Genomic DNA, 72,089 nt, shown 5'->3' on the forward strand with positions numbered 1-72,089 from the left:
CGAATATCAAAGCCGATAATCGGCTATACCGATAATCGGTCAATCCCTAGTTAGTATATTAGACCACTTTATGTCCCACAACATATCTACACAGTTGTTTTGTTACTAAACACCTCACCTGGTGCATCTTCTGCTATGGAGATTTTGTGCTGATAGAGGAGGATTTGTTTAATGGTCTGACCCTGTTCAGCTACTTTCCAACTGTGGTCTCACAAAGTTGTAAATGTGTTAACATGTCTCATACAGTTAATCGATATTTGAAAAGTAGTCTATCAAAGCCCTTTTATTTTTTATTCATTTCTTATTAGTTTTTCTAAAATTATTGATGTCCCCCTCTAAATGAAATACACTAAGTCTCAAAATATGTTCTATGGTTTTAAACCCCCCCTCACCCCCACCCCATTTATATGAAGTCGATGTTGTAGGTAGTACGTATGAGGTTTTGGAAATGCATGCATATTTCCCTAACAATTGCCCTGCCTTGGAAGTCTTTGCCATAGCCTTGGACAAACCTTTCCCCTCCCCCTATCTGCATTTCTCTCTGCCCCTTTCTGCCCCTCTGTCCTGCTCTCTCTTTCTCTCTGTCTCTCTCTCTCTTCGTCTCTCTGTCTCTTCATCTCTCTCTCTCTCTCTCTCTGTCTCTCTCTCTCTCTCTCTTGCTCTCTCCTGTGAGCTGTGTTTCTTTCCTGTGTGCTGGGGGGCCAGTAGAGGGGAAGTGCTCAGAGGAAAGCATTCTGAGTTCAAGTGCACAGGCTTTAAGACATGCCTGGCTTTGACAAAGGGACTGAGGGGGGGGGGGGGATAGCAGGAGGAAGGCAAGAGATTGCATTATTGACAAAGCAACTGTATATGTGGAGACAGTATGGGGATCATTTCAAATGGTAGGGGGGTTAAAAAGAAAAATGTGAACAGGAAAAGGGAGAAAAATGTCTCCTCCCCTTTTCCTCTCTCCACTTTATACTCCTCCTATTCCCTCCCACCTTCCCAAAGATATTCCTTTCTGAACCACCCCTCTTTCTCTCTCTTTCAGTCTCTGTCCCTCCCTCTGTCGTTCGCTCCACCATTCCTGCCCTGCTCGCCAGCACACATAACACACATGAGCACACGCGCACACACACACACACACACATGCGCGCGCACGCAAGCGATGACTGATGCCTCCTCTCTCCCTCCCTCTCTCTAGCATTCTCTTTCTCCTGGCTCTCGATCTCTCCGCTGCACCACCAAGACTTTTCTCCTTCCTGTGTATATTTGTTCTCTCTCGGCAGTGCATACTGGAACCGGTTCTGTGCAGCGTCAGCACATGCTATCCCGGTCAGAAACGAGCAGCAGCTCCGTCTACTTCGCACTCGCTGTCTGACTGATCCGCTTCTTTTTTCTCTTTACTTTCCCACACACACACACACACACACACACACACACACACACACTGATATCCTTTGTCCGGTAGATATATTTTCCCTTAGCCGTATTCTTCCTTCAAAGTCCTGTGAACGGTGGGATCAAAGAAAAGATAAAGGTGAGGAAAGGGAGGAGAAGCAACAAAGAAAAGGGATAGAATTTTGAGGAATGGATAGACACAAGGCTGGAGTGAAATATGGATGCAAGGCTGCAAGTCAAGAAGGAAAGCGCTAACAAGAGAGTGAGGAAGAGGGGAGAGACGGGAAGAATCCAGTTGGAATCGGGTCACAATCGCGGGAAAAGGTAAAAAAAAAAAATGGCCTGACTTGCGCGACTTGTACTTGAACTGTGTTGTTTTGTGAGGAATCCGGTCAGATATACACTGTCCTAAAAAAAAAGTCTACCTCTGCATGTGATTTTAAATTACAAGCTCTATAAAAGTCTATCGTATGTCATTTTTCTTTTATTGATTTTATTTTCTATGACTTGGCTTCTCTTGTGTTTCGTTTTCCTTGTTCCGCTGTGGTACAAAAAAGCATTTCTGTCTGTTTGTGTACTTGAAGTAATTTTCCTTCCTCCCACTCTAGCTCCACGTTTCATCCATTCTACCAAGTGAAATGCACCCACCTCCTTTATTTTCCTTACTTTTTTAGTATGTTAATATAGTATTACAAACAGTTCCCTTGCATGAAATGAAAGTTAGTATGAGTTAAAGACTCAGCCTGGTCTCGGGGCCTAGTTCTGAGGATGAAGGGGAAGGAAGAACGGGGTCAGAGCACACATTTTGCGCCATTACTGTGTTTGGTCAGTGCCTTTGTAAAATGTTTATGTCTTCCATAGTTCTGTAACTGGCTACTGATTTAATGTTTTCTGTATAGTTTTGAGTCCTTTCTCATAGTCTGCGCAAATAATGATAAGACTTGAGAAGGACACTGTCTAGTTGCATTACTGGGGTATCATCGTCATCGTACCTGCTCCGGGAGGGACACCGCTTTTCCTCTACTTCCCTTTGCATGTTTGTTTGTGTTTTCAGTATGTCTGCCTTTTACACTACACACTATCGAGCCCTATCCGTATGTCTGTTGCTGTCTACTGAAACCATGGCCTAACTGTTCTCAGTATATTTTTGCTTGGCCCCAATGCAGCTCCTTACTATCCCAGTTTGTCCTCAGCCTTGCATCCATTGTTTAATTAGTGGCGCTGCCGTTTCAGTCAGCTCTGCATATGCATGCGAGGACCTGCGTTACATCCTCATTCTGTCCATACCCTTGACACATCCATCCATTTCCATGGAGACCTATATGCTCCGAGCTCCTGTATCTCTGCGCCCCAGCTGCCAACCTACCAGGGTGCACCATTTGGCAGAGGCAGAAATAGGGTTTTTCCTGATAGGTAGTCATCAGAGGGTGACTGTTAGGGATGGCAGTGGTTTGATAACCACTGGAGTTAATGTCTGAATGGAGGTTTAACTCAGGACTTACTCATGGAATCAAAGTCCCTAACAGTCAACCATGATTATCATTGGTTGGTTACAGCTTATAGAAAAGGTTTACCCAAGATCTGCTGCTGCTCAGACTGCTGCTCTTTCGTGATGTCAAGTTAACTCAATGAAGCTGTGACCACTTTGGTGCTCTGCCATCGGTCTGTCTATCTCAAGTTCAATAGTATTCAAGCTCTGTCAGCAGCCTGACAGAATGTTAACAGTTAAAACACAGTGGCCTTGTGAACTTTCCATTAGTTTTACACAGGTGTTGGGATCATTTACATCATGTAGTGCCGTGGCCCATCACATGCTGCCGTGGGAGAGTGACAGCACATCATAACTGTTAAAGCATATTACCACTTAGTTACAGCTTTAAAATGCTAGCAGTTCCTGGTGATCACAACAGTAATGAATACCTCACCAGTAATAATGGATTTTCCACCCAGGCTGATTGCACCGACTCCAAATGTGTCAGTTATTTAAAACCTCCACTACTTGAGGCTGCCATTTTTCTGTTCATCGGGCTCTCCCAGCACATCTCAACATGAGAGTGCAGAGGAGACCATTAATGTGCTTCACTTTATAAAACATAACTCAGGCAGCCCTATCAATTATGTAGCTCTGGTGTGACGAAGAGGGAATGGGCCAAACTCAACAGGCAACGGGGTCCATCGTGGAAGGAAGCATGTGACCACTATGGATGTGCTTCTGCTCTCACAGTCTGTGTGAGAGCTGTTCCCCCTGGACTCCATGTTCTAGTTACATCAGTGTTTGTCTGTATTCTCTGGCACATGGGGCTGAAATGGGGTCGGAGCTAAGAAAGCTCCATCGAAGCATCAACAGGGCTTTTCGTAAAGCTATCCCGTTATGTGTTGCCTACAAATATTATGCAGGACACGTTGTTATGGCAATCTCTGTCTCTTAGTAGATATGAAGGATGTTTTCTTATTTCCCACAACTCCCGGGCTGTGCATGTTCTTATTGTTTTGATAAGACTGTTCAATTTATAGTTTAGCCTGGACCTTAAGTTGGTTCATTTGTTACTTTTATAAATGCACTTGTCTTTTCTGATCATGAAATTTGATGCACAAACTGGTTTCTTCTGTCCAACCAAGTTTGTCAATCAAGAGCTTCGTTGACATGTTTCTGTTTCTGATATTGTGGATGATCTGCGGAATCTGTAGGGAACTCAATATTGTTTATGGATTTATACTTCACACACACACACACATATATATATATATATATATATATATATATATATATATATATATATATATATATATATAAACACAACAATTGTCTTTTTTTTGCATGGAAAACAACATTGATAACTGCATTTTTCATTTCCCATACTTGAGTCTTTTCACCGTATATCATAAAGCATAGGGCTTCATCTAGTAGAATAGCACGCGGTAGGTCTTCTCAGTGTCAGTCGTATCCCTTTTTGTGAGGCGTTTGTGTGCCGCCCTTCTGTTCACTGCAGTTTTAGTCATTTTTCAACAATTAAATTTTGAGTAAAGAATCCTTCTTCATGCCCCCACCACCCCCACTGCTGGCGGAGCAGCCAGGTGGTCATCGCGCGTATTGCGATGGAGGCAGCGGTGGTGGTGTGGGGGTTAATATCTGCGGGCTGTAGGAATGTGTTTGGAGTCAGCGGTGAGAATTCCTCAGTTCGGCATTAGTAGGTCACAGCATTGCCTCTTACCTCGGCAAACTATCTAGATCCCTCTTCCCCCGTCTGTGTCTTCGCTTTCCCACTCTTCCGCTCCCTCTCTCTTTCTCTCTCGTTTGATCTCCCCCCTTCACCGCCATGATCCTAACCCCCCTTTCTCTTTGTCTGTCTTTTTTTTTTCTGTGTTCCCTCCCCGGTTCTGAACATCACCATCTCCCCTCTCCTCTCTCTCACTCACTCACCGACATCTAAGAGCCTGAGGTGTTGTGGGGGTAGGGTAGAAGAGAAAAATAGACTGTATATGTGTGTGTGTGTGGGGGGGATATGTGTGACAATTGTATTAAGGTACTCATTTCTGCTAGCCTGGTTTCCTCTTCAGTACTTTCAGTCATTTATGATTTATGATGCAGGGTTCCTGAGGAATGGCCATTGTTGATGTCATCATTGTCTATTCATATCCTCTCATGACCTACCTTCTCACCGTGGACCGGTGGTTAAACACAGCACCGCCTCATAGCCTGTCTTCAGTCCAAGAGTATTGCAGGGTGTCTGTCTTAAGTTTAAACAAACCCAAAATCCTCTGGCCAGTATTTTCCAAATATGTGGTGGTTCATGGGTTTATACTCTCAAGTTCAAGAATGTAATTAACTCGTCTTTACTTACCGTGTTGGGTCTTGCAGTGTATTGCTAATGCTCCAAAGGCTCCAGCATTACAGCCAGTTTGCCTTGATGTGGCGCACAGCGCTCTGCAGCGGTGGCCATGGAACTAGCTGCCCACGTTCCAAAGCTACACCCTTCAGCATGCCAGCCCCTTGGTGCCAGACAGTAGGAGAGAATACAAACGGACAAGAGGATGAGAGAGAGAGAGAGAGAGAGAGAGAGAGAGAGAGAGAGAGAGAGAGAGAGAGAGAGAGAGAGAGCAAAGGCAAGAAAAAAGGGGGAGAGCAGAAGGAGTGCCAGATGGGTAGAGGTGCAGACGATTGGGTAGACGAAGAGCAGGGTCGGCGAAGAGAAGGGAGAATGGGTAGGTAGAAGAAAGAAAGGACTTGATGATCCAAAACTGAGACGAGGATAAGCGGAGGAAACATGAGGAAAGAGAGGAGGGATCCCTTGTGTTATCGCATTAGAACTCAGTGAGTTATTAGGAAATGAACCTCGTGTTTGAGGACAACAAATGCACACACCAGCAGCAATAAAGCATCTCCTTTACACAGAGAAAATAGTGAGGAATTTGGTGAGGAGTTTCAAAGAACAGAAATTATGTTTACCGAGATGTGGAGTATAGCATCAAAATATCCGAAATAGCGCCCCCGAAATAAAAAGCGAATTTGCAGACACTTTCGGGCAAAAGTTGGAAGAGTTGACAATGGAAGTAAAGACTCCCACTGCTGCCTGTTCTTCAGGATGGGATGCCGGGGTCACATCTGTAAGATGAAAGGAGAGGCAGCGGTCGGCTGGTTCCACAGAGGGATGGAAAGGTCAGGAAGTGGCCCCAGCACAAACACCAGACTCATTGTTCAAGTTCAAGGTAACACTGAATAGCACTTTTCATCCAGTTAGCCAGGCCCTCTGGCCTGAGCAGTTGCTGTTTTAAAAAGGGGTCATAGTTACAGGAAAACATTGCTGTTGACAATCTCCGGCATTCACGGTGTCGAGATGCTATAATTGCCAACTAATTGGTACAGTTATAGTTGCATACATAATACGGTTTCAGTTTAGAGCATTGTCTGTGGAGAAGATGGGTGGCACTTTATTTATTTATTTATGCCCCCCCTTTTTTTTTTCTCCCCAATTGCATCTGACCAATTACCCCACTCTTCTGAGCCGTCCCGGTCGCTGCTCCACCCCCTCTGCCGATCCGGGAGGGCTGCAGACTACCACATGCCTCCTCTGATACGTGTGGAGACATCGGCTGCTTCTTTTCACCTGACAATGAGGAGTTTCTCCAGGAGGACATAGCGCATGGGAGGATCGTGCTATTCCCCACAGTTCCCCCTCCCCCCTGAACAGGCGTCGCAACCGACCAGAGGAGGCGCTAGTGCAGCAACCAGGACACATACCCACATCTGGCTTACCACCTGCAGACAAGGCCCAATTATGTCTGTAAGAATGCCCGACCAGGCCGGAGGTAGCACGGGGTTTCAAACCGGCGATCCCCCGTGTTGGTAGGCAACGGAATAGACCGCTACGCTACCCGGATGCCCCCTCCAGTGGATGGCACTTAAAACAAATAACAAAGAAAAACTAATTGGGTTGTTTAAAGTAGTGTGTGTGTGTGTGTGTGTACAGGTAGATGTAGCTGGTGCTCAGCTGTGGCTAGTTTGTGCCCTCTTAGACAATAGACAAGGTCACCACCAAAGGGTCAGACATCAGGGCAACCTCCCCCCACCACTAAGCCCCCATACCCTCCCATTCACACCCTCTGTTGTGTCTGTTTGGTCGTCAGTTCCTCATTAACTCCTCACAGGGGATTTCCTGTTCACCTCCCTCCCCTCGTCCCTCGTTCCTGTTCAAAATGGAGCTGCAGATTATGTCTTTTTAAAAAACATGAATAATTCAGGGACTTGCGGTTATTGTGCGGAGGATGCAAACGAACTGCCTGAAAAGGCGCAACTAAACGCCGAGATTGAAGTAGATAGGGACTGTCCTGCCAAACTAACTCTAGTGCCACATCTATGGAAATGCAGCACTGTAATTGATGGCTTTGTACTCTCAGTCAGTGCCTTACTGCACGTGCATGGCCTTCATATACTTACACACACACACACACACATACAAACACACACACACACACAAGCCCACGCGAACACGGCCACATAATTCTGAGTCTGAGTCACCCCCTTAACAGAAAGTCAATAACAATACAGGAATGATTAATCAGTCCCTCTGTTGCCCCTCCCTCCCTCCGCACCACCTTCTACTCTCTGTTCTCAACCCCACTCACCCTCTCTCAGCTTAGTATTGATCTGAATGCATTTGCTTCCCATTTATCCGTTAGCCCCCCCCCCCATCCCACCCTCCCCCATCGCGTATACACCGCCGCCGCTGCATCGAGCGGTCACAAAGAACCTTTTACACAGGAGAGTCTGTCAAGCTTGCGCATGTGCACGCTCTCGCACAGACACACACACACACACACACACACACACACACACTGTCTTGCTCTTGTATACACAAATTCGTAAAATACTGTGTCACATGCGTCATTAGCATTGATACTCATAGGTCCTATACCTTATTACATTATCCCTGAGGTTTTTCATCTCTTTACTCTGGACTCCTAATTTGCGCGGTCTCATTCATAGCTCAGGTGCATGCGTGTTGCGCACGTGCATGCTTGGATGCATATGTGCACACGCATGTACACATACACATCGATCAAAACTCTACGCGGGTATCTAAAAGGTTTGAATGACAGCTCATTTGACCCCCCCCCCCTTACTTCCACCCACCCCCTTGTACCATTCTGGTCGGTGGCAGTCAGGTTGCCATGACACCAGACTGTTTTGTCTGCCCTTTGACCTCTTTAAGGGGTGCTGTGGTCAATCAGGCATTACATGCGAGAGGCGAATAGAAGGGAGAAGAGGAGGGGAGGGGGGGGATGTATTTCCTCTGTAAAAATGAGGTCCAAGGGGTTCTTCTATACATCCGCTGTGTACAGAGCAGGAGGTGGGGAGCTAGAGAGGCTCACAGTGAAACAAAGACACATGTGCACATATAGACATGGCAGCGCTCTGCAAGGGTAAATGAACTAGGCTGGCGCTCCCAGGGGGTGGGGAGTTATTATGCTCATTGTGCAGTCGGCCAGCTGAAGCCGTTTGGCTGCTTCTTTTGAAGTTATATTTATCAAGCCCGAGCAGGAGGCTTAACACTCCAAGCTGGTGCATTGCTTTGTCCAGATTGCAGAAAGCCCATGTGTAGTATTTATGTAGATGACATCGAGATATCAGGAATTAAACATCCTCAGATGTGAATCCAAATGTCTTCCAGTGATCTCCGAGAGAGAGAACGAAGCATGAAACAGAATTTATGTAAGCCATCATACCATAGAATGTTTGCCGTCGGTAATGTCTCCCTCCCTGACACCTTCAAGCAGTGAGTGTAAAGTGATTGTGTCTAATGGGGTGTGTTGCTTTGTTACACATTGTTATCTCAAGTAATTGCCACTTGCCAAGCAGCAAGCGCTCACAGCGAGCTGTGTGCCGATCACGGTACGTTCATACTGTAAATATTTATTAAGGAAATCACTCGGAAAGGGAAAGCAACGTACTTGTGCTTTTCATAAAGCTTTTGAAATTAGGCTAATTATAATGTAATTCATTGCACAGCGAAAGACCCTTTTGCTGCATCAATTAATCATTTCCCTTTCCTTGCATGCTAACCGTGACGTGTATGTTATCATCTATGTTTGCTGTCATTAGGTACAGAATCTTCTCACATGCTCTTAAATGTGATGATAGTTGATTGAGTAATCGAGTCATTTGGGCTGCAACTATGTTTGTCAGCCTCATTTCAGCTATCTCATTACAGTGTGACTATATAACCCAGAGATAGAGTGTTTGTGATGTATGGTGGAATGCTGGTGTGAAAGAACATTCAAATACATGAGAAAAATGTCCACACAAAGAAATCCACTTGGGTTTTGACTATGCAAAGGGTCAGACAGTAGTCCATCTTGCAGGAGTAATGAACATTTTAAATAAAGACCCTACAGAGTCCAAGGCTTTATTTTCCACTGGCTTGCCATTTTCCAGTCGAGCTCATCCACAAAAAAAAAAGAGTAGGTCTCACTTGTTAGGCTCGTCGTAACCTCTATTCTTCTCTCCATTTGTTTCAGTGGATCATCTGTCCTCTTCAGAGGAGCACCTGGTACCCACTCACGATGGAGTGTTCACAAGGTAATACCATTTCTATCTTACGCACACAAGGCCAAGTTTTCAGCTATTCAGCCACCCAGCGCAGGCTTCTTTTCCATTTATCCAGCCATTCAAACAACCACCCAGCCATCTATTTTTCCTACATCCTGGGGGTGGTAATCACCTTGGCGGCTCCTAAGCATAGGTCGCTATATAAACAGCAACAACCTCATTTTTTCCTCATTGGCATGAGGGGGGAAAAAACAGCTTTGTTTAAAAAGAATCATCCTGCCTTTGATTAATAACAATAAGAAATCACACCGAGATAAGGTTAGGGTTTGTTTTGTTTTTTAATCTCAGATGAGCCTTTGCCAAGAGGGCATTATGTGCCTATATATATGTGTGTGTGTATGTGTGTGTGTGTGTGTGTGTGTGTGTGTGTGTGTGTGTGTGTATGTATATATATATATATATATATATATATATATATACACATACACACACAACACTCATTTGTTGAGCACTTTTATCAACACCATTGACAGTTTACAAACAAACAAACAAAAAACTCTCTCTCTCTCTCTCTCTCTCTCTCTCTCTCTCTATATATATATATATATATAAATATAGTCAAATTCATAAATAAGGTCTGTAATCTTCCCTAGGATGCCAAATATAATGTACTTTCACAGTCATAGTTTCTTAAATCTTTATCGAACAATTTTCTTTTAGCCATACTCTCCCATCCTTCAGTCTTTCACGTGCGTTACACTATTGTGCGTGGGATTTGACCGCTGTGAAACGGATTTGCCCAATTCTATTAAAATTTTCCACACCGTTAAACTTTGGTGTCTTATCTGCGTTCAGTAAAATAGTGAAGGCTTCCGACCTACGCTGTCCAAATCGTAACCATTTCTCCAAAATCTCACCAATGACTTGAACTATTCCTTGAAACATACTCACTTGTAATGTGAGAATAGAAGCTAACGATGAGCTAAACCAAAGTGTTAAGGCACAAACTAGGAAGAAAAACGTTTCTGGATTTCTGTTGTTGGTCCTTTCAAGTAGCATGATTATAAATGTCATTGAATTCATTTATTATCCCTCAGATGACATCCCAAGCACTAAAGATTGCATGCGTATGGTTTCCTTTATGCGTCTCAGTTTCTTTCATGAAACTGCATGGACTGAAGGAGACTAATGGCTTTGCAGCATTCCATGCACATAATATTTATTAAGTATTATACAAAATGCACCGAACATATAACTTCATGGACACAAAGCTATTAAAGCTAATGAATGTGCATAGTATGTTATTTTGAAAAGGAGGGGTTTCTTAGTCCTCTTGAATAGCAGAGTTGATATAAAACACCAAAACTGGCAAAATTTTATTATTTATCCCTAATACCTACATGAATTATCAGTAATTGCAGTTGTATATGTTTGGCTGGTTCTCTTGAGTATATTGCTTATATCACTTTATTTCCCTGCTTTAAACCTGTACTCCTTAAGTTAGATAGCTCAGACACTCATTGCTAGTCAGGTAACACATTCATCATGCCGCGATGACTGATAATGCTGACAGAACGATGCCGCAGCTGTCCAAATGCTACAGAGAAGGCAAAGATAGAATCAGCTCTCCCCACTGTTTTATCAGTTTTGTTTTTTTAAGGTTATCTGTTTCATATAAGTTTTGTATGATGTGTATGTAATCATGTTCAAGAGTGTGTTGAATAGGACATAATTGCAGTTAGCCTGTAATATTCATTTGTATACCACATCCCCAGGTATCAAGTCAGTGGTACTTCACTGGTAGACGTTTGAACGGATGCTGCTTTTCTCAGCGGTACACCCTCCGAACACACACGGCTACACAAAAAGTCCCCCTGAACTGAAACACAAGTAGGACAATTCCCCCATAGAAAATGTATGTCTGGAATGGCATGGTCTACAATATTTCATCATGCGTCCGTTTGTAACGTTTGAAGGGTAAAAGTACATCAAGGCCCAACACACCAGCCTGGTAAAGACTGACTGCTGTGCTGTAGCAACCAGTTGGCTAGTTGCCAGGTGGTAAGGGTTGCCAGGCAAAAGGTTCCCATGGCAACACTAATTTTGTCACCTTGGTATATGAGGCTGGCATCAACCAAAACAGATTAATGTAGGACAGAGCGTTGCTCTCAGCTGGAAAAAGTGCATGCATATTTCAGCAGATCAGAGCTTTACTCTCTTACATTACCAGTGACTACGTTGCAACATTAACTTGATCTAATCCTCACTCAGAGACTTTGCATGCTGTACTCCATGGCAGGGCATTTGCAGAAGTGATTTATTGAAAGTAGTCATGTGGCATGTTTCAAATATGTACTGAAGTCGTATCAACTGATACCCCGAGGTGATGGGTTTCAAACAAATATTCTGCATTTTTTTTTCTAACGTTAGATTGTGTTCACATCATCACATCGCTATTCTGAAGGAAAATGTTCTCAAGCACCGACAAATGAGTACCTCACACACCCTGAGAATGGATTGAAGTCGGATCTCTGTCACAACATTATATCTGTTGAAGAGGGGGGATGTAAAGCAGTCACATAGTTGGACAGAAAGTCATAGCTGTCTTTTCTCTTGGTCCATGCGGAATATCAAAGGTTGAAAGGAGAGTTCAGAATCAAAGGATCGATCCAGTTACTTTCCATAGTGAAGCAGCCTTTTATTCCTGAAAACACGCAGGCGGGCCTTTGTAGCAGAAGTGTTCAGAAAGAAAACAAGACAAATCAGGGGAGAGGGGTAGCTGACAGTGGCACAATCAAACTGCATTTCTGCGTGATTTAACTGAAAATATTGCAGACGGGGAATTAAGTAGAGGACTTCATAGCTGTAAAAAGACAGGCCAGGGTATCGGGACAGAAAAAGCATGAGGGGTATGAAGACAGAGGGCAGAGCTGGAGGCGGGAAATGTGGACCCCGGAGGTGGGGAGCAGAAAAGGCTGAGTGAGGGGGGGGAAAAAGGAGGAGGGGGGTCTTTATTGACAGGAGAGTGAGGGCTATAGGGGAAGGAAGGGAGGCAGACAAGAGGAGATTAGGAATTTGAACACATTCCAATAATAAAGGGGCAGGGAAGGAGACGCTAAGAAAGAAATTCTCATGGCAACATTTAGATGGTTGCACTGGCATAGTCATAGCAACACCTCACTCAATTGGTTAAAGGGCAGGGTTGAGGCAGGTCAACGCCGTGTGAGCATCTCTCTTTCTTCTCACGCACCAGGCTAATCCACAGAGAAGTATTGCGTAGTTCAAAAAGAGGTCTACGGAAAGAGAGGTGGGGCAGTGTTCGGTCACTGATCTTGCTTCATTTCCTGTTTGGCAATACATTCTGATGTTCCTTTGTTAGAAGATGGATCCCTCAAAGCCCATATCCCATGCCCCTTTACTCTGCAGAGATTTCAAAGCCTCCACGCTGTTCAGTGTGCCATTGTCTTACAGTTCATCTGTTTCTGACTCAGTCGATGGCCTCAGCTTTAACTGTACTATTCAAGTATGACAGCATGTTTATGCCAATAACACTCCTTTAGACATGTTGTCATGATCAGATGCTGCTGGCATGCTTTAATTGGCATCAACACAGCATTTCATTTTGTGTTTGCGTGATGGTTTAGAGTGCTTCTTGCATCAGTACAAGATGTACTGTGCCAACAACATTTGAGCTAATAAGAACTACCGCATCTATACAGAGGGTCCACTGGCAACAGAAATTTCACATTGTAAGTTATTCATCACTGTGTATGACTTAAGGAACATTCTGTTTTGACTGTGGTCTTAAGGGGACTTTAAGTCTCCCAGATTTGAGCAACACGGCTGTGGAACAAGTGTTTTCAGTCAGTGCTGCTTCCAGACTGTGTGGACCAAATAGGTTCTTAGATGAATTTATGATGAGTTTGCAACAGTTATTCCCAGCACGTTTAAATAAAGTATAAAGGAGCCGTTGTTCATTTCCGCTCGTAGCCTTCCTGACTGAATTAGAAAAGCTATGAATACCATGGGCAATGAAAAAATACATACATTTGCAATATCCTTCATATACCAATTAACAGGATAGTCAAAGTAGCGTTGTTTATAAGCAATATTTTTTGGTACCCCCCCCCCCCCCAATCCTATTCCAATACCTACTCTTGTGTGGGAAATGAAGGAACCGGATTTAGAGAGACTGTGAGAAGTGGGCTAACAGAGCAAGTTTGAAGAGCCACCAGTAGAGGGCGACAACACCATAGAAATCAAAATGAAATAATTCAAATCATAGAAACTCATCTGAACTCAAATCAAATCCTTTGTAATAGTTTTTGACTTGGCGTGAGAGGCTTAGAAGTGGGAGAATTTCAGTATTCAAGTGTGTCTTGACACCTCTGTTGGGAAGTTTCTCACGTAGGAAGGAAGGAAATGGGAGATTATAATGACTTTTGTTTTAAAGTAATGGCTTCCTTTTTGTCTGCAGCCCCCCCCACTCTCCCATGTCACACCTCTGCTCCCACCACTGGCTCCCAGTAGCCATGTATAACCGATTTAAATTCACTGTTCTGCCGGCCTAGCGTTGCACCACCTTACCTTCAGACCCCAGTGTAGCCCTTATCGCAGCGCAGGTACTGTGCTCTGCAGTAATTTTGCACTTGGCAGCGAGAGGACCTGGCCATTGCCCCACCCAGTCTAGATGCTTCCCCTGGCTGCTAAACTGTAGAGTAATTTTCTCTCCGCCACTTGGACTGCGGAGTCACTCCCCATCGTTGAATAATTCCCCCTTTTTCTTCTCTCTTTGTGCCTAACCCTTATACCTTCACCGGCACTCCATAATGCTGTTAGTCTTTCTGTCGGAGGAAAACATTGGTTTAACTGCACAACCACACACGTTAGATATTGTCCGAAACACATACAGCCTAAACTTTTGAGCAAATGTTCGGCAATAAAGACATTTAGCGTAGGTTAAAACAAGGGGGCGTATGATATTTGTTTTACATCTACACATCAAAAAGGCAACAACTCCAGACTATCCTTTCCGTTCGGAGATTGAAGTTTTTCCAAAGAGGTGAATATCTCTATAAGAGCTGAGACATTTACATGACCACTTGTGAGGCTGTCACTCCTAGCTACAAATCATTCGTCACAAGGCAAAGGGACAAAGAAGGGCAGTCGCTCTACATTTGAGGTTTAAAGCCAGACAAGGAGTGACTGGATGACTGATAGACAAGTGGACAGGCAGACACACTTATAGTACCGTCTAAGCAGACAGACAAATGGACCCTTGACCTGCTGGTGAAGATCTTATCCGGGGAGACACTCTACAGTCTGTGCTCTGCGGTGTGAGGTAGTTGGTTGTATGGTTTCGCATAATAAACAGCACGGAGATAACTGTACAACCTTCTAGCTTTCCCTGCGGAGTCACCTCTTGCCACAGCTAACGTGCCCCCCCACCCCACCCCACTCCATTCCATCACACCCCAGCAGAGAGGTAAGTATGCTGTCAGTCTGCCAGAGGATCCTCTAGCGGTTAATGAGTGGACGTACTATTTTCCATCGCACTGCCATTTGCTGGAGGTCTGCTCAGTTATTAGTGTTTTCTCACCACAGAAATACACTCATGAAATGTTCACCACCCACTCACGAGCTCGCCTTTCATTATGAACAACCGCAGTGGGTCAGCAGGTTGGTTAGGAGGACCGCCTAGTGGTTTAGACGTCGTTGTCTAAGAACTAATTAGAAATGGCTCAGACTTACTGACCAAGCACCTCCTTGGAAGGACATCGAGCCTTTCATGCGTATCTATCAACCCGTTCAGACAGGACCAGACGGCTTCACTAGACGTCAGACCGCATGTACATATGTTTCTCATACGGTGTATTCTCTTTCACTGTGAAAGCTCCAGTCACTCTGTGTGTCTACCAGGCAATAATTCACTGGAGCAATAAAACACTGGATACCACGGCTGGTCAGACAGTAGCTTTACATCAGTATGGTGCCTCTGTACGATGTGGTGTGGGTCCGACTAATACCTGCTGGTACTTTTTTTTTTACTACACTCGCACACTATGTACCCAGATTCTTATCTTTGCATCCCAGGGAGTATGCACAACCATGTTGCATCTTACCTGGCCAGACGTACCGGCTGCTGCTTTGTGCAGCCCCCCAGCCCCCACCCACCCCTCCTCACCCGCCTGTGCTCGCCTCACAAATACACGCATGCGCACCAACGCAAACGTACACCAATTTATCCACTCTCCTTGCCCTGCACCCCCCACCAATCCACCCTCCCTCCCCCTCCCCGCTCCCAAACCCTCCCAGTGTGTCTGACTGGTGGTTGAGGCAACAACCATCTGCAGTGCGTTATAGCTGGCTGTCCTGGAAGGGGAGAAAGAAAGGGGGCACATATCAGAATTGTGCTGATTCGGCGCTGGCGGTTGTCGTGTTCTTTATCATCCCCATGCAACACCATTTTCCTGCCAGAGTAGAGGACTGAACATCTGTCAGTTCCAAGGTGTGCGGGGCAAGGACAATATACACCGGAGTCAGTCATATTGCCCTTCCTCTCTGCGTATATGTCATACAGCGATTGAGTAAAGATTGTTGATTTCATTGATTTATTCCGTGGGGCACGGCTCATCCTATTTGCAGATGTGTGCATCGTCTGCCGGACTTTTCTTACATTTGCACCTGACGTACATCTGCAGGTGGTTTCACACACATAGACTCCTGCTCTCACACAGACACTCACATGCATGCAACTACACAGGTAATAAAGCTTTGTGTTGTTCCCCAACCATCTCGTAAAGAGCAACATGCATTCCCCTTCACGCACCTATACATTTATCTTGCATCTAAACTCAACTTGATAAGTTACTTTGTGTTGAAGTGTCATTTTTAGTTTTGCGTTTGAAAAAACGGGGAAGAGCATGGGGGGAGGGGAACTTGGAAAGCACTGTAATGGGTAGACTGCTGCCAGGGCATATGCATGCAGTAAGACCGTGTTTTTCGGTTTTCTCAGTAAAGAACAGCAAAGAGTAACCCGGTCCTGAGACTAGACAAGGCAGGCACCATCCCAGACTGATGATGTCATCCCTGTGGAACACTCCCAGTGCTTTGTCTCACAATGGCACTGCGGAGTTGAGCCGCAGGCACGCACACGCACGCACCACACATACATGCTTATAGACACACACCTGTCTGTGACATTCTGCGTATGTCACTCAAAATCATAGGCCTCGACGTTGTCCCTGCCAAAAGATGGGGTTGTTTGTTTTTTTGTTTGTTTTGTTTTTTAGAAGAATGATCTCGGGCATGGTTAAAATGTTCTGGTGGACAGACACAGGAACAGGCAAGCGTTTTAAAATGCAAATTGTTCAACGTACAGTATATATACAGAAACTTTGTCTCGGTGACATTGATGCAGAAACATATTTTGCATCCCTGCAGCATATCGGAGGAGAACATGGTGTTGGACCTTACATTAAGGCAGTGAATTAACATAATAAATAGATTATGTGTTTCATTTTTGTGCATTTAACAATGTCATTGTGCTAATTCAGTGAATACAGCATACAGTGGGATTGCAGCAGGAGAGGGGGCATGTATACTACTACAGTGTATACATGTATGCTGCTACAGTTTATACACGTATGCTGCTAAAGTGTATACATGTATACTGCTACAGTGTATACATGTATGCTGCTACAGTGTATACACGTATGCTGCTACAGTGTATACACGTATACTACTACAGTGTATACACGTGTGCTGCTACAGTTTATACACGTATGCTGCTACAGTGTATACACGTGTGCTGCTACAGTGTATACATGTATGCTGCTACAGTGAAGCCTGCATGCTTGAATCAATGGATGAAATAGCTTCTGAAGGGTTTAAAGTTTCCTAGAGTGGCATAATGTACAATGACTAACATGATCATTATTAATTTATTATGAGTGTTTTCTTTTATTTCGTTCCTATTTTTAATCTATTTCTTCATTTGCTGAGAGAAATCACAGCATCAGTTGAAAGCCTTTTGTTATCACAATCCGTCATGGTCTTTTTCACAGGTCTGGCGTTTGCAGCTTGAAACCAACAGGCTTTGAAACGGGGAGACTATGACAGATTGACGTGATTACCTGTTTTCTCATTTATATCACTTTCATAGCCACCCTTTGCTTTTTCTTTTTTTTTCTAGTCATATTACCTCGTCGTCAGTCCAGAGCTATTTTCACTGTCCTTGTGATGTTGCCTCATGTGCAAGAAAAAGGCTTTGGTCCCTCTGCCCAAAGCAAATTCTCCTTTTCATAGCACCCTTATTCACTGTTAAGGTTTCACACATTTTTGATCTAACGTTTTGGACAACATGGTTAAAACACTTTACCGATAATGATGGTAAAACACAAAGCATGTAGTGTTTACGCTCCTTCTCACGGAACAGATAGCCGACCAGTGGATCTAAATTAGATTCAGTCTCGGTTCTAAATTTCCCTTAGGGCCCTATAATTCACTTACACAATAAACACAAACGTAGCAATGACTTAACTATAGAGAAGCACAAATGTTTCGGATGTCAGAGTAGAACAATATATTTTCAAGCCTCAGACGTCTCAAGTGGAAAGGAAAAAAAAAGTTGGATGGAGATGAATATGTGCTGCAGGATGGTGAATAGGCACAACTGTTGCAGTTTCTTTGTTTTAACATGCAAGTAAAAAAAAACACTGTCAATTTATGCTGTTGTTCGGATATTTTTGGGATGCATGTGTCTTCACCTTGAAAATGAAATTTCTTCACACCTCGTCGTTTAATTCGCCCAACATTTCACTGACTTGAACAGCCCTCCCTTTCAAGAATATGGGGTTATGTCGCACCGAGCAGCCACGACCCTAACATCCTCCTCGGCGTATCATCCGCCCAAAATCTCAAGTTTTATTTGCCATCAAATATGCCATTAAGGCATTCTGTGTGATGGGCATAGCCTCCCGCAAACTGTTTCCCACCACCTCATTGAGCAGTTTTTTTGTTTTTGTGTTTTGCGTTGTTTTTGTATTCGTGGGCCCGGTGTCACACAGTATGAGCATTACCATTAATCTTGTTATCAGTTTAATGATGCCGTGATTGCCGTAAACACAGGAGGAGGCGGTAACGTCAGACTCTCAGGTTCATGAGACTCCCAGGCTTTCTGTTTTCCTCTCTGTTCTCATCCTATTAGAAATTCTGACCCTCCCCCTCCATTCCCCTCCCCGCTTCCCCGTCTCTCGCACACAGTTCCTCTCGTTCCCAGAAAACAAACATGCGCAGACACTCGCACATGCACACACACGCACACATATGTATATGTATGTACGTGCAGACAGACAAACATACATACTTGTGGACACACGCACACACAAAAACGTACACTCACTCATGCCTGCACGTGCACACACATGCACACATGCATGTAACACATGCACATAACACTGCATCCTGATTTACTCCATTTCTCCATCTCTCACACTCACACACACACACACACACACACGTCTCACACACACACAGACTCGTAGCTACCAGACTGCAAGGGGGGTTAGTGGGCTAGTAGAGACGTGAGGCTGGAAAAACGTGAGAGGAGAACGAGGGAGACTGAAGAGTGAAGGCGAGAGAGTGAAAAGGAGAGAGAGGAAGGAGGAGAGGCGTCTTTGATGTGCAGTGGATGCAGTCGTGAGATTGCTAATAAGTAAAGAGAGAAGACGGGAGAATCAGACCCATTATTGCCAGAAGGAGGGGGTAAATGAATATCGGTGTGTCACCCTTGTCCGTAACTGTCTAACAGCGTGTGCACCGGGGCGGTGTAGCGGGCTTGTGTAATGGGAACATGTGAACCCATTTGGAAGTGCGCTTATTTTTGTGTAATCTTGTGCCCGCGTCTGTGTGATGGCTGTCATGACAAGACAAAAGGTGAGAGTCGGTATCTTTGCAGGTGGCAGTTGGGCAGCTCGGCAGAGATTAAAATAAGGGAATCGATACCATTGTCAGTACCCTACCTGCTGCTGGGCTGTCTGTCTGGCCCCAGTATAGCCAGCCATCAGAGAGAGAGAGAGAGAGATGGCGAGAGAGAGAGAGAGAGAGAGAGAGAGAGAGAGAGAGAGAGAGAGAGAGAGAGAGAGAGAGAGAGAGAGAGAGAGAGAGAGAGAGAGAGAGAGAGAGAGAGAGAGAGAGAGAGAGAGAGAGAGAGAGAGAGAGAGAGAGAGAGAGAGAGAGAGAGAGAGAGAGAGAGAGAGAGAGAGAGAGAGAGGGAGAGAGGGAGCGAGAGAGAGAGAGATTTTTCAGTGGAGAGCAAGCCAAAGCCCAGACACTCGCGCCGACCGGGAAAGAAAGGAAGAGACTGACTGGGGGCCTTTTTTCCTTTTCTTTCTTTCCTTCTTTTTTCCCATTTTCTTTCGAAAGGTGCTTGCGTATCGACATGTGGGCACGAAGAACTGTTTTATGTAAATTTTTGGGTAGGTTAAGTCGCTAGGTAGGTTTTTTTTTCCTCTACACTTTTTTTGTCAGCAATTCTTAAATCCATGTACACTGCTGGGCTCATGTAATTAGAAACGTAGTGACATGAATGGGGTCTACGAATCCTCACATTTGTGCATGTAGTTTTTTTTTTAATAACTTTATGCACTTCGGCTTGCAGTGCAAATGTGGCGTAGCGTGGGGGTCTGTGTGTTATCTCGAGCTATTGTTAACAGCCATTTAATAACCCGTGTGTGTGGATGTCTCGAGAACATGTAGTAGACATGTCACGTCTGCTGTTTTTCTCTGCTAGACAGTTTTTTGGGGTTTTTTTTTTACCCTTTCATTTTAAGCCTGCTCTAAAGCACGATGTTCTCTCGTGATTCTCCCTGTCTTCTACAACCTTAAATTTTGCATGCCGAATGAGGAATGATACCGGTATTATCTGCCTAATTCATGCCCCCCCCCCCAAAAAGGACAAAATAACGTGTTATGTTGGGCTGCATGGGTAGAGCATGGACATGAAACACAAAAGACTGTTTTTATTAGTTACTGCACGCTGATTTATTGGAGGAATGAACAGTTTTGTTCAAAGTGGGGTTTTTTTATTTGCAAAGGTAATCTCTAATAATCGTAGTTGCGAGTTATGATGTATTCTCTTATTACCTACCTTATTAGTTTGTCCAGGTGCACTGTCTGTTAGTCATTGTCATATCTTATCTAATATTGATAACCTTTGCAATATAGAATCTTGAAGCCTATAAGTTAGGCCAGTAGTATATGAAATGGCGTTATAGATGAGGAATTTCAAAGTAAAGTACATTTTATATGCCGCATAGCATGCACACAATGTGCACCTGTGTTGACATCTCAAAAGTTCCTTCATGCCAGTAGAGCTTGTCTCCAAGACAGACATGTCACGTCATAAAACATGTGTGCAGTGTGTGTGTCCGTATACCTTAGCATCAGGATCAATTTTATTTCCATTCTTCCCAGTCTACGTGTGCTATACTACCTGTCTACCAGTAGATGGCGCTGCTTTGATCCACCTCGACTCAATAAACTTCATTATATGGCTCTGCACTAAGGTCTGCTACATGTTACCACTGAGTGAGGAAAAGACCGTTTTGAACGACGGTTTGTGTTTCACTGGGACTTGATTGTCATTGTTTCACTTTTCCTCACAGATAGAGTGACATCATTTTGACTCGCCCAAACGGATTCAGGTCAGCCGTGTCCTCTCTTCCTCTTCCTCCCCTGTCAGCGTAGCCATCAGAAACTTGCTGTTTTCTACCTGGTAAGTGAGAACATAAAGCCTGCACTTCTCTCAGATCTTAGAGCCCATCGGGTGACATCATTATCCGGTGATCAAGCACGCTACGCAGATGCTGTCAAGCTCTCAAAACAAATTATGTCTTGGAACTTTTCCCCGGATTTGGTTTCATTTGAAACCGACAAAAAAGAAAGAAAAAAGAAAAACGTCCTACACGGCATCAAGATGCAAAAAAATAGACCAGTCTCGGTTTCTCGTACCGTTTAGGTAGCTGTATTTCATGTTCGAATGTAAGTACCCAGTATTCTCGTGTTCAACATGTGCATAGTATATGAAGCTCATTTGCTCTGGAAGACACAGAATGTGCTCACGGTCATTACTCACCAGGGCATTTCAGTGGTCGCTCAAAACACATGCTTCAAATGTAAATTGCATTCGCCGGCCATAGAATTTAACTTGATTTATTCTCGCTTGTGATGAACAGTGCTACAGTGTTAGTGATGTATATTGGAGGGGGGGGGGTGTTGAATTGGTTGATGTACATTTTAAGAAAATTGTTAAACCGGTTTGATTTTGACAGTTTTACCTGAGGTAAGAAGGAATGTGCCCGATGGATGAAAAGTTGACCAATGTGACAACTATAATATTCACGTAACGTATCAAACAACTCATTTTTATTTGAAATGGTCCGTTTTGCCTCTTTTCTGCTGCGAAACGAGAGGGTGCGTGATGCCGCAGAATCCAGATGTCAGATGAGGTCATGTCTTTGCCTCATTGCAGCAACTTTGCGGTTGCTCGTTTTATTTTTTAAGACATATTCCTTGTCAGCTGTTGCTTTTCTTTTTCTTTTTTTAAAAACATGTCTTAAGAGTTCCCTGTTAAATTTCATTTCCAAGTATGCCCCTCTGTCCCTGAGACCCTTAACCTGTGAGGTCAAAGCAGGTCACAGGTGAGGTCCTCGGGAACAGAGCTGCATTCAGTTTCAACGTACGACGCTGACTGAAACGAGCGGTTTGTCAAAATGGACATGCCCCTCGACCCCTGAACAAAATCTATATGTGTGTGTTGAGAATGTTGTGTGTAAATGTTGGGTGTTTCTTTTGACATCATCGCCGCTGCTTCGAACAGTTTCAAGTTCTGGAGTGGCGCCGTATAATACGTGCCGAGATGCGGGCATGGTCAGGTCTCTTTTTTGTCTTCATATGGATCTGTTGGCTTATCTCTTGTATGTTGCCTGATCTGAAGTAGGGTTTTTGTTGTAACTACAAACACAGCCTGTCATGTCGAATGATGTGACCGGGCTGTGACGGGCCGGATTCACAGACGGGAGGATTGTCTCGCCCTTATACAGTGGAAGAACTCTCAGGGGGCCAACCCTATTGGCTGGCTTTGTGTCATAGCTCTCGACGAGAGCCGGTAAGAAGACAGCCGAGGGTTGTGACCCCGTCAAATTTGTCGTCTTGAATATTCGAAAGGAGCCACGTCGCTTCGCGCTATACCGTCGGGCAGATTCTGTGTACTGTAAATGTATTGTGTGTATATGCTGCTGTGTGTCTCTTACCTGATTAATAAAAGGGGTTTATTCTGTTTGTGAGGAGCGAAATCTATTTCTGGAAGCCTGAAACCATTAAGCTCCAGAGGTGCTGGGTATGCAGCGATCTCTCACAGCACATATCTTTCCCGCAGGTTCGTCTCCGTGTTATCTGTCTTCGCACAGGTAGAGCCCTACGGGGTAGATCTTACCCGGGGGACGTTTTACGGATGTTACTCACATTTATTTGATGTCCGACAATGTGATATTCCAAAAAGAAAAGAAAAAAAATGTCGATAAAAGCGTCTGATACTTATGCAGTGGTTCCCCCCCCCCACATTTTCTGTAGCTCAGGATGAACAGATTTTATGTCCTTGTAAATACTGTAGACATGCATGAGGAGATTTCATCAGTGTCCTTGTCACCACACACATGCTGCACATGGAGAGCCATGCACGTGCTTAACTGCAGACAAACATGCACGCACGCACACACACACACACACACACACGTGTGCACACGTTTGGGACATCTCTTGCTGGGCTGACGGACTCGCTGTCTGACTTTGACAGTCCTGCAGCAGACTCTTGCCTAATATTGATTGGCTTGTCGGCGTGGAGACAGATGAATGCATTAGTACCCAGCTCACCCTGCTACTGGAAATATATTAAGTTCATGTGTTAGGCACCCCGTCTGGTTACCATGGAGATGCACCAGGAGTGAGGGACTGGGGGTGGGGTGGGGTGGGAGATGCGGGGATGGTGGGAGAGGATGGGAGAGGAGTGGGGGATACAGGATGCTTTGAGGCAGTCGATTTGATTTGTAGTCCCACGTTCTCTTCTTCTCTCTCTCTTTTTTTTGTCTCGCTTCCTCATTCTTGCACACCCTTTCCTGCCTTGCCTATCTTTCTGTCTTCTTCCACCTCACACCCCCCCCCCCCACTTTTCTCTCAGTATGATGTTCAACCTCTTCCTCCATATATATGTATCTTTTCCGTTCTACTTTGCAGATCTCTCAGCTCCTCATGTGAGGATTGGCACTTCTCCCTACCCCTGCTTTTCATTTTCCTATTGATTTTGGTGTCCTCTGCCTCTCCGCGTTTAGATCCCTCATTTTTACCTTGGCTTTCATTCTCAGTTCTCCCGTTCTCTAGACCACTAGCCGGACTTTATCCTTTATATATTTCTCCGGGGTTATCTTGCAGACAGGCTTCCCACTTTATCCCTTCTACGTACAAGAGCGTTTAACTCTCTGTATCCGTCTGTCTGCTCCCCCTCCTCTTACTCCTCCTCCTCCTCCTCCTCTTTTTTTCCCCTTCCCTGGCTCACTCCACCTCTGGGCTCTGCAGTAAAACTGGTGCATTGAGGCAGCAGGAAACAGGGAAATGGAGACAATAGAATGGAGGGCAGACATACGGGGGATGCAGAGGGGAGGCTGTGATGCTCTCATCTCATACCAAAGCCTGTTGATAAAAACGTGAGCGGGAGCCACCAAAATCCCCAGCATGCATTTCATATGCTATAAACTGGATACAACAATTGAATTTTCTATTGAAGACATCAGCTGTCTTTGTTCAAGGTAGCCTCGTGTGCAACGTGATGCACTGGTGAATTATGACATCATTTCCAGAATCCTTTGTACACGAGTTCCGGAATTCTTTGTACACTTGAGTGACAAATCACGTCCAGACATTCATTTCCCACATTGTCTCGTTGCATGATGGATATGTGGGGGTTTGTTTTATGGGTTTTGTGTGCTAGCCTGCAGATTAACCCCTCTCTCAACTGTTACCAGTGTTTCGTGGACGTGGAGAGCAGTCTCCGGCTGTGCTGGGGTCACATTCTGACTGAATACAATATCAGAAATGTTGACTCCTGCTTTCGGAAACTAGACCACATCTTCAACAACAATGAAGCGGTGATTGAGGCTGGACGAGTGGGTGAGACAAATGACCAAAATGGAGTCAGGTCTTTTTAAGGTTTTAAGGATTAACTCGTGGTCAGGACACTGATACAATGCTGTTCTGGAGGATAAGGGTGATGCTTTACATGTTCACATGCAGCGCTGTCCCAACATCCAGTTTCTGGTTTGCTCTGCATCCTTGTCACTAAGTCATTAAGTGCTCTCAATAAGGGTTATTTCTAAATCTGTAGCCGCATTGTCTGCGTTGCCCGCTCTGTACCAAATGTTCATTTACCTGTTCTGAAAGAGGGATCCCTCATTTTGATGCGCCTGCTGAGGTTTCTCCCATTTTTTTCCCCCCTGAAAAAGGTTTCTTTGGAGTTTTTAAACATCCAAATCAATGGTCTAAGGATAGGGGGGTGTTGCTTATTTTATCTACCTGCTTTTCATTGAATGAATGTAAAGCTCTCTGGGACCGTAACTGTGATCCAGGACGATAGGAATAAATCCGAGTTAACGCAAAGAGACACAAGAGACCAGATACACACAAAGAGATCGCTTGTGCAGTCACCCAAAATAATTGATCAGAAATATTAAGCAAATGCTCAGGCATACACGGTCATGTGCAGGAGAGTGACTTGTGAGGATGTGATAACACTCATTTGTTTTTTCCTAGGGAAAGGCTATGATGAACAGCTTAAAAAAATTCTGGATGCAGAGATCATGCCTCTGGTAGAGGAGTTTGACAAGCGGCTGAACAAAGGTAACCTACCACCTGTCCTGCTTAGCCAAATCACAAAAAAAGTGAAACAGTCCCTAGCGCTTTGGAATTGGTAAATTATGCCAGAAATGGAAATTAGAAACTAGAGATTCAAAAGGGTGCCCCAGGGCACACATTTTAACAGGATATATTTTAGCAAAATATTTCCCTTTTTTCCTTCTTCTTCTTTCTACTCCTCCTTTCCATCTGCCAGACACAGTGTATGAGGAAAGGTTGCAGACAGCAGCAGACAATTTCATTGCAGCTGCCTCCACACTGCCTAGGGGTGAGATACGTTCCCATCATCCCTTCTTCATCTTTTTTTTTCTTCCAGTTATAGCAAAGGCCCATATTAGCTCATTACTTCTCCCTCTGATCTCTCAATTCTCTCCATGCCAAAGTCGATGATTACCCTCTTACAGTCTTACAACTCGCAAAGTACAGTTGTGCTAAAGCGCAATTAAGCTAAATCATGTCGCTGAATATAAATTACATTTGGTGATCCAAAATCAACTACACCTCTGATAACTCTGAATTATTCCTTCCACAGTGTCTGGATGTTTCCCTCCATGTGGTCAGTAACTTTATTTGGTTTTATCTTCTCATGTTGATAATATTGTATCTGTCATATGTATTGAGTTTTATACCATGGTCAGGGTGAATACTTGGTTCTGATGAGCTGCAGGGTGTCCATTAATTCCTGATAGTGGACACCTCCTAAGTAGTACCAGTGAAACTGTCTGTTCACCGTTCTGAAATAATGCGCTGGCGGAAATGATTAATTTATTCAACTCGCTACTCGGCCGACAGTACGCATGGCCTATCATTTGTTTGTGAAAATCCGGGTATTGATTTGGGGACAATGACGTACGTGGCTGGCTAGCTAGCTAGTGTTGTTGTTAAACATACTGTCAAATTATATTGACTGTTTTTCAACCATACGCAACGTTATTGACTGATCTGACTAGTATAACGTTACCTTTCTGGCTCACAGCTGAGCCAAAGGGTTCTATGAGCTGAGCAGACCAGAAATCCTATCTAAGGTTCGTCCTATTTACTGAAATAGTGAAAAACGTTTCCATTGCATAAACCTTACGGGATCGTAATGATTCTTCCAGGTATTAGTGAAACCCTCAGGTGTTACCAGGGAAACTGAGTTATGGCCGGTGAAAAACTTTAGATTTTGATTGCGAAATGCAGGAAAATATGAATTAATGGTCTTAATTTTTTTTCTTCGGCAAATGACCATGGTAAGCGGGACAATGCCCTTCGAGGTGTCGATTATCAGGAATTATGGACGATGGGGAAGCCAGAGCCGTCCTGCCGTCAACCATTAATTCCTGATAATGGACACCTCGTCGGGCATTATCCCTTACATATTAACGTGTCCCTTAAGAAGTGGATATCGAAAATTGCCACTTCCTTCAGCAGCAATGGAAATAGAATTAAAAGGGTACGTGGAGATGATAAAATGAACTCATCATTTCCAAACTGAAATCGTTTTGTGTTGCAGCATAAACAGGTTTAGGCGTTAATAGAGAATAACAGTAAAAAACAATCTCAATGAACAAAGTTAAGACAACTGACGTCAGTGTTGTTTATTGTGCGATATTTGTACTTTGCTTCTGCTTTATTTTATTCTAGAGGCCAGGTCTATGCCACAAATCATTCTTATTTTTGTGAGTCCCTCAGGTTTTCAGGAAGCAGGCGCTGTGTACAACTGTATTACCTGCCAGTATGACTCCTGCGAGTTCCCCCTGGACTGTCCAGGTGAGTGACAGTAACGTCTCTGACACACTTGAGTACCCCCCCCCCAAAAAAAAAACGAAAAAAAAAACAGGATTACTGATTCTGTTACATCACCATTTTCAACAAAAAATGCAGGATGCTAATCCAGACTTGACTCGGTCTTACATAACTATTTTCACCTTCACAAGCATCCATTTGGTGGTTTTTATCCCTGAAAAGCTCTTAACAGAAAGGCGGGATTTGAAAAAGAGACCAAAGCCAGGTTTTACTTCCACACATAATATCTTTTGCACCAAGCCCCCCCAAGGCACTTTTTAAGCCCTTGGCTTCTTTATGCAAGGTGACAAGTTGACTCCCACATACTGTAGTATTCCTATCGACAGCGTACAGCACAGTCGCTGTTTAGCATATCATGGCTTTAACGCCAACCCTCCGAGACTGAGTTTAAGTGTTATCACTGGAAGGGCTCAGACTGCAAGAGCTGCTGCCCTCTGTGATGTGTGTGTGTGTGTGTGTGTGTGTGTGTGTGTGTGTGTGTGTGTGTGTGTGTGTGTGTGTGTGTGTGATTGGGGTATTTTCTCATTTCAGTCAAAGAAATCAAAGTAATGGAGAACAACAGGACGCGAATGTGGTGCGGCGTGCAATTTCCCTTACCCCATGATATTGAAGTGATCTGGAAGTACGCCGAAGCGGTACGTTTGACTTTAAGTATATTTATATTTAATCCCCGGAGGTCGCATTAGCATCTTAACACTCTCGTTCTGTATATGGTTTCTCAAACCCAGTTTTATTTTTCACCCACCGCTGTGTAGTATAAATTGAGGAACCGATCCATTCCGCTGGAATGTGAGCCGAGCTTTGTTCCCCTGACAGGTAAAGAGCCAGCAGGTGGATCAGTTTAGGGCGGTGACTGCAGGGGTGGACAGGCTGTACTCCATCCCATCAACCAGCCTACAGCATCAGGGCACCTACCAGTGTGAGATCTACGCAAACCAGCGTTCAGTTGTGCGACTGTACTACTACCTAACGGGTAAACAGATATATGGCTTGTTAAGTAAACACCGGCTTGTTAATTAAACTCGGGACCTCAAAAGAAACTGGTTAATCTTTGCGAGTTGTATTACTTGGTTTTGAATGATTATTCATTCATTTATTATTATTTATTACTTGAGATTGTATTTGACTGCCTCGTGCATCCCCACTAATCACTGGGGGTCACCTTATCCATCTCCATGTTTACCATTTTTTTCTCCTTTCCTTCTTTTGCCGTGTTACTCCTTTTATGCCCTTCATCCGTGTTCGCATTCTCCTTGCTCCCTCCTGCTGCCTCTTGCCGTCTCCCTCCATTTCGATTTCCAAGTGATCCCCCGGGCTGCGGTCGGCCACACGGAGCTTCAGGAGCTATTCGATCTGGCTCTGCTCCCAGGAGGCCGGATAGTCCCGGCGCCTGACGCCCCTCACGACTCCTTCGTGCTCCCGTCACCAGCGATTCTCACCGCCTGTCTGACTGCCCTGTTCCTGTTGCTGTTGCTGCTCCTCTCCCTGGGGTAATGCAGAGCTGTCATAAGGGACAGTTGTGTGGCAAAGAGAGTGGGATGTGCATACTTAAGTAAACAAGTGATTTCAAGATATCACTTGCTTTTGTGTAGATGTTCAGTGTATACAGCACTATGAAGTTTTACAGTGACCTCATGTCCCCTTCTTTGTCTTTGGCCCTTGCAGGGTTATGTACTGGTGGCCAAAACCAGCGAGCGTGAGCGATGGTGAACAGGCAGAGGCAGAGCCAACGTGTCCCGTTGAAGAAGTAAATGTGGTGCAATAAAGCCATTCAATTAAGCCTGTGTGTGTGCGTATGTATGACGTCACATCTACGTCACGGCAGCCTGTGTGTACCTCCTTCCAGCACTAGAGGGCACTGTAAATCAAGGCATGTCTCGAAGCCACTCTTGTAGCAAGACGACTGTTTCCTTCTTTTTTTTTTAAATCTTTCTCCACTGTGTAATTTAGCTCCTGTGTTATTTTGCTCGCATATGTTGCGCCGTTTTTAATTTCAGTTTAATGTTTTCTCATGAAAATAGCGCAGAATAATGTTTATTACGTTTGTGCTAAGTCCATCGTACCCTGAGAAACCACATCCGCTACATGTGCACTATTGTGTTCTGTATAGTTAACGGTTCATGTTGCAACAACAGACGAGATGTGGCTGGTCGTGATTTCATCTGACGTTTCAGACTGTGATGATTTTACTGACGGTGACTTGTGTGTTTGGCCGTAAAATTGAGATGTTGAGCGACTAAAACTTGGGGGGGGGGGTCATTTCCTACCCTGCTCTCAGCCTTGGCCTTTACTTTTTAAGAGAAATGCTCGTCTGTCCTTGGTGAAGCCGAATGTGATGTGACAAGTTGCTGGGTGTTGCTGGTCTTATAAAGCCCTCGTAGAGGATCTAAATATAATCAGACGTGAGTCATCACCTAACACGACACTTAACAGCATGAACGCCTGTATTTTTTTTTCCGGTGGTTTATTTGGTTGTCCAGGCAACCGATGATGCATGGCAAGAGCCAACTTAGCAAGAAATGTATATGTTGGACGATGTCTGCGTGTGTGCCAGTTTTCCATCCTACTCACTGTGCTGCGTATCTCTCTGGATGTATCCCGGTACTGCGAAAGAAAATACTGCTAAACTGTGCCTCATGATGTGAGTCACTGGAGCTTTAATTTTAAGCAAATGTTCACAAGATTCCTTTTTGGAAAATTCAAGTGAACCGCTATCTTAAGTAGGCGATAAGCCACGCAGGGGACCCTGCCAAGGGGTGGCCACGTCCTGGAAAGCGTCTGCTTAGAAGAGAAGTGCTGCACCTACATGTCCACAAAGCAACATATTGATGGATCCATAAATCTCCTCTCTTTCAGATTGTAGTGTGGAATAGGTGTTGCCCACTTCACCGGAGTAGCCTGTAACTGTCTGCAGTTGTCATTGATTTACCATAAGTGCACAGGCTTTAGTGTCTTTCTTAGTTGTTTGTTTGGGTTGGGGGTTTTTTGGGGGGGGGTTGGGGGTGCCATCTTTCACAAATTTGGAGAAAAAAACAACAGGTGGGTTATGTAATGTTGTGCATAAACTTTACTTGGAAGTATAATGACACTATTACATCATCGCACCTCGGTAAAATTCCTCATAAGCAAACCTCTGGCACATTTCCGTGTCACACACAGCTATATGGTGAATGTTGTATTATCTCAGGTGTATTCGGAGTATTCTTATTCTTGTATTCTCGGACGTATTAGTCCCGTGGAGCTTAACGCCTCTCTCTACATATCGGTGGTAGATCAGACATATATGTTTTGGGATGCTGTGAACTTATTGGCGGTCAACCTAAGTCATGCAGTTTTGCTTTTCAGTATTATAGTGACCCCGGCAGTATGAGTGAACATACTGGCCCAGTCCTCCGGCTGACCCTGTCTGAGCTAAGATGTCGCTACAGTCCAGCGACACTCCCTCAGCCCAGCCGCTCCAGGACAGCGTGCCAAAAGAAGACTGAACCAAACAACATTTAAAAGAATGTGCCATCCCCCAACAGTTTGGACATTGTCTCCTGAGGTAACCCTCTCAGCTTGGGGCTTTGTACTTTTCAAGACGGTAGTCATTGTTTTTATTAAGTTTTATTATGTTGAAAGAAAATCAAACAGCATCCGGTGTGGTTTTTATTTTAGATTATAGAGTAGGTACAAGATGACGATGTAGAGCGTGAATTGAGTGTTTTCCCTCTATAAAAAAGAAAAGAGGCATAACCACAAAACGGAAAATATGGCCAAGGAATCTAAAGATAGGAATGATGGTTGAAAGAATGACCGCAAGAACAAGGGAAATATATTTAAACAAAAATAACCTAACGCTGCAGTTCAGTTTGTTGTTTTATTTTATTTTATTTATTTATTTGTTTGTTTTTTGGATTTTTTCCCCCTTTTTCTCCCCAATTGTATCTGGCCAATTACCCCACCCTTCCGAGCTGTCCCGGTCACCGCTCCACCCCCTCTGCTGATCCGGGGAGGGCTGCAGACTACCACATGCCTCCTCCCATACATGTGGAGTCACCAGCTGCTTCTTTTCACCTGACAGTGAGGAGTTGCACCAGGGGGACGTAGCGCGTGGGAGGATCATGCTATTCCCCCTCCCCCCCCCCCCCGAACAGGCGCCTTGACATGACCAGAGGAGGCGCTAGTGCAGCGACCAGGACACACCCATAGTCAATTGTGTCTGTAGGGACGCCCAACCAAGCCAGAGGTAACACAGGGATTCGAACCAGTGATCCCCATGTTGGTAGGCAACGGAATAGACCGCTATGCCACCCAGACGCCCCCCGTTGTTTCATTTTATTGTTGTAGAACAATACCTTGAAATCCTAATTAATTGCCTTTTTTTTTTAATCCTACTTCCGTACATCTTTCCTACTTTTGGTTTTAGTGTTATTATGGCCGTAGTCAACACATGTTTGACGGCCTGTTGATTTTTTGCAGTTTGCCTTGCAGTAATGGCGACACGGCTGTGGCAGCCATGGCGGAAAACGTTGCAGTTGTGACCACTGTAGTGGTTATATGTATACGCAAATGGCTATGGAAACCCAGGGAGGAAGCTTGTTCCATTTTCACTGAGTTGCAATATCGAATGTCAGCAGACGTAAGGAAGGGGGAGGAGGGGGAAGTGAGTGGCCTTGATGGTATGGCTCTGAGACCAAAGGTGATTGACAGGTGGTGGGTGACGTCCACCTGCTTCCATGTCAAGCCCCAAAATGCGGCTTCCCTTTCGTAGCATATGAAACATGCTTCCCAACATGTGTGCCAGTTGAAAACATTCCTCCCTCTTGATGGAGGAGAGGGAAGCCCAGACAGGGTGGGGGAGGACAAGTTAATTGAAAACAGCCGTGAGGGGAAGTGATCTTAGGCTTTGTCAGACTCTTGATGTTACGGCTTTTCTCCCCCTCGCTCGACACTGCGCATATGGTTCAGTCAAGCTGTTGAATCTTTCCGGATATGATGAGGGTTTCTCGCAAATAACCTTGGTGGCTTGAGAACTGTTAGATACTCTGAAATTCAGTCACAGTCTGTGCATAACCTCTCTGTTTGACGTCAGTGCTATCAGGCCCCCCAAAAGGACAACATACTTCTACAGTTAACAGAACAGAATCATTTCCAGACTCAACCACATACCAAGGGTGGCATGGCTCGGGATGTAAAGCGGGTCGTCTAGTAATCACAAGGTCCCTGATTCGATCCCCGGCTCCTGCGGAGAGCGTGTCGAAGTGTCCTTGAGCAAGACACTGAACCCCTAACTGCTAATGAGCAGGCTGGTGCCTTGCACGGCAGCCTCTGCTGTCAGTGTATGAATGTTGTGTGGATGGGTGAATGTGGGCATACACTGTAAAAGCCCGAGTGGTCGGTAGGCTGGAGAGGCGCTGTATAAATGCAGCTCATTTACCATTTTGCCATTTATGGTGTCAGCGCACAATATGCATCTCAGACAGTCTCTGCCACATGCTGAGGCCAATCACAGGGTATTGCTCCGAAATCCAATGAGTAATGGTGACGCTGGTGTTGAGGCCATCCAGACACCCCTTCTTACGTGTGGAAGCATTTTACTTAGCGTTAAAATGTTTCACAAATCCCAAGAGCATTCTGACTCATGCGGGTCTCTGCTATGTTGCATGGGGGAGTGTTTGCTGAAAGCGCTGGTGGTCACCGACAACTACCCTGTTCTTTCCATGTGCTTGGGAAATAGCCTTTGGGTTGAAGCTGACACAATAGGCTACCATGAGGGAAAGGGCGGACTGTAAGAATGGCAAGGACTGTTTGGGTATCATTTGAATTTCCTATGATACAGTTACATCATGTTGTACTCACTATGCAATATAGATTAGAACACCATAGATGCGCTGCATTAAGAAGAACCAAAGTAAAAAAAAAAATACACAACCACAATGCACACAGGCCAGAACTAGGCACATACCCGAGTTAGCCAACTTGGTAATATGAATCAATAGCTGCTGAGCATCTGCCCTGCTACCAGTCATGGTTTTATTCCTCACTTTGACTCCTGGACCAGGAAGCACCTGTGCAAGAGAGACATTGTCCAGGGTAACTGTACTGGACTGCATCCTCATGCAATCATGGCTTCATTGGGCGGGCCACGTAGTTCGCATGCCAGACCACCAGCTCCCAAAGAAACTGTTTTAAGGCGAACTCAAGCAAGGCAAGCGCTCCCATGGTGGTAAAAAAAAAGCGTTTCAAAGACACCTTGAAGGTTTCGTTAAAGGTCTTCACCATCATCTATGACACATGGGGACAGAAAGCTCTGAACAGAGAAGAGTGGCGTGCAGCTGTCTGAAATGGTGCAAACATGTGAGGCCGGCAGGATTGCTGCAGCAGTGAGCCGCAGGCAGGCCAGGAAAGAGCGTGCCAGCAGCCCTCCAGCTACTCCCACTAACCCATGTCCACACTGCCAAAGAACATTCAGGACGCAGATTGGACTAACCAGCCATCTTCACACCCACAGCAATTGACCCCTACAGGATGACTATATGGTCCTTGTCACTGCAACGGACGAACAACAACTGGACTGCAAACCGAAAACGTCCACTTTCGTATTGATAGTTAAGAATCTGACTGAAAGTCTTTTGGCGTTGGTCTCCCCCAGTTTAGTCCAAACTTCTCTTTACACCAACAGGATTTAATTGCTGGTTACGCTTTGCTAATATTTGTTAGTATTACAACACAACACACACAAACACAGTGTGGAAAATTCTAAGGACCCTGATGGACAGGGGCCCTCAAAGTATTTGAGAAATAGGATTTATTGATTTATATTCATCAGTCAACAAAAAATGTGAGAAAATGTTTGTTTATTAGAGCGTCTCTGTGGTAATGGGGCGCGGTTTAGGGTTGTCTGGAAGTGGAGAGAGGGAGCAGTGGTTCACGGGAGAGCAGACGCTTCTGTCTGGCGTGCCTAATTAACAGACAATTAACGTAAAGTATGCCGCAGTGAAGCTGGGTCCCGGGCTGACTCTGATGAGGGCACGGCGGAACACCAGATGAGAGCTGCAACGAGGAGGGAGCCACATGCTGCTCTGACAGGAAGAGAGCGAGGCCGCGGCTCCAGCACCAGAGTGCAGCGGCCCGTGTGGAGTGTGGACAGTGGGAGAGAGACATTGAAGGAACAAACCTTGTGTTACTGCCTAAACTGTGCCCCCTTTCCAACCGAACCCCTCCCGTGACACCAGTTTTGTCACAATGTCTACTAATAAAACTAAAATAACTTTTTTTTCTTTTTTGGCAATGCATTGAGAATTCAGAATCAGAATACTTCATTCATCCCCGAGGGGGAATTGGGTTCTATCACAGACACTCACGCTCTAATAACTAACAACTAACAAGGTACAAGATCAGAAAATAGAAACAAGAAAAACAAACAAATAGAAATAAAATATCAAATAAATAGAAATAAGAACAAAATATAGCAACAAGCATGGTGGACATAACACCCTATCTATACTGCACTACCGCAGCACACAACAAGCAGCACAAACACAACCTGGCAGGGCCAGTCCAGTGACCATTAACTCCGAGTGTCTGACAGTCTGAGTCTGAGGGAGGAGGTGCAGAGTTTGATGGTCATAGGCAGGAATGACCTCCTGTGGCGCTCTGTGCGGTGCATTTTGGCAGAATGAGTCTATTACTAAAAGTACTCCTGTGTCCGACCAGCATGTCATGGAGTGGGTGGGAGACATTGTCCATGATGACACATCATTTCAACAGCATCCTCCTCTCAGAAACCGCCTCCAGAGAGTCCAGTTCCACCCCCACAACGTCACCGGTCTTGCGGGTCAGTTTATTGAGCCTGTTTGCATCTGCTACCCTCAACCTGCTGCCCCAACACACAACAGCAAACAGGAGAGCACTGGCCACCACAGTCTCACACCACATCCTGAGCATTGTCTGGCAGATGTTGAAGGACCTCAGCCTCCTCAAAAAGTAGAGACGGCTCTGTCCCTCCTTGTAGATAGTGGGGCAGCTTAGCTGCAATATTCACAAGCATTGTGCATTTTGTGATAAAAGCGCCAAACTTGGTACATATGTAGCTTAATATATTTAGAAGAAATTTGGATATGGAGCCACTGGAAAGTAACCCCGTAGTGGCCATGGCAGGCATGGAGTTATTAGATCACTTCTAGCGGGGCTGTGGCCTCCCTAAAGCTCATATCAGCCATTATTACAAGACAGAGGAGAATGTTACCTTTCCAGAGATACCAATATTATTGTTATAGTCCAAATAGAACCAGAGATATGCCATTTTACATATCGGATGGCACCAATGCATGTTAGAAAAACTAAGTTGATAAGCAGTTACTTTTGTAAATAAAAAAAAACAATTAACACTGTTGAAGTACTGAAGTGTGCATTGTTTCCTGCAATCGCTGGTTCTAAACCTTGCCCAACAGAAGCGGAGTGTTTAGGTATAGATGTCTATACAGAGTGTATAGATGAATAGAGGAGTGTTTAGGTATAGATGTCTATACAGAGTGTATAGATGAATAGAGGAGTGCTTAGGTATAGATGTCTATACAGAGTGTATAGATGAATAGAGGAGTCTTTAGGTATAGATGTCTATACAGAGTGTATAGATGAATAGAGGAGTGTTTAGGTATAGATGTCTATACAGAGTGTATAGATGAATAGAGGAGTGTTTAGGTATAGATGTCTATACAGAGTGTATAGATGAATAGAGGAGTGTTTAGGTATAGATGTCTATACAGAGTGTATAGATGAATAGAGGAGTGTTTAGATATAGATGTCTATACATAGGTTATAGATGAATAGAGGAGTGTTTAGGTATAGATGTCTATACAGAGTGTATAGATGAATAGAGGAGTGTTTAGATATAGATGTCTATACATAGGTTATAGATGAATAGAGGAGTGTTTAGGTATAGATGTCTATACAGTGTCTCAAAAGAGACTGGGAACTTAGTTTTTCATTCTCCTCTGTCTGGTCATAATGGCTAATATGAAATTTAGGGAGGCCACAGCTCCGCTAAGAGCAATCTAATAACGTCCATGCCTGCCATGGCTACTACGGGGTTAATTTCCAGTGGCTCCATATCCAAATTTCTGCTAAATATATTAAGCTACATATGTACCAAGATTAACGCTTTTATCACAAAATGCACCATTATTATGCTAACCTGCCCCATTAAGAGGCCACCAGTGTTCTTGCCAATATTTAATGTAATGCATGTGATTATTTTTTACTATTTGCTCGCAAGTATGATGTCATAAGTCAAGCAAAACACAGATGGGATTGACCTTTTACACACAGAGAAATAAAAACGTGTTGGTATCGCTTTCCCTGAATGAGTTGTGATTTCCCCGTCATTTTGAACTCAATCCAAACCGTTGAAATAAATCAACATGACTATTACATTTCATTCCCCTGATGCAAAATACAAAACAGAATGGGTAAATTCTTATAGACATGTATTCTGGTCAGTACACATCTGTATGTGTCCCAAAAATCTCTCAAATTCATATGTTGGAGAAGGGGCCATCATTACCTTCTGTCTTTCAAATATAAAACAACGTCCAGGTGACTTGTAGGGGGTGGTAGTTCTCCAGATCACAAATTAACAACTCGGAATTTGCCTATTAAAAATACTCGGTGTTTATTTTGCAATCTATTAAAATTAATGTTTCGTCCCCCCCCCCCCCCCTGCAGGGACCAACGTGATACCTTTTCATAGTGCCCAAAGTCTGTCACGGTGCCCCTGATGTGCATGTACTGTGTTCACGGTTGACTCAGCACAAATCACGCCTCCCTAAATAATCAGAATCCCAGACTACACATCTCAGACCCAATGGAGTTAGGGTGACCCCTAAATATATGGTACTGTTGGGGCGGCATGGCTCAGGCGGTAGAGGGGGTCGTCTAGTAATCGGAAGGTCCCTGGTTCGATCCCCGGCTCCTGCAGAGAGCATGTCGAAGTGTCCCTGAGCAAGACACTGAACCCTTAACTGCTCCGGATGAGCAGGTTGGCACCTTGCATGGCAGTCTCCACCATCAGCAGCCGATAGTACTGCTGCCCCTCGTATGTGAAGTACGTGGACTGAAGACAGAGCTTCAGGAGCAGACACACCTGGTCAGTGTTAAGGGTGGTCCTGTAATACAGGGTCATCCAGTAATTTCATACGGACTACTTCCACCGCTTCAGCAGGGGGAACACACGTGAAGAGGGCCATAACATCACAAGAGACCATCACTTCATCCGCCTCCATGATGACATCCTTCACTTTACCCATAAAATCCATAGTGTTCTAGATGTGATGTTCAGTACTTCATACCATCAGGTTAAGAATAGATGCCAGGGTGTCTGGGTGGCGTGGCGGTCTACTCCGTTGCCTACCAACACGGGGTTCGCCGGTTCGAATCCCCGTGTTACCTCCAGCTTGGTCGGGCGTCCCTACAAGCACAATTGGCCGTGTCTGCGGGTGGGAAGCCGGATGTGGGTATGTGTCCTGGTCGCTGCACTAGCGCCTCCTCTGGTCGGTCGGGGTGCCTGAGGGGAGGGGATAGCGTGATCCTCCCGCGTCCTACGTCCCTGTTGTATATGTGGTACTTAGAATTTGATTTCTTAGAAACTTTAATTTGTTTGATAGTTGTTCGGTTATATTTGTCATGTTGCATTTTCATAGTATAATTCATTTTCATCTTGGTTATGTTCTTCAAGTTATTATTTCAGATAACACAGATGACAGACACAGATGACAGATTGTTACAGATCGATTGTGCGTCGATTGGTTGGTAATGCCTTGGGGCTCCAGTAGGGGGAGATCGCGCTCCTCTCCCTTACTTAATACATGAGTGAAGCGAGACAACCAGCGTGCTGTGATTTAATCTCCTTCCCTCCTACTCTGCCTATTTAAAGGTAATTACCGTACAGAATACAACATATATGTAGCGGTGTGTTAAATATAATTGTTCTCGTGCCATTAGTTGTTATTATGAACAAAAGTCTATAAGTTTTGTATGTTTTTGTTGTGGAAAAGTTTAAGGCTAACTGTGTTACTGTACAAGCTAGCGGTGTTATTTTCCCGCTCGATCATCAGACTGTTTGTATGTATGTATTGTTTGAATATGAGCCTGTCCGATGTGAATTCTGAAGTCGTGCTTAATGTCATATTACAACTTAATACATGAGTGAAGCGAGACCACCAGCGTACTGTGATTTAATCTCCTTCCCTCTTACTCTGCCTATTTTAAGGGGGCAACATGTAAGCCCTGTGGCACTGTTAACATGTATTTAATGAATAATCACATTGGCTTTTCTATTAACTGTACGAACTTAATTCATCCAACTTGTTTTCTTCAACTCTTGCGGGACTTCCGGTAACCCAACTTTGTGGTGTCCTGTATGCACATATAATTTTGGTATGTTACATCCCCCTTCTTTTAATAATAATAATAATAATTAAAAAAGGAAATAATAGAAATAATGGTCATAGATACAACAGATTAACATAGTAGCCCTTATCAACAGGTAAACAAAACATAATAGGTACTTCCAGATTAGTAAACAAAACATAACAGGTGAGTTCATAATTTATTTATTTATTTATTTATTACAAGTCAAGGACTTGTCTCGGCCTGATGGTGCGACCGTATCTCGTGGTGTAGCCAGACTGCTGTTGGTCTATCTGACTGCCTGTTTGGAGCTGTGTTGTTGGTGTTTGGCTCTTTCTTCTGGGCACTTGTTGTGCTTGACTTCTCCTTGCTTTCACGGAGGTGCCAGCGGTTGTGTTGGAGTGTCTTGTAATGTTCATGGTTTATAATGCATGTCATGCTTCTTGTGTTGTAATTTAATGTTCCATCCATCCGTTATCTGAACCGCTTATCCCGCTCTCGAGGTCGCGGGGATGCTGGAGCCCATTCCAGCAGTCACTGGGCAGCAGGCGGGGAGACACCCTGGATAGGCCGCCAGCCAGGCCATCACAGCCCCCCCCACACACACACACACACCCATTCATACCTAGGGACAATTTAGTACGGCCAATTCACCTGACGTACATGTCTTTGGACTGTGGGAGGAAACCGGAGCCCCAGGAGGAAACTCACGCAGACACAGGGAGAACATTCAAATTCCTCACAGAGGACAGCCTGGGATGACCCACCAAGGTTGGACTACTTCGGAGCTCGAACTCAGGACCTTCTTGTCGTGATTGGGGCAGCGTCCGAGTGATGTCACATCGTCGCTGTTGCTATGGGCGCGTCACTTGAAGTCAAGACATGCGGAGCACGTTTGACAGTACAGCATGGCTGTGTTTACAACACCAACTCATGTATATGCTGCCATATGTCCGATAATATTAAATTACGCAAAAAACGAAGAAAATTACAACACACTGCTTACTTCTAATGTAGTCTAGTGCAGTGGTTCTCAACCTTTTTGGGGTCCTGGACCCCCTGCGTATTTTTGATCTACCCTGAGGACCCCTCCACCTGATCTTGGGGGAAGGGGTTGCAATATGATAGAAACAGTAGAAACTGCATTTTAAATTGCATTATAGCATTTATTCACTCTTTGGGGCAAAAATAAGAGCTTTCAGTTGTAACTTAGATATAGTTAAAAAAACAGAATTCTTATGCAGTAACTTTCAGATATATGTAACAAAACAGAATTTTTATGCAGTAACTTTTAACAATGCAAACGGGAGCGAGATCTCTTATTAAAATACAATAAATTACACTTGTGAAACAGATGTAATTAGAGAAAAAAGTCCTGTTACCCTTTATAGTTTAGGTAGATAAAGGTCTCAGTCACATTTGAGTAAAATAATCTTATTTCTATAAATGTCATAGGATCTTTTTTTTAAAGATATTTTATTTTCACGGACCCCTTGCAATTACACCACGGACCACTAGGGGTCCGCGGACCCCCGGTTGAGAAATACTGGTCGAGTGCATCCGATGTCTGACTTCCGTTTGCTGCGAAGCTTTCGTTTCCGCTCAGGAAGGGCTAAAAATAGCTCATGGACGCTTGGTTAATTTTGTTGTAAGTGGTTATGTGTTGAAAGAAAGAGGAAGAAAAACCCCGGAATTGTAGAATCGCCTTCGATTGCCAAGCATGGAAGCTGAATAAGTTAATAAAGGAATTTAAACATTCCATTGCTGCCCACGAATTAGATTTAATTACTTTACACTGGCGACGAGGATTAAAAATTTTTTCTTCCAAAAACATGACTGCTGCATTAGCGTCGTTCCCTAATTTTGATATCAGTGAAGATCAGAACGCATCTGTCCGTTGGAAGAAGTGGTTACAGCGTTTTGATAACTTCATAATTGCTCTAGATATAAAGGATGGTACAAGAAAACGTGCAATGCTTCTGCATTATGCAGGGGACAGTGTACATGACATCTTTGATACGCTCACCGACATCGGGGAAGCAAAGGACTATAAATGCGCAAAAGACAAACTGAGTGAGTACTTCTCCCCTAAAATTAACATAGCCTATGAGACTTACACATTCAGACAAGCTAAACAACTAGCAGGGGAGACGCCTGACTCCTATCACACAAGACTGCGGCAATTAGCAGCAACATGTGACTTTCCTGATGTTGAAAGAGAGATCAAAACAATGGTCATTCAAACGTGCACATGTAATAAACTGCGGCGCCAAGCGCTACAGAAACCAGAGATGACGTTGGCTGAGCTGCTCTCACTCGGCAGAACTATGGCACTTGCTGAGATTCAAGCATCGAGAATGGAACAAACACAACAAAATGCAGCTCAAGGAAATCCAAGGGAAGATATTCTGGCTGTAGATATGGGGAAGAGAGCTGTAAAGAAAATATGTTACAACGGTTCTGGTATCTTTCCCCATCGTGAAGGAATACCGTGCCCGGCACGGGGGAAAATATGCAACGCTTGTGGAAAACAAGGACATTTTCCAAAATGCTGTCGTTCTAAATGGCCACAAGGCGGCATCAGAGGTCGACATGAAGTGCATTATACACACCAGTGGCATCACATCTCGAACAACAGGTAATGCAGACACCGAGTCTTCGGAGGAGTATCTTTACAGTTTCCCGACCAAAAGCAAATCTTCCACATGCAAAGATAAAGGTTGGTGACTGCAATATAAAAGTGATGCTTTATACAGGGGCAACCGTGATTATTGATGAAACAACTTATCAAAGATTGAAATATAAGCCCTCACTCACCAAATGCACAGTTCCCATTTTCCGTTATGGTTCACGCAACCCATTGCCTGCCATTGGAAAATTCACCTCATTGGTGGAATCCAAGTCACAGTTTACAAATACAACATTCCATGTGCTACAAGGAAGTAATGGCAGTTTACTTGGCTGTGATACTTCCAGTCAACTGGGATTAATCAAAATTGCTAACGCACTTCACACTTCTCCACAATAGCCAGTGCAGCCCACAACAACCTCAACCCAGAGAGAAGTAAATACAGTAAATGATCTCCTCACTGAGTATGCTGACGTTTTTCATGGGGTGGGCAAATTGAATGACTTTCAAGTCAAGTAACATATAAGGAAAGATGTTTCTCCAGTCACAACCTCACAGACGAGTACCATTTCATGTGAGTAAGCGAATTGAGGCTGAATTCCAATGTCTAGAGGACATTGGCATCCTTGAGAAAGTGAATGGTCCCACTCCATGGGTCTCTCCAATTGTTCCTGTTCCAAAGCCAAAAGACCCAGAAGCAGTGCACATTTGCGTGGACATGAGGATACCAAATTAGGCTATCGAAAGAGAAAGACATCTCACACCTATGGTAGATGACGTGATACAATCATTCAATGGAGTCAGGTTCTTCTCAAAGCTGGGTTTAAACTGTGGATATCATCAGCTAGAACTAGAGCCATCCTCGCGAGATATCACAACATTTTCCACTCATGTAGGACTGCGATGTTACAAAAGACTGAGTTTTGGAGTTTCCTCAGCCATTCAGCAAGCCCTGGATGGAATCCCAGGAGTTATCAACCTAAGTGATGACATTTTGGTGTTTGGTAGAATGAGGGCTGCCCATGATCAAGCTCTCAGAGCAACATTTCAGCAACTGAAGGAGAAGAATCTGACTCTCAACAAGGCCAAGTGCTCATATGCACAAACCACTTTGGACTTTTTTGGATACTGTCGGACTGAGGATTCTCTCCTGATCCTAAGAAAGTTCAGACACTTCATGATGCTGCTGCTCCAACCAATACTAGTGAGGTCCGCAGTCTTCTTCGCATGGCAAATTACAGTACCCGTTTTATCAAGGATTTTGCCACAATAACTCAACCTTTGAGGGAACTTACTAAAATGACTGCTCATTGGACTTGGACAGAAGAGCACCAGAGGTCACTTAATTAGATGAAAACAAGTCTAACAAGTGATGCCGTGATGACCTACTTTGACCCACACAAACTAACTGAATTGGTAGTTGATGCAAGTCCAGTAGGTCTTGGGGCTGGCACAAAGAACTGACCCAAGTGAACCAACTAGAGCGATAAGCTATGCAAGTAGAGCACTGACCCCATTGAACAAAATAATCACAAACAGAACGTGAAGCTCTTGTCATTGTTTGGGGCTGTGAACATTTTCACATGTACCTTTATGGAGCACCCTTTACTCTTGTCAGTGATCACAAACGTTTGGAATGGATTTTCAACGACCCCAAATCCAAGCCACTTGCTCACATAGAACGTTGGAGTCTATGTCTGCAGCCTTACAACGACACAGTCCATTACAAATCTGGTAAGGACAACCTGGCAGATTATATGTCACGCCACCCTGCACAACTATCACAATTTTTTCAGGATGTTTCAAACACTGAAAGACAAGTGGAAGAATACGTGAACTTTATTACTGCAAATGCTGCCCCCAAGACAATGACACTGGCTGAAATTCAAGATGCAAACAATGCTGACCCCACTCTATGCAAAGTCATTCGACTCATCAAAGAAGGTTTGTGGGGGTCGCTGTCTGAAAAGTAGGATTTTGCTGATGGAGTTGATGTTGCTGCTCTAATGTCACTCAAGAAAATCGAGGACGAACTGACAGTTACTGCTACTGATGACACTGTGCTACAGGGCACAAGGATTGTTGTCCCCCATTCTTTACAAATCAGGGCAATATCACTTGCACATGAAGGGCTGGTCAAAATGAAGAAGTTGATCAGAGAGGAGGTCTGGTTCCCTGGTATAGACAAAGAAGTAGAAACTGGCTGCATCCCATGTCAGGCTGTTGTGCCCAATCACACACAAGAACCTCTCCGCATATCTGAGCTGCCATCATCACCATGAGAAAAAGTTAGTGTGGATTTCTCTAGTCCATTTCCCTCTGGTGATTATCTTTTGGTAGTCATTGATGAATACTCCAGGTATTCAGAGGTAGAGATTCTACAGTTCACATCAGCCAGAGCCACAATTCCTAAACTTGACAAAATATTCTCTTCATTAGGAATTCCACTAGAGGTTAAAACAGACAATGGCCCACCTTTCCAAAGCTCAAAATATGCCGACTTTGCAACATACTTGGGTTTCAGACATAGAAAGATAACTCCACTGTGGCCTGAGGCTAATGTAGAGGCTGAACGTTTTATGCGTACCCTTCAAAAGACTATACTTGCTGCCCATGTTGAAGGTCGTCCATGGAAACAGATTCTGTATGCGTTCCTCCGCAACTACCATGCCATGCCTCACTGCTTGACTGCAATGGCTCCTGTTGATAAGCTGTTTGGTAGGCCCCTCAGAATCAGGCTGCCTGAATCTCCTCTTCCCTTCCTGTCTGAGACTGATGCAAAGCTACGACAAGCAGATGCAGTGGCAGAGAACAGGATGAAACACAATGCTGACAGGTAGTGCTGTGTTGCTCCTATGGCTCTGAAAGTGGGCGAAATGGTGTTATGTCATCAAAAGAAGGAAGGGAAGCTATGCCCTGCCTACAATCCCCACCCATACCAGGTCATTGCTGTTAAAGGTTCCATGGTGACAGCCAAATGCAACAACCACGTCATCACCCAAAACTCATCTCACTTTAAGACTTTACTGGTGGTCAAAAATCACCACTTTCCATCATATGGGTTGAAAGTCAGGGATGGCGGACAAGATGTCATGGACTGGACCGAAATCCACCCTGAACAAACCCCAGAGCCCTTAGCCCCAGAACCCTCTGAGTCACCGTCACCTGTTTGTAGATACCCAATCAGAGTAAACAGAGGACCCCCGTCATACCTCACTGATTTTGAATTGTGAATGGGCTTAAAGGAGTAGCAGCGTAAAGCGAAGAGAGAGGTGGCAAAGGAAAAGGCATATGGTGAGTTGTATGAGAGGTGAGACACGAAGGAGAAAAGGACTTGTACCGATTGGCTAGACAGAGGGACTGAGCTGGGAAGGATGTGCAGCAGGTTAGGGCAATCAAGGATAGAGATGGAAATGTGCTGACAAGTGAGGTGAGTGTGCTAAGAGGGTGGAAGGAGTACTTTGAGGGGCTGATGAATGAAGAAAATGAGAGACAGAGAAGGTTGGATGATGTGGGGATAGTGAATCAGGAAGTGCAGTGGATTAGCAAGGAGGAAGTTAGGGCAGCTATGAAGAGGATGAAGAGTGGAAAGGCAGTTGGGGCTGATGACATACCTGTGGAGGCATGGGGATCTTTAGGAGAGATGGCAGTGGAGTTTTTAACTAGATTGTTTAACACAATCTTGGAAAGTGAGAGGATGCCTGAGGAGTGGAGAAGAAGCATACCGGTTCCGATTTTCAAGAACGAGGGCAATGTGAAAAACTGTATCAACTACAGAGGTATAAAGTTGATCAGCCACAGCATGAAGATATGGGAAAGAGTAATAGAAACTAGGTTAAGAGGAGAGGTGACGATTAGCGAGCAGCAGTATGGTTTCATGCCATGAAAGAGCACTACAGATGCGATGTTTGCTTTGAGAATGTTGATTGAGAAGTATAGAGAAAGCCAGAAGGAGTTACATTGTGTCTTTGTGGATTTAGAGAAAGCATATGACAGGGTGCTGAGAGAGGAGGTGTGGTATTGTATGATGAAGTCCGGAATTGCAGAGAAGTATGTAGGAGTTGTGCAGTATATGTATGAGGGAAGTGTGACAATGGTGAGGTGTGCGGTTGGAATGACAGATGGGTTCAAGGTGGAGGTGGGATTACATCAAGGATCGGCTCTGAGCCCTTTCTTGTCTGCAATGGTGATGGACAGGTTGACGGACAAGATCAGGCAGGAGTCTCCATGGATGATGATGTTTGCGGATGACATTGTGATCTGTAGCGAGAGTAGGGTGCAGGTTGAAGAGAGCCTGGAGAGGTGGAGGTATGCACTGGAGAGAAGAGGAATGAAAGTCAGTAGGAGCAAGACGGAATACCTATGCGTGAATGAGAGGGAGGACAGTGGAATGGTGAGGATGCAAGGAGTAGAGGCGATGAAGACACGTTATTATGACTCCCACGGCACTTCTAGGCAAGACACGCCCTGCACAGCATTCAAGCGCTAAGATTGGCTGATACTCGTTGCCTCCATTGGTTGGGCTGGTTAAGGTTAGGGTTGGGGAGGTTAGGATTAAGGTTAGCTAATCAGAGGCAGTGTAGGGGCAGGTCTTCCTAGGATCCTAGCGCCTGGATGCTACGCAGGGCGTGTCTTGCGTAGAAGTGCCATGGGATTCATAATAACGTGAAGGCATATGAGTTTAAATGCGTGGGGTCAGCTGTCCTAAGTAAGGGGTAGTGCAGAAGAGAGGTGAAGAACAGAGTGCAGGTGGGGGAGAGTGGGTGGAGAAGAGTGGCAGGAGTGATTTGTGACAGAAGGGTACCAGCAAGAGTTAAACGGAAGTTTTACAAGATGGTTGTGAGACCAGCTATGCTATATGGTTTGGAGACAGTGGCACTGACGAAAAGACAGGAGGCAGAGATGGAGGTGGCAGAGTTGAAGGTGCTAGATTTTCATTGGGAATGATGAGGAAGGACAGGACTAGGAACGATTATATTAGAGGGACCACTCAGGTTGGACAGTTTGGAGACAAAGCAAGAGAGGCAAGATTGAGATGGCTTGGACATGTGTGGAGGAAAGATGCTGGGTGTATTGGGAGAAGGATGCTGAATATGGAGCTGCCAGGGAAGAGGAAAAGAGGAATGCCAAAGAGGAGGTTTATGGATGTGGTGAGGGAGGACATGCAGGTGGCTGGTGTGACAGAGGAAGATGCAGAGGACAAGAAGAAACGGAAATGGATGATCCACTGTGGCGAACCCTAACAAGAGCAGCTGAAGGTAGTAGTAGTAGTAGTAGTAGTAGTAGTAGTCGTAGCAGTAGTAGTAGTAGGTCTCACAGTTTTGCAGCTATCTTGCCATTTGGTTTGGGGGTGTGGCTATTCTATGGAATAAGAAGCTCGACTTATTGATAAATGTGGGTAGGCTTGGTGTTGACTGGTGCATTGCAATACAGTTTACTCACAATGACAGGGAATTCTTTATCCTAAATGTGTATACACCCTATGAATGCCAGCAGAATGAGGATGAATATTTAAATAGGCTTGCATTCATCAATTCCTTTATTCAAGATAATACTTCTTCCAGTGTGTATGTCATTCGGGATTTGAATGCTGATATCTCAGACAGGAATTCATTATTTGCTAATCACATGGTTCAGTTCTGTCAAGATAATAATCTTATATTGTCAAGCAAAGTCTTGTTGCCTACAAATACTTTTACATACATAAGTGAGACCTGGCACACTACGTCGTGGCTGGACCACTGTATTTGCACTGTTGATGCACATGCCTCGCTGGGGAGTATGGGTATTATGTAATAGGCAGCAACAACTGATCACATACATCTTGCTATGGCTATAAATGTTGAACATCTGTCTGTGCTGTCTAGTAATGGAGATAGTGATAATGCAGAAAGGTTGGACTGGTCAACTCTTACAATGGAGGACATCTTAGCCTATCATGCCTGTACAGATGAAACCTTAGGTAATATACATCTGCTAAGAGATGCAGTTATGTGCAGAGACATTAATTGTAAGGATATGAGGCATAGAAGAGATCTCTGCTGCATGTATGATGATATTGTTAGTGCTCTGTATGAAGGTAGTACGTCCTACTATAAGTATAAAAATAAGACACATAACGTCAGTCCTGGTTGGAACAAGTATGTAGCTGGGTATCATGAAGACGCACGTGAAGCCTTTAAATCATGGGTTATGGCAGGCAGACCCAGACAAGGGCCTGAGTTTGAACACAAGAAACTCACTAATGCAAGATACAAGTACACCATTCGCTTCATCTGTAAAAATGGGCAAGCCATGAGGGCAGATTCCATGACTAAGAAGCTACTAAGAAATGATCCTGCTAATTTTTGGAAAGAAGTGAGAGCTCTCAACAATTATAAAACATCTCTACCATGCACTGTTGATGGTATCTCCAGTACAGACAATATTGCTGCGTTATGACGACAGCATTATAGTACTTTATTCAATTTTGTCCACAGTGATCTGTATAAGGTAGGCAATATTGAGAGTGATGATTCAATGGTGATAATGTCACACGAAGTGTACCAAGCTATAAACAAGCTGTCTGTTAACAAGGCAAGTGGCTTAGATCATATTACTGCTGAACACCTTAAATATGCCAGTCCGAGGATCGCTCCTCTCCTTGCTATCTGTTTTACTGGCTTTATGGTCCATGGCTTGTTACCAGACTCAATGTTGTCTGTACTGTTAGTGCCAGTCATTAAGGACAAAGCTGGTAAAGTATGCAGCCTAGGTAACTACAGGCCTATAGCTCTAGCCAGCATACTGTCAAAAGTCCTAGAAAGAATCCTGCTGGATAGAGTGCATGAATTTATCAACTCCACAGATAACCAGTTTGGTTCTAAAGCTAAACATGGCACTGACCTATATGTATATATATGCCTTAAAGGAAATTGTAAATGAATATAGAGGCCAAAACTAATCGGTTCTTATGTGTTTTATTGATGCTTCTAAAGCTTTTGATCGCGTTAATCATAGAAAGTTGTTTGTTAAATTGAGTCAACGAGGGGTGCCTAAATACATTGTGAGAATTCTGGCTTATTGGTATGCCCACCAGACTATGCAAGTGAAATGGGGTAATAGTGTTTCAGCCCCATTTGGGGTTAGCAGTGGTGTCAGGCGAGGGGGAATTCTGTCTCCAGTTCTCTACAATTTATATATTGATGATTTGTCCAAGCATTGAAAGCCTGTAACAGTGGGTGCATGATTGGTAATACCTTGGTGAACCACATTATGTATGCAGATGACTTTGTCATTCTTTGTCCCTGTAGCGCTGGTCTCCAGCACTCCTTGATATATGTTCTGTGTATGGTGTGGAGCATGATATTAAATACAATGCTAGTAAGAGAGTTGTCATGATCTGCAGAACCAAAGAGGTCAATCATCTAAAATTTCCTGATTTTAAATTGTCTGATAATAATCTTGGGGTATGTAACAAGGTGAGATATCTTGGGCACTATATTGCTGAACAAATGACAGACAATGATGATATTTATAGGCAATGCCGCATGATGTATGCACAAGCAAACACTCTGTCACGCAAGTTTGGTATGTGTTCAGTTAGTGTGAAGATGTCTCTGTTCAGAGCATATTGTACAACACTCTATACTGCCGCCTGTGGTCAAACTATAAAAAAAGCAAGTTTACAGAGGCTTCGAGTAGCTTATAATGATGCTATGAGAATACTGCTAAAAAGACCTAGATGGTGTAGTGCAAGTGAAATGTTTGTGGCTGCAGGAGTCAATATCTTTCAGGCTCTTCTAAGAAAGCTCATGTATAAATTTATTTGCTGGCTCAATGACTCTGATAATGTAATCATCAACAGTTTAACTAATATCAGATTCAGTGCCACAAGCTACCAATCCCAGCAGTGGGACCACTGGTATAGCTCTCTTCTTATAAGACACTGATTTTTTCCATTTATGTTATTTATTGTGTTTACTCTTTGCATTGTCTGGGGTTTGTCTTTTACCTATTTGTCTTTGTCTGTTATGGACCATGAGTCTGCAATAAAGTTTTGGAATTGAATTGACCTGAATTGAATTGTTATTTTGTTTACTGCAGACACAGGGTTAAGTTGCTGTTGTCTTTGCTGCCAACCATTTCTTTCAGCTGCATCTGTGCTAACTCATGTGAGCGGGCTATGTCTATAGCTTTATCCAGCATCAGCTCTGCACCCTGGCTGAGCAGCTTCTCACGCACAGTTGGCGGCAAAGACAATGCGATCGTTGACCATTTCATCACTGTTTGGGTGTCCACAGGCTTTTACTAAGAGTTTTAGCTCGGCCACGAACTGTTCAGATGTCTCACTGTGTCCTTGCATTTTCTCATGGAAATGATATCTGACATATATCGGGTTAGACTTGGGGGTGAGGTATTCTGTGTACTTATCGTATTATTTCTTTAGCGTCTTAGCTTCATCTTCTGTAAGCGTCCAGGTGATGTACACATCTCCTCCCTTTTCCCCGAGCCACAAAAGAAGATAACTGCACTTCTCTTGTTCGCGTTTCTCACGCAGGGGGCCGTGAACATCAGCTCTGTATGCTGCTGGAATCGCCGCCATGCTTGGGGTAAATTCGGTGAATCCCAGTCCATCCTGGGTGCTGGAACGCCATACGTGTCCATTTCTTCAACGGTCGGTGGGGATATGAATCTCTACTCTGACACCATGTGGTATATGCCCCTCTGGCACGCTGTTAACATATATTTAATAAATAATCACACAGGCTTTTCTCTTAACTGCGAACTTTATTCATCCATCTTGTTGTCTCCAACTCTCGCGGTACTTCCAGTAACCCAACTCTATGGTGTCCTGTAATGCACATATCAGTCTGGCTTTGCAAATGAGTATGTTACATCCCCCTGGCAAAACTCCTCACTGTCAGGTGAAAAGAAGTGGCTGGCGGCTCCACATGTATCGGAGGAAACGTGGTAGTATGCAGCCCTCCCCGGATCGGCAGAGGGGGTCGAAACAGCGACCGGAACGGCTCGGAAGAGTGGGGTAATTAGCCAAGTACAATTGGGGAGAAAAACGGGGGGTAAATCCGAAAAAAAGAAAAGAAAAAAGAATAGATGCCAGAAAAATTCAGCACTTTCGCAAGGATGTCTTTGTCTGCCTTGATGAGTTTGTCGATCAGACTCTTCTCATTCATCCAGGTCACGGTTAGACTAGCTTCGTCTAGTGAGAAAGGCACGAACTGAGGAAGCCTCTTGGATGAGAGGCGAAACGTCTTCACGGATATAGATGTAACCCTGTGGTTAAATTATAGGCCTTAGATATATTACATTGCACTATTAGATAAGAGTTTGGCCTATGTTTGTTATTTTGTATACCTTTTGAATATGAATATATTATATTGTTGATATTGTTCTGCAAAACAGTTGTTTACCAATGTGAAATGCATTTGCTTTAGTGGAAACTTACCATTGTTGTGATTGGTTGGCTGTGGAGAGAATACCTTACCTTGAATGTGATTGGTTGAGAGGGCAGCGGAAAACGTCAGCACGAGCAGACTGGACGGGGAGAAGGAGGTCTCTCGTCCCTTGTGTGAGAAAAACGGAGCAGTTTGATGTCGAGTCGTTATATGCTATTTTGCGGTGAGAGAAATGTAATTGAAGTTTAGTGAACAGTGATGTGTGCGGGTGTCTGACCGAGACCCATCCCGGGAACTGTTTGTGTGAACTGTGGAGACAAACTGACTACTCGTCAGTCCCATATGTGGACCCAGTGACGTTACGGAGCGAGCTAGCCAGTCGGTGTCCGTTGCTAGCACAGCAAGACGGGCGAATGGACTGGATGCGGTGAGGGGCTCTCCCCACAGTGAGTCGGGCCGTCTTCTAGTTTAGCGAAGTAACGTTATCAGTACAGTGTAGTGGTGGGTTCATGCGACCATCGAGGAACGCAGAAGGAGTCGTCTGTTGCCGTGTTGGGCTGCCGAGGCGAGCGCACGGTTCGACCGTGAGATGGTGCTAACGGCTAACTAGCCAGTTAGCTAGGATGGCTGCCGGCCTGACGTTCGCTGCTGCGCTGCGGCGGGAAGCGCGAGACGAAGAGGGGCATTCTTTGTGAGTACAAGCCGGATGTGCGGGCTCCCAAGGGGAGCGAAGAGGGCTGTTTAGGGTCCCCACGTACCCGATAAAGAAACAGGCCTGCAACTGGGGGTTGACTTTCTTTTATTTTATTGCCGGCTTAGTTATAGGGTTATTGAGCTGTATGCTAATGTGTTAGTCTGATTAATTTGTGTATAGCTGAATGCAGAGGCTCATTAGCCATTGAGGCTTATCACTTTCATTCATTCTAATAATTATTACTCATAATACACCTGTATATATAATTCTATGTACCTGTGTGAGTGTGGATTATTCATGTGTGTTTATTCCTGTGGTGTCTAGACCATGTTAGATTGCCTTAAAGGGGTCATATGCCATATTTGAGCGCCTTAAAGGGGTAGTCAACTTTTTAGTTGGAGTTACCAGATGACACTGTGAGACATTTAGAGCCTTTAGAACATACTTAAACACATAAAAAGCGAAGTTAACATACTTCAATAGTTTATTGGATACCGAGTTGTATAGAGAACTCAGGAGCGTTGTCCTTGACAGTTAAAAAGGATAGATAGCGCTACATAAATGGAGGCACCGCTGGGATCTTTTTATGTGTTTAGCTGTATGTAAGACCAGTACATTTAAGTCCAAGTCATTAAATTAGTCATTAGTCAGTTACCTGAGCCAAGAAATTAGAATTTAATCTTTATTAGTAAGTTTACATAAAGATACAAGACAACAAGCAAACATGGAGTTAGTTAGTGATCTAAAGAGCTGGTGCAGAGGTGAGGGCCTGCAAGAGGACCATGCAGTAATGGTTCTAGCACCTGAAGATACCGAAACTGCCAAACTTGAAGAAGCCATGGAAACCATCAAGTGTTTGGGAAGAGTACGAGTTAGAGGAAGGAGGTTCAGTACGAAGCTAAGGAAGCTGATGGTGCTGTGTGAGTGTCGAGAGAGCGTCAGGTCAGAGACTGTCCCCCCTGAAGTGCTACCTATCGAAGGACAAGAGGCGTGGCCCATCGTCATGGTAGGGGAGCTGGAAGCTACAGTTGAAGACTTCAATAGTAAATTGAGAGCCTTACTGCGAACTGAGGGGAAGACAGAAGAGGACCTGCAGGCTTTCGTCACCACTACTCCACCCGCAGCCGAAACCCTATCAGCCACTGAAGCACTCCTACGAATGGTCAGCGTCCTACTCGATAAAACCTCCAAGCCTTCCTCAGACAGTGGTGGCTTCCGGCGACTACGGATCTTCTCAGGAAACCTACCCACGCCAGCTGGTGAAGAGCCATTTGATCACTGGCTAGAGCAAGCCCAACTCATGGTCGAAGAGAGTGACTGCAGTGGCAAGGAGAAAAGGCGACGTATCATGGAAAGCCTCAAAGGGCCAGCATTGGAGACAGTCAAAGCTGTGCGAGTGTCCGACCCCAACATGAGTCCTACAATGTGCCTGGAAGCGCTGGAGTGCGCGTTCAGAACAGCAGAGTCAGGGGAAGATCTGTATTTCTCCTTCCGCTTATTACAGCAGAAACCCAGAGAGAAGCTGTCCGAGTTCCTGAGACGCCTGGAGAGTTCCCTCACCAAAGTAGTGCAGAAGGGTGGACTTCCAGCCGACCAGGCTGACCGTGCCCGTGTAGAGCAGCTACTTCGAGGCGGGACCGAGGCTGATCTGATGCTCATCCGGCTCAGACTGAGAGAAAGGACGGACAAGCCTCCAAACTTCGTGGATCTGCTCAGCGAAATCCGCAGCGAGGAAGAGTATGAAGCCTCTCGGAGTAAACTGAACCCCTCAGTGCAGACTATCCACGCCAAACATGATAATAGCAAGCAGGACGAGATCCAGAACCTGAAAGCCGAGATCAAGGAGCTAAGGTCAATGTTCGCTACCATGTTAACAAAGGGCCCCTCTGTCGCTGAAGAGGTTAACGTCGCCAGAGCCAAACAGGAACACTGGCAGGACCCTGAAGTGTCAGCCCTAAATAAGCGAGTCAAGCAGCTGCAGCATAAACTCTCACACCGACGAGCCAGTCCCCTAGAGAACCAAGCAGCAGTTATGACAGTGGAGACGACACGCCCTGTACGTCACAGGCCCCAAGGGCCTCGCAGTGGCTCCGATCAACACTTCTGTTACCGGTGTGGTGAAAGCGGCCACTTTGCTGTTAAATGTCGAAACGCTGAGAACCAGGGCAAGGTGATTCAGAAGCTGATCCAGTCACGGAAGAGAGGCCAAGTCATGAGCCAGAAGCCTCCCAGTGATAGTTCTACTGGTAATGTGACTGTCACTTCCAAGAAAAGTGCTGTTGATGTACAGCGAGGCCCAAACCTGCCAACAGGCTTAATCGGAGCCCCATCCTTCGAGCCAGTGAAGGTGAACGGACATCTGTCTGCTGCCCTACTAGACAGTGGCTCTCAGGTCACCATAATCTTTGAAGGCTGGTACAAGAAGTACATACCTGATGTACCCATCTACCCAGTAGACGGCCTAGACATCTGGGGTTTGAGTGAGTCCAGCTACCCCTACAGAGGATACGTTGTGGTGGAGATGGAATTCCCATAGAAAGTCACTGGTGCCCCTGAGACGATCTCCGTGCTCGCCCTGATCTGCCCGACACCGAGAGGCCCAGAGCAAACACCAATCATTGTGGGGACCAACGCCAAGGCCAAGCTACCTAAGCGTCTCGCACGTCTGTATGGAGAAATGGTGGGTGTGCACCTCGCCCAAACCATTGGAGTCAAGAAGATGGATGCTGGGACAAAGACCAGACCAAACCTCCCGCTACACGATACGGAAGATGGAGACGAGGGAGTGGGATATGTGAAGTGGCTAGGTCCAGGCTCGCTCATTCTACCGCCTGGGGCCAGCCGTGCGGCTAGCTGCAAAGTAGAGTTCACCCAGCCAGTGGAGAAAGAGATCCTGATGATGGATGACTCTCCTACCAAACCCCTCCCTGCCGGCGTGCTACTGACGTCAATAGTAGTGCCCAGCTATGATGTTGACCCCAAACAGTTCACAGTCCTGCTGCGGAATGACTCACTCAAAGAAGCCATCATACCTGCTGGAGCAGTACTGGGTCACGTGTATGCCACAGATGTCGTTACCTCCACCCACAAAAAAGAACCAAATTCAGTGGAGTGGGATGCCAGCGAGATTGACTTCGGTGACTCGCCACTACCTCAGGAGTGGAAGGAGTGACTCCGCACGAAGCTCACACAACGTGCGGATGTCTTCTCCCTACACGAATTGGGATGTTGGCTTGGCCAAAGGCGTGGAGCACAGTATCAGGATGTCGGATGAGCGACCCTTCCGTGAGCGGTCCAGACGCCTTGCCCCAGCTGACATTGATGACGTGAGACGACATATGCAAGAGCTGATAGCAGCAGGCATTATCAAGGAGTCCCGAAGCCCCTACGCATCACCCATAGTGATCGCGCGGAAGAAGAATGGGAAAGTGAGGATGTGCATCGACTACCGCACCTTGAACAGTCGAACCATCCCCGATCAGTACACAACCCCTCGTATTGACGACGCACTGGACTGCCTGTCCGGAAGCCAGTGGTTCAGCGTACTGGATCTAAGAAGCGGATACTATCAAATCGCCATGAAGGAGGAAGACAAGGAGAAGACGGCGTTCATCTGCCCACTGGGGTTCTACCAATTCGAGAGAATGCCCCAGGGGATCACCGGAGCTCCAGCCACGTTCCAGCGGCTCATGGAGAAAGCCGTGGGTGACATGAATCTCCTGGAAGTGCTCGTCTACCTCGATGATTTGATAGTCTTCGGAAGGACCTTGGAGGAACATGAGGAGAGGCTCGTCAAAGTCCTCGACAGGCTGCAAGAGGCGGGGCTGAAGATCTCTCTGGACAAGTGTCAGTTTGGCCAGAGCAAAGTCAAGTACGTCGGGCACATCGTATCTGCTAACGGTGTCGCCACTGATCCAGCCAAGATCGAAACAGTCACCACCTGGCCCCAGCCTACTGACCTGAAGACTCTGCGATCCTTCCTCGGCTTCTGCGGATACTACAGACGGTTCATTGCCAACTACTCCTCCATCGTCAGGCCCCTGACCGAGCTGACAAAAGGATACGCCCCAAAACAGCACGGAAAGAGAGCTGCGAAGGACTCCAAGAAAGTCTACCTGAAGGAGTCTGAACCCTTCGGAGAGCGATGGGACCTGGCCTGCACTGCAGCATTCCACCAGATCATCACTTGTCTCACCCACGCGCCCGTCTTGGCGTTTGCTGATCCCAACAAGCCCTATGTCCTTCGTGTGGACGCCAGTCTAACGGGATTGGGAGCCGTCCTGTACCAGGAGTACCCAGAGGGGTTGAGGCCGTTGGCGTTTGCTAGCAGGAAGCTGTCCGCATCTGAGATGAACTATCCCATCCATCAACTGGAGTTCCTGTCCCTCAAATGGGCAGTGGTGAACAAGTTCCATGATTACCTCTACGGAGCCAGATTCACAGTACGAACTGATAACAATCCCCTCACGTACGTACTCACTACAGCCAAGCTCAACGCCACAGGGCATCGGTGGCTGGCCGATCTGTCTACCTATGAGTTCGACATCCGCTACCGACCTGGGAAAAGCAACATCGACGCCGACCTGCTGTCGAGGCAAGAGAGGGGTGAAGAGAGGCAAAGAGACTGGGAGACCATCTCACAAGCTGGCGTGCAGTCAATCTGTCGACGAGTAAGCGTTCTGAGCTCCCCAAAGACATCTCCGAGATATGCTGAACAGCTAGGAGCTCGTCCTGAAAGTGACCCTGAGCTCTACGCCTTCCCCACGTGCGTGGATGTGAGTGCGCTAGGACAGATGTCCAGGTCCGAGCTCAAAGCCGCACAGAAAGAGGATCCTGTGATAGGACTGACGATCCAAGCTCTAAAACACGGCCAATGGCCAGAGGATCTGGAAGCCAATCCAGATGTGAGCCAGATGAAAAGGGAGCTGGGAAGACTACAACTGAGAGACGGCCTACTCCATCGCATTAGCAAGAGACCATCAGGAGAAGAGTCCTCTCAGCTGGTGCTGCCTGCCGTGTTCAGAGGTGTCGTGCTAAAGTCCTTACACGATGATATGGGACATCTAGGCATCGAGAGAACAACTGACCTGCTGAAGGCAAGATTCTACTGGCCGAGAATGGCAGGAGAGACAGAGCAGTATGTCAAAAACTGCGGGAAGTGTGTCTCACGGAAGAGTCCCTGTCAGAGAGCTGCGCCGCTCCGCCAGATCCGGAGCAATGGGCCAATGGACTTAGTCTGTATAGACTTCCTCTCCGTGGAGCCAGACTGCAAGGGTATTGGCAACGTGCTAGTGGTCACTGATCACTTTACTCGCTATACACAAGCCTACCCAACGAAGAACCAGAAGGCGCTCACAGTCGCAAAAGTTCTCAACGAGAAGTTCTTCGTAAACTATGGTCTGCCAGCAAGGATCCACTCAGACCAAGGCCGAGACTTCGAAAGCCAGACAATCGGAGAAATGCTGAAAGTGATGGGGATACGAAAGTCCAGGACCTCTCCCTACCACCCACAAGGAGATCCACAACCAGAACGGTTCAACCGTACCCCGCTGTCCATGCTAGGCACACTGAATCCAGAGAAGAGGAGGCGGTGGAGTGAGCAAGTGCCCCACGTTGTGCATACCTACAATGCCAGTAGGTCTGATGCAACCGGCTACTCGCCATACTACTTACTATACGGGAGAGAGGCAAGGCTGGCCGTGGATGTGTGTTTCGGGACGTCTCCCGATGGCTATGATGTCGGTCACCACTCACGCTATGTGGCTAGACTCAAAGAAGATCTGCAGAAGGCATACCAACTGGCCTCTGCCACAGCCGACAAAACACACCAGAGGAACAAGATAGCCTATGACAGCAGGGTGGGATCACAAACCCTGGAACCCGGCGACAGAGTGTTGGTGAAGAATCTCGGACTCAAAGGCAAGCACAAACTCCAAAGCCGATGGAAAGAGATTCCTCATGTGGTTGTGAGTCCGATGCCAAACTTATCTGTCTACAGAGTGAAGCAGGAGGATGGAAACGGAGGAATCAGAACATTGCACCGAGATCATCTCTTACCTATCGGGCAGCAAGTCAGAATGCAGAGAGAAGAGAGCGACCACAGACCACCACCAAAGCCAAAGACAAGAGCCGACACAAGAAAGAAGCAACAAACCAAACAGTCTCAAACAGTCAGTACAGAAGAAGAGGATAGTGAAGAGGGCTTGACCGACTCATCTACAGAGTCTGAGTACGAGAGACCGATACCAAGACCCTACAGCACTTACCCGGAAGATGTCCTGAACAAGCGTAGAGCTGCACGGGAACAAGCAGTTATCCCTCAGGAGGAAGAGGAACCTCCTGGTGCTAGAACTGAAGAGAATAATGACGAAGACCAAAGTGAAGAAGAAGAAGAGAGGGAGAATGAGGCTGAAGAAGAGTTAGCTCAAGAGTCAGAGTCTGACATAGATGAGGGCCAAGCTAGCAGCGTAGATGAGGAAGCTAGTCCCCAAAGACAACCAGTAGGTAGGCTGAAGAGGTTAGTAAAGCCAGTCGTAAGACTTACCTATGATGAGCCAGGAAAAGCCAGCGATACGCCTATAACTATAGTACACAGAGGTGTCACTATCAGGATAGGAAAGAGTTAGTGCACCACACTTAGTTTATACCCTCAGATGAGAGACCTTACTAGTTAGATTTAGGTGAATGAGGGCATTCACACGTTCAGTAGGGGGAGGGTGTAACCCTGTGGTTAAATTATAGGCCTTAGATATATTACATTGCACTATTAGATAAGAGTTTGGCCTATGTTTGTTATTTTGTATACCTTTTGAATATGAATATATTATATTGTTGATATTGTTCTGCAAAACAGTTGTTTACCAATGTGAAATGCATTTGCTTTAGTGGAAACTTACCATTGTTGTGATTGGTTGGCTGTGGAGAGAATACCTTACCTTGAATGTGATTGGTTGAGAGGGCAGCGGAAAACGTCAGCACGAGCAGACTGGACGGGGAGAAGGAGGTCTCTCGTCCCTTGTGTGAGAAAAACGGAGCAGTTTGATGTCGAGTCGTTATATGCTATTTTGCGGTGAGAGAAATGTAATTGAAGTTTAGTGAACAGTGATGTGTGCGGGTGTCTGACCGAGACCCATCCCGGGAACTGTTTGTGTGAACTGTGGAGACAAACTGACTACTCGCCAGTCCCATATGTGGACCCAGTGACGTTACGGAGCGAGCTAGCCAGTCAGTGTTCGTTGCTAGCACAGCAAGACGGGCGAATGGACTGGATGCGGTGAGGGGCTCTCCCCACAGTGAGTCGGGCCGTCTTCTAGTTTAGCGAAGTAACGTTATCAGTTACAGTGTAGTGGTGGGTTCATGCGACCATCGAGGAACGCAGAAGGAGTCGTCTGTTGCCGTGTTGGGCTGCCGAGGCGAGCGCACGGTTCGACCGTGAGATGGTGCTAACGGCTAACCTGCCAGTTAGCTAGGATGGCTGCCGGCCTGACATTCGCTGCTGCGCTGCGGCGGGAAGCGCGAGACGAAGAGGAGCATTCTTTGTGAGTACAAGCCGGATGTGCGGGCTCCCAAGGGGAGCGAAGAGGGCTGTTTAGGGTCCCCACGTACCCGATAAAGAAACAGGCCTGCAACTGGGGGTTGACTTTCTTTTATTTTATTGCCAGCTTAGTTATAGGGTTATTGAGCTGTATGCTAATGTGTTAGTCTGATTAATTTGTGTATATCTGAATGCAGAGGCTCATTAGCCATTGAGGCTTATCACTTTCATTCATTCTAATAATTATTACTCATAATACATTTGTATATATAATTCTATGTACCTGTGTGAGTGTGGATTATTCATGTGTGTTTATTCCTGTGGTGTCTAGACCATGTTAGATTGCCTTAAAGGGGTCATATGCCATATTTGAGCGCCTTAAAGGGGTAGTCAACTTTTTAGTTGGAGTTACCAGATGACACTGTAAGACATTTAGAGCCTTTAGAACATACTTTAAACACATAAAAAGCGAAGTTAACATACTTCAATAGTTTATTGGATACCGAGTTGTATAGAGAACTCAGGAGCGTTGTCCTTGACAGTTAAAAAGGATAGATAGCGCTACATATACCAAGTCCAGTTGCACTTGATTCAACTCCTTTGGATTCACCCACTTGTCGCCATTGCCGGCATGTCTGGGATCCCTCTCTCTGCCTGCCATTGAGGGCATAGTCCTTTGCCTGCTGATGTGTCCGGTGTGCAGCAAGTAAGTCGAACTTCTTTTGCTGCCTGGTTTTGGACTTTCCATGTTGTGCTAGATTAGCCTTCTCCGTGAACTCAATCGGAAAGTGGTCTCATCTAGATGCAATGTTGGTCTCTGTCGGATCTGCTCCTCTTTGGCTTTCAAAACGTCGATGGTAAAATTTGTTTTTCTCACCCATTCGTTCAACAGCTTTGCCTTCTGGGGGATCTTGCTAGCTTGGTGGCACTTGACATAAGATTTCATTTGCAGGCTCTTAGGTGTGTAATCCTGCTCTGTCTGCACCCGAGGGTGAATCTGAGGTGGTTTCTGTAGTCCGCCATTTTACACGTCATACTCACCTACAAGTTTAAGGCAGTCCTCACCGAAATGACTCAAAATGCCTTGATGCATGCTCAATAACCCAGGTGTACAAATCCCAGAAAAATTGGATCAGTTCATCAGGACACAAGGTGTAGTGGGAGAAACGTTTCATCACTCATCTAATTGTCTCGGCTGACTGCAGAACAACCTTATAATCAGTCAGCCATCAAAACTGAGCAGTGACAATGGCTCTCATTTTGTAAATAGAGAGCCTACAAATTGATCTGAAAACACAATGTGCCTACCACCCTGCATCAGGAGACGCTGTTGAAAGAGCAAAGCAAACCATCAAAATCATACTGATTCAGTTGATGGCTGAAATTCCGCTGTCTTGGGTACAAGTCCTACCCCTGGCACTGAGGTATGAGAGGACGCTCTCATTGAACAACTGGTCTGTCACCACATAAAGTGCTGACAGGAAGACCAGTGCACGTGCGAACCACACCTTTTGCCCAAGACACTGACCGGACTACACGATGATATGGCAAGTTATTGTGTTGCACTTAATGGTGTCCTAAAGTGAGGAAAATATTGTAACGATCACGGATGAATAGGCTCGGTAGCCCTTGGCTAACGGGTCGGACCCTTTAGTCGACTGGTTAACGTTGTCGCTTGCGGAGTGGGAGACACGGGTTCGCGTCCCGGCTGTGGCGGTTCCCGGATTGCCCCCTGAATTCGCTACAATATGAATATATGCATCATCTTTTAAGTGTAATAATCATTGGCGCCTAGGTAGCGTGGCAGTCTATTTTGTTGCCTACCAACACAGGGATCCTGGTTCGAATCCCCGTGTTACCTCCGGCTTGGTCGGGCGTCCCTACAGACACAATTGGCCGTGTCTGCAAGTGGGAAGCCGGATGTGGGTATGTGTCCTGGTCCTGCACTAGCGCCTCCTCCGGTCAGTCGGGGCGCCTGTTCGGGGGGAGGGGAACTGGGGGGAACAGCATGATCCCCCCACGTGCTATGTTCCCCTGCGAAACTCCTCACTGTCCGGTGAAAAGAAGCAGCTGGCGACTCCAAATGTATCGGAGGAGGCATGTGGTAGTCTTCAGCCCTCCCTGGATCGGCAGAGGGGGTGGAACAGTGACCGGGACGGTTCGGAAGAGTGGGGTAATTGGCCGGATACAACTGGGGAGAAAAAAGGGGGGGAAAATCCACAAAAAAGTGTAATAATCATAATTTGGATTAGTATTCATTCTCTTACTTTGTACTATCACGAGGAGTGAGTGGGCCCTGCACTCAGAGATAAGGTATGTGAATAAATGTGTGGTGGTGTGTAAATGTGGTGGGCCATGGCAAGGAGAGGTGTTAAGCTCTGAACTTTTAGCTTGGATATGGAAGACCTTGGATGAGAACAGATATCAGAACAGATTCAAACCACCCTGAGCCACCTTGTACGTTGTACCAAGTGAGAGAGGGAGAGCTCCAAACACCTAGTATGACTGAATCTCAGCTAGAATAATTTCTTTTCTTTCTTTTTTTTTGTCTTCATGGGGATCAGTAAATGGTCTCAGAGTGCTTGCCAGAATATTTATGTTTTATTTATGATTTATAATCTTTTTTTTCTGAACTGCTTCAAACTGTCTTGTATGTAACAGTAATAGGGCACCATATACAGGCAGGGGGCTGATAGTTGTGAATCCTCATTAAAGAACCGAGGTGAAAATAAGGTCAGTGTCAAACCTTATCAACACACGTCATTCAGATGGAGTTTATCTCATTGAGGCCACTATGTGAAGATATATGCACAGCTATGTTTATTATGGTGCTATGCTGTGATACTGTCATGTTTGTCTGTGGGCATTCTGACAATAGGCCCTAATTCTGTTGCCATGCCGGGCTCACTAACATATTTCCTGACTGGCCGAGGACTGCACACGCTTAACAAAGCATGCCTGCGTAGCACAGGAGATCCTCTGATTCGGATTTTGGCAGATACTGTCAAAATTCTTGCATGCTTTCTCCGACAACGTTTCTCACAGGACCAGGGTCTGAGAAAACAATTTAACTCACCCAAAACTGGCTCTTGGGTGACGGTAAAGAAATCTGTGCGTGGGATCAACTTGCCAGAACACCTTGGACACATGCCATAGGCCTAACGTACCAAGATGTTACTTGTAGAATAAGTCCACGTATTTCAGAAAAGTAGGATAGGTGATTCAGTGGTCCAAATCTGGTAAGGGGATTCCACGTGATTGTGGTAAATCCGGGGAAACGTTGGATGACTGAGCCTGAGCAACTTTACATCTGATGATATTTTGTAATATAATTTTTTTTCTCGTTTATCATTATCATCATGGCTACAGATGACTGATCAGATGTAAAAGGAGGGATCTGAAGGGATGAATACTACACATCTTCTTCTTACCACAGTTAGCACATAAATTCTCCTGACCATTCAGTTCAGTTTACTGAACGGTGTGTACATGTGCTGTGTTTGCATTTGACACATCACAAATTAGAATCAGGATTTCAGACAAGTATTATCAGACCAAGCGATAGGGTAACATGACCCTGAACACACCGTACCGTTCAGAGAGACAGTACCACGGACGATAAGCTTGTACCACGTAACCCCGCTCACGAAAGTGGAGTTTTTGTCTTTTCTCTGAACTGATGCACGAACACTTGGGTCAAGTGCATCAAGTCTCAGTGCTGCTGAAGTTTTTCTCTTGCTCCAAGTACCTTTAATAAGTGCCCGAAGAGCATATTGTGCTTGTCAAAGATCCAAACATAAACACACACAAACGCACACAAGTGCATCCAAACACACGCAAGCAACCATGTACAGACAGGATAGATGCATACTGTTATTTCTTCCTCTTCTTTTTGGGTAATTCCAGTCATGTTTAATCACTTTGGCAACACTATACAGGTCTCATTCATGCCAATTAAACAGTAAATACAATAGCATGGCGCTATGGATGTCCATATTGCATCAGTGTGAATCTTTTTTAAAGGTGTTTCTGTCTGGTGTTTTTTTACCTTTATTAAATTGGCAATGGCTAGTGCGACAGAATGCAGTGGCTGATGCAAAAAAGCTCCAGTGTCACATTCAAATCCCAAGAACTGTATTATATTCAAACGCATTTCCTTTCACAGGGTATCTAAAAACCCTACATTTTGACTCAAAGTACCACCCACATAGTCATTCAAATTATAGGGGTAGTCCATTTCCGCACTTAAAATAAGAATGCATCAGACCATTGATGAAAGTAAAGCCCCTGATCCATCAACCTCAGTAGTGAGACACGAAGGTGACTCACGAAGGCGCGCTTGATGTTTGACCACTCCGTTGGCTTTTGATTTGATTTTGATATACTTTATTAATCCCTGTTGGGAAATTACGCTCTGCATTTAACCCATTCTAGCTATGTAGCTAGGACGAGCGGGCAGCCGCCGTGGAGCGCCCGGGGACCAGCTCGTCTTGCCTTTGCCTCAGTCAGGGGTACAGACAGGAGTATTAACCCTAACATGTATGTTTTATGATGGTGGGGGAAACCGGAGCACCTGCAGAAAACCCACCGCTGACACGGGGAGAACATGTAATCTCCACACAGAGGAGGACCCCCAAGGTTGGACAACCCCAGGATTCGAACCGAGGACCTTCTTGCTGTGAGGAGACAGCGCTAACCACTGCACCACTGTGCTGCCAAACTCCATTGGCGTTGATGCATATGGTGAAAGGCCTCTTAACCTTTTTTATTGCTGATGTAAAGGATCCACTGTTAGAAGGACTTCGAGAGTCATCAGAAATTCCCCAGATCAATTAATTGGAAATATAAATGCCTCTCCCTTCACGTGCCACGTCCATACAAAGTGAAAAATACAATCCTTCAGAACAGCATGCCTCAAAGGTCAGCATACGTATCTGCTTATCTGAAAAATTCATTTGAAATGTTGGTGTTTTTCACCATGTTTTACAATGGATTTTCCTTATGAAACCATATCAAGCGATGATAGGCCTGCCTGTAGAAATGTACAAAATAGCATTCAAACTCATGTCTTCACATCTTACACGACAACAGTGTATGTGCAGTAACTGAGAAATATGGAGTAATGTTCTCATTCCAAGTCAGAACAATATGGTTCAATTATATGGATTTAACATTTAATATATTATCTATTATTCATATTGTGTTGTGACTCCTCTCCCTGTCAAAACTATGAAATATGAAATTCATGGTTATTCCATATTTGGACGTTTGGGGAAAGGCCCCAAAATGTGGAAAGAGTTAATTTGCTATTATTCCCATTTAATGAATCTTATCCCTGCAATTCACCATACATCATTGCTTGTTATTTAAAAAGGCTGGTATTGTTGATCATGCCGAAATGGCACAAACAAGGATTAGTTGTTGCGGATGCTTATTAAGGCCTTATTCCAAACACCCACTTAAGTGTCCTGACTTTCTAGAGTGAGGGAAAAAATAATGATAGCATGGATGACTAAAGTAGAACAAAGTTATTTTTCACAAACTGAGTTTGACAGACTGCCCTTTGGTGGATGGTTCAGTGGCCACACACACACTCACACACACACACACACAGCAGATCTTTTTCACTTTGTTTTGCAATAGCAAAGGCCTGTATCGTTCTTATTTTAGCTTTATTCTGTTCAACCTAAACATCCATCCATCCATCCATCCCTTATCCGAACCGCTTATCCTGCTCTCAGGGTCGCTGGAGCCTATCCCAGCAGTCATTGGGCGGCAGGCAGGGAGACACCCTGGACAGGTCGCCAGGCCATCACACACACACAAACACACACACACACACACACACACACACACACACACACACACACACACACACACACACACACACACACACACACACACACACACACACACACATACCTAGGGACAATTTAGTATGGCTGATTCGACCTGTTTTACCCTGTCGGGTTTTGTCTGTGCTGCGGTAGTGCAGTATAGATAGGGTGTTATGTGCACCATGCTTGTTGATATATTTTGTTCTTATTTCTATTTATTTTATCTTTTATTTCTATTTGTTTCTGTTTTTCTTGTTGTCTTGTTAGTTTTTTCTTATCAGAGCATGAGTGTCTGTAATAGAGCTCAGTTTCCTCTCGGGGATGAATAAAGTATTTTGATTCTGATTCACCTGACCTACATGTCTTTGGACTGTGGGAGGAAACCGGAGCACCCGGAAGAAACCCACACAGACCATCCAAACTCCACACAGAGGACGAATCGGGACACCCCTCAAGGTTGGACTTCCCCGGGACTCGAACCCAGGACCTTCTTGCTTTGAGGCGACCTCTCTAACCACTGCGCCACCGTGCCACCCAACCTAACTATCATTGGAGCCAAAACGACGACCACACTATCAGACACCCTTTACTCTCTGTACTTCTTTTAGCAACCCCACCAATCTTCCTATGTCGAAACGTGTCCCTGGCTTTGAGTGTGTTTATTGTGTGACTGTTGTGACTGGGCCGAGTAGCCAAATCGAATCACTGGTATTCCTTATATGTATTTGGAAAATAAAAATTATAAGTATTCTGATTATTTCAGGTAGAAATCAAGAATAGCTTAAAATCTCCAAAAAATATCACGTTTATTTTGATAAATTCCCAAAAGTGTTAACTTATTCACATTTTTTGACAATTTCCAGCACGTATAACAGCAATATGTACAGAGCAAATGAAAACAAAAAGTCCCCACTAGTTGTCAGAAAGGTTGCTCAATAATACCAAAACAAAGTGAAACTCTTCCAGTATATACCTGTACTTAAAATGCTAAGAGAAATGATGATAAATGATAAATTCATGATTCAGACGTCATTTAATGACGCGTTGATAATGTAAGTTATGATTTTATGAGTGTTTTTGCGGAGGCTGTTCAGTTCTAGTGAATGTTTTTGGTTTGTTTCAAGCTAAAAACACACTTTGGCCTTTCTTCGTGACAGCACTGTCACCGCCATTACGTTACATCCATTATGGCCATCGTTTCAGTTTCCTGTGTTGAAATCTGAGTGCAGTGCTCCAAAGTGACCGACCCGGGTTCCAACACAGTGACGATGACAGTGGAGCCTTAAAACGAGAGCTCCTGTAATCGTAAAGGTACAACATGTGAAGGCATACCCCGCCACTGCCACGTAGGGCTGCGACTACAGGGCTGACTGACATGGTGTATCTACGCCAACACTGGTGATCGAGACAACCGAAACCCAGATAGCAAAATTGCTGTGGCCCCAGACCCATCCCACACCGACACTTTCATCCGGCCCACATACCACGTGGAATGATGGTGCTTGGGCTGTCTGCTGCTGTTTGCCAGATCTGGGCCAGAACCAAGCCATAGCAATGCCGCATGTGCCACATATTTGCCAAAGGTGGCCTGTATTTGTTTTGTGATATTTGGGCCATATTCACCATTTACCACACGGGCCACTTCAGGTCACATCCAGATTACATGTTGCCGAGAGCACCGCATCTTTGCCAGAAAAAGGCCCACATTTGATTTGTCATATTTGAGCCATATTTGCTATTATACATGTGGACCACTTCAGGCTCACGTCCATTTTGTCAGGGCCAGAAGAAGGCCATCAGTGCCGCATCATTGCCTGAAGTGGCCCACATCCAGAAGCCTCAAAAGGAAGCGAAAGTGATCCGGCATTGGCTGGTTTTCCTCATTCGAAAGTAATAACCAAGTCTGAACCAAGACAACAGCAGAAGTGGGATGGACAGCCTTTGTGTGCATGGGTTTCGGTTTTGACCTCTAAAGTCTCTGACATGATCATATTCTAAGGCTGCGTGTCAGAAACAAACATAATTATAGTCTCCTATGCCGGTCCCTAATCAGAACTTACAAGCGAGGCCATGTAGTAAGTCTGACATCATCTGAAGCAGAATCCTGAGCAGTGCATTTGGTCCTTACATCCAAGTCCTTCATATATTTCCGTTTGAATGTGCAAGTGCAACGATGTCTCCCAGTCAAACACAGATCTAAATAACATTATTTTCCCATATATAGCAGTAACATGTTCATTTCTTTATCAACAATACTATGTGCCACAGGCATTAGGCGGTTACTGTCCAGGTCCACAACATAAATAAAACAGATATTATCCCTTTTACAAATATCACGAGGAATATTTGTTTCCTCCTTCCTATTTACCAACTTCCGGAGCTGCATGGCGAGCCCCCTCGGTGAAGAACGGTTGTCGTTCCACACAACAAAATAAATAAATTAAGAAGAAATTAAAGAAATACACCAAACAGAATAAGACACACAATGACATTCAAATATATTAACATTTTTGTCCTTCAGTTTTCCTTGCCCAGTTGTCTTCCGAGACGACACTCCCTGGAGTTGGTGAACCTACACGTTCACGTGGTAAACTTTAGAACGGCTCCTGCATGCCCTGCGAAACCACACCCAGTAGAGCGAGATCATCAGGAGCCAGTAGCACGTGTACGCTGCACAGCCAAAGGTAAGAAACTTGATTTCCAGTATCTTTGCTGGAATGAACCATCTCTCTTTGCTCTCTTTGTAAATTGTATAATACAGGCCACCTAACAAAATAGCCGCCCACACTGACAGAGGAAGTAGGGGTATATAGTTTCCCACCATCTTGCGCCTGCCTGAGGTCCCCCAACTGCTTTTGTTCATGGTGAGAATGGCAAAGTACTTGGCAGGCAGCAGGCTGGTCATGTACAGGACGGAATAGAGGGACATAAACACCATGATCATGTCTCTGCGTATGATGCACGCATACAGTGCTTTCACCAGTCCAATCAGCTGGATGCAACACAGCACCCAGAGGATGTCCCACAAGGTGCCTGTCCAAAATAGCATGATGACCGTGGCTGTTACGAAAAAGGGGAACACGCCAGAAACAATGGACTCGTAAGTCATCCAGAGGTGGTGCTTGTGCCACCACATTGCGTTGTACAGCCACTCACGGAAGTAGGATTTTGTCCAGCGGGTCTGCTGGTTAAGCCAGCGCAGGAACTGGGCAGGCGTTTCTGTGTAGCACTTCGACCGGGCTGTATATCTGAAATAAGTAATTACAAGAATAATGATATTACATAATGAGTAATGTGCAATACAAGGCAGTTGCATGACACACTAAAGAGTTTCACTACAATGGCGGAAAAGCTGCTTACTTTGTGGCGTAGCCCATGCTCAGCATACGGTTGGTGAGATGCCTGTCGTCACCAAACGTGCAGTGAGTCCCAAGGAACTTCTGATTGTACCAAGACTCCAGAAACTGCTGAAGCAGGTCGTTCCTGTACAGACCTGTGATACAAAAAGCACATAAAGAATTATATATAACCAAGCTGCAATAGTTTATCACCGACATTATTGCCGATCACTGTGCACGGCTTGAAATGTGTTTATGTACGTAGCCTCCTCCTTACCCAGAGGGCCGCTAATGCAGGACACGCAGTCAAAGAAGGACTGGCAGGACCTTTCGATGTTGAAGGCCATATAGTATCTTAGACTGCTCATGAAGCTGATGTAGGACTCTTTCATGTTGAGGATCATCACATCTCCTCCCACTGCGCCGTACTTGGGATTACTCTCCAGTACCTTACACAGTTCTACTGTGGCTAGAGAGTCTAGCTTTGTATCCGAGTCACACACCTGGCAATGAAGAGAGAGGGGTAAGGCCGTCAGGGATAACTGGCATACAGTAACAAACGAACGTCATATTCACATCCTATTGGCTGTGGTGATATTTTGAGTAATTGCAGACCAATCATTACATTTAGGTTTCTATGAATCTATATGGCTGAAAAAGATGTCACAATTGCACGTGTGAGAGGCTTCTACTAGAATAAACTCACCTGTATGTAGTCAACTGAGGGGCCGAGTGCTTTAAAGGCTGTGTACATCACCTCCCTCTTGCCACCCCACTTCTGCATGATGCACACACATCTCTTGCTCCTGATCAGACGCTCCACCTCTGCTCTTTGCGGATCCTCTCCAACCACAAAACCAGCTGTACCTGTCGCTCCAGGCGCTTCCTTCAGCGGCTTGCTGGGGTCCCATGTATGGTAGTTGTTCTGCCACACATAACAGCCAGGGTCTTGGTCAGCAAACACCTCTCTGAACATCTCTAGCATGTAGAGGTCTTCTTCCGTGTTCCCGTCTATCACCATGATGATGCGCATGAGCTCTGGCGGATACTTGAGGGCCTTGACAGAGCTGAGGCACTCCCTGAGGTAGACAGGGTCCTCCTGGTAGGCGGAGATAGTGAAGCCGATGGTCTTGGTGAAGGAGCAGGGTTGTGCGCGGGCTTTCATTCGCCGGTGTTCCGCAAAGGCGAAGAAGCTCTGGACCAGCACGTGCAGTCCCAGCAGCAGTCCATAAAAGCCAAACGAGACAATGCCGTACGTGGTTGTCGCCAGTTGGAAACCTTTGACGTAGGCCCATACCATCACCCCTAGCACCACAAGAGCAAAGAGGAAAGTGAAGAGCGCACGGACTACTGAGCCCAACCTCCTGAGTAATGGCTTCAGCTCCATCTCTTTTTCTTTACCTGGCAGAGGAGAGCAGATCTGATGTCATTACAGCACACGGTTATGTATCGTTCGATGGTTAGATTAAGATGAGTATAGATTAAGAATATTAATCCCACCATGCAACACATGCTGAAAACGAACAATAGCCTATGTGTAGTCATGTCTTATAGTAAGGTGCCTTGAAAAACATGTCAAACACAAAATCTCACAATTTATAGTCATCATCCGGAAACATTAAAGATCGATACTGGCCTTTAAGCAGATGTTAGTGACACTAACTGACTTCTAGATGTAACGTAACAAGACTTTTACCTAAGTTTATCATGACATAGGGTGACAGTTCATATCATGATTATATCATTAACAACAAGATGGATGGTTATGATTACATTGACATATTTCATATTTACTTTACCTATTTCGCACGAGTAACTCAGTTGGTCTAACAAGAAGAAATCTTTGAAGAAATTAATTTTAATCTACAAAAAAAAGATGTTCACGTGACTAGATTGAAATGAAAATAATAAATCGTCCATAAGGGAATCAGAAGAAAACTAGAACCTATGGTGTATGGCAAAATAAGCAAGTACCCAACCACAAGCAGACATTTAATTTGTAATTCTGTGATAACAATCGATTTTGAATTCTCCAATTGTTGCCTAATTTCGCACCAGGCCTCGTGAATATTGCTTAAATTATTTCTGTAAATTAGCTTGAAAAGTGTTAAGGGACCTAAGGCAAGTCAAATCTCTGCCCCTACCTGATGTCAAATTTCGCTGGTCTGGAGTTAGCAAGACATCCGCTCCGTACCCCTCCGTCTGGCAGCCTGCGTGGAGTCGGTGGCTTTATAGTAGGATGGATACTTTTACTTTCTTTCTTTCTCTCTCTCTCTCTCTCTCTCTCTCTCTCTCTCTCTCTCTCTCTCTCTCTCTCTCTCTCTCTCTCTCTCTCTCTCTCTCTCTCTCTCTCTCTCTCTCTCTCTCTCTCTCTCTCTCTCTCTCTCTGGAGATTTTTATCAATTACGCGCGCGCCCATTGACTCAGCAGTGCGTCAAGAGGCGGTTTCTCTTAAAAATCACATCCAGCAGTTGTTTGGTTTGGTGGGATGTTTTTTGTTTTGTGTTTTTTCTACTATGGGCAACATAGATGATGTTTGCTCAGACATACAGAGATACTCGATGCTCACACGGGACAAGCGAAGGACACGAATCTCCGGAGCAGGGTCTCTTTAACTTTGTCAAGGCAATGACCCCCCCGCCCCCCATCAAGCAATTTTGCTTTAAGCCACACATCCCCATTTAAAAAAAAAGATTTAAACCACAGATCCCTTCGTCTGAAAAAGAAAAAGTTGTCTCTTCATTATTAGAAATTGTTTCATTGTACTCACTTTTTGATAAATCAAAGAACAGAGATTGAACAACTTCCATTGACATGGGATACCCCCAGTGTTTGGCTACGTCTTTTTTCTGTAGACTCAAAATCCTACAGCAGATTTATCATGGTGCGCTGCTGTCCATAGCCTCGTGAGGGGTAACTTGTTGGTAGGATGCACAATATTAAACGAAATACTATTAAATGTCTTGTATTGTTTCTGTAGCCTGGCTGGCCATGTTTTAAAAAAGGTATCTAAATGCCCCCACAAATACGCACATTGTATTCCGTCACTGGGCAGAAATATCTGCACCAAACATCTCAGACAGGTAAGTTCGCGTTTTCCGGCGAGTCGGTTTGGAGAGCGATTAAATGATGAGGAGCCCATGGGTACAAGAAAGCCTCTGGAGTCGGTGCTGCTCTATTCGGTCAGATGTTGCCCTCTGCTGGTGGCTCTTGCAAATTGCACAGATTAAGGAAGGCTCGGTTGCGCTATATATTCGTAGACATAAAAGGGTTGGGGGGGGGACTTAAGCGGGTCAAAGTCTTTTCCTAACCACTGACCCACCCTAAGGACCATTGGCTGAAGCCACAGAGACCTTAAATGCCCACTCTGGCTTATTAGGTTATTGTCAATGCTCTGATTTGACCATGATTACGTCTGCAGAGACTTTCTTTCCGGAGGAAATCGCTTGACCAGTCATCAAGGGTGCACACCCTTTAGCCGCAGGAGCTGCCATGAGGGATCAGCACGCCTTTTGTCAGACCCAAATGGAAGCAAGTCTGCCTAAGCACCCTGCCCCGGAGCTTTAGCCAGGGTAATATGATGTGATGAATGGAGGCTGCAGCAGTCGGTTAAAGTGAACTGGTCTGACCTACTCCATAGGCTACTCAGGGAATCGTTTATGTTTTTCCCTGAGGGATGTGTGAAGAGATGACTTTGAAACAAGCACATAACACAGGAGTTAACAAAAGGTGTCATCGTCCGCTCTTCAAGTTGTCAAGTTATGTACCACATGTCAGCATCTGTCAGAGTGGCTGTCACTTTGCCCATTCATGTTTTTTCCTGATTGCTTGCATCTGTTCATTGAAGCCCAAATTTTAACCTTAATGAGGTATGACACTGCGATGATATTGTGCTTTGGCTAGATTTGTCCACCCTTGTCCACTTGTTCTGCCTTGTGTGCTGCACAACTAACTACCCATTACACAATGAATCATCCATTCCATTTTAACATGACTGTTATTGACATCTTTCGAAGGCCTACTGATGAAAAGTAGTCATTAACTGCCCCACAAACTGTTGCATTTACACCAAACCTCAATAATGCTCATTTCC

At 45.1% G+C, this 72,089-nt stretch overlaps 2 protein-coding genes across 2 annotated transcripts; one reads left to right on the forward strand and one right to left on the reverse strand.

The window, feature by feature from the left end:
• Positions 1 to 1,017: 1,017 nt before the first annotated feature.
• On the forward strand, positions 1,018 to 28,959 carry spaca6 (sperm acrosome associated 6). Its single transcript, XM_056286360.1, has 10 exons — positions 1,018 to 1,704; positions 9,397 to 9,457; positions 25,289 to 25,375; positions 25,587 to 25,658; positions 25,923 to 25,946; positions 27,065 to 27,142; positions 27,710 to 27,813; positions 27,995 to 28,151; positions 28,482 to 28,668; positions 28,844 to 28,959. Exons 2-10 carry the CDS (start codon positions 9,442 to 9,444, stop codon positions 28,941 to 28,943), a joined length of 825 nt encoding a protein of 274 aa, XP_056142335.1. The 5' UTR covers positions 1,018 to 1,704; positions 9,397 to 9,441; the 3' UTR covers positions 28,944 to 28,959.
• A 38,271-nt stretch (positions 28,960 to 67,230) lies between these two features.
• On the reverse strand, positions 67,231 to 69,383 carry has1 (hyaluronan synthase 1). Its single transcript, XM_056286351.1, has 4 exons — positions 68,703 to 69,383; positions 68,274 to 68,499; positions 68,019 to 68,151; positions 67,231 to 67,906 (listed from the first exon to the last, which is right to left on the reverse strand). The coding sequence occupies exons 1-4, from the start codon at positions 69,381 to 69,383 to the stop codon at positions 67,231 to 67,233; spliced, it is 1,716 nt and encodes a 571-aa protein (XP_056142326.1).
• Positions 69,384 to 72,089: the final 2,706 nt, after the last annotated feature.

This window comes from Lampris incognitus, chromosome 9 (genome assembly GCF_029633865.1).
Source record: "Lampris incognitus isolate fLamInc1 chromosome 9, fLamInc1.hap2, whole genome shotgun sequence".
In the NCBI taxonomy this organism is placed as follows: Eukaryota; Metazoa; Chordata; class Actinopteri; order Lampriformes; family Lampridae; genus Lampris; species Lampris incognitus.

Excerpts from the sequence above, each read along its gene's own strand:
- spaca6 (XM_056286360.1), top strand. Across the intron at positions 25,376-25,586 it reads TGACAAGCGGCTGAACAAAG|ACACAGTGTATGAGGAAAGG; the intron begins GTAACCTACCAC and ends TCCATCTGCCAG. Across the intron at positions 28,669-28,843 it reads TTGCTGCTCCTCTCCCTGGG|GGTTATGTACTGGTGGCCAA; the intron begins GTAATGCAGAGC and ends TGGCCCTTGCAG.
- has1 (XM_056286351.1), bottom strand. The coding sequence starts at position 69,383 with ATGGAGCTGAAGCCATTACTCAGGAGGTTGGGCTCAGTAGTCCGTGCG. Across the intron at positions 68,152-68,273 it reads CTGCATTAGCGGCCCTCTGG|GTCTGTACAGGAACGACCTG; the intron begins GTAAGGAGGAGG and ends TTTGTATCACAG. Across the intron at positions 67,907-68,018 it reads AGCATGGGCTACGCCACAAA|ATATACAGCCCGGTCGAAGT; the intron begins GTAAGCAGCTTT and ends TACTTATTTCAG.